Source organism: Mesoplodon mirus, assembly GCF_964341445.2.
Source record: "Mesoplodon mirus genome assembly, chromosome: 4".
Lineage (NCBI taxonomy): Eukaryota > Metazoa > Chordata > Mammalia > Artiodactyla > Ziphiidae > Mesoplodon > Mesoplodon mirus.
Window position 1 is genome coordinate 149,519,579 of NC_138979.1, and position 72,089 is coordinate 149,591,667.

Below are 72,089 nucleotides of genomic sequence, written 5' to 3' on the forward strand. Positions count from 1 at the left end.
GCTTATCCTCACCTCATGCCTCAGCTAAACCATGTTTCATATCTAATCTAGAAAACCATGTATGCATGTGTACAACACACTGTATACTGAAATGTTTATTGCAGTATTTTTTGTACTAATAAAAAAATTAAAAGTGACCTAAGTATTTGTTGATTGAGAATAGCACTATATAACTATACTGTGGAATATCTACTGTAGTAGGGGAAAACTTGTACTGGTTTCACATTTAATAAGTTAGGTATCTAAAACACACTGTTAATTAAAAAATAAAAAGTCACAGAATAATACAAAAACAAGCTATAGAATTGTAGGAAAAATAAAAACACACAAAACAACATTTTGTATTTTCAAATAGAATATAAATATATAGGCATAGTAATACATAAAAAGGTATCTGGAAGTAGAGTCACCATGCTGTACATTACATTCCCATAACTTACTTTTAAATTTTTTTAATACATAAAAAAGTATCTTATCAAACTGCTAAGAAGGGTTATTTCTGTGGACAGTTAGAACACGGTTGTATCAAAGGGAACTTCATATCATCTACAAGATTTTGAATTTAAATAACATTCAAAATTAAAAATAACAGAGGTCATGTATTATATAATTAAAAAGATCAATAAAATAATATTCCAATAAAAAATGAGAAGTGGAAAAAGAAAGGAAGGTTGAAAACAAAGAAACGATGCTAACAACATCATTAACTAAGTGAATGATACAGAAATAAAGCAAGAAATAAATATATATGTGCACTACCTCAAGTCACAATGGTGAACAGTCAAGGAACTAAAAACAGTGATAAAAATATATAAGAAGGAAGAAATGAGAAGTGTTGGAAGGTCTAAGTGAATGTTTTCCTGATCTGTAAAGCAAGAGTCAATATATAAAATCCCAGACATGGAGATAAACTCAAGAATAAGAGTTAAATCAGTCCTCCTAGAAAGCAGGATTCCACGGGGGCAGGGGACTGTGGCTTTTCATTATATGTCCTTCTGTCACTTTAATTTTTTTCACCAGTATACATATATCACTAACATTTTGAATTTAAGAAGGTTACAAAAAATTCAACTTCACAACACTATGTATAAAAAGTTTAATTCTCCTGTGCTTATTTTGAGTGTAGTGATATGGAAGAAGGGATAATTTAATACCTATTTGAATAATAAGATATCACCTTTCGTTTTAACTTTCCTAGCTTTGATTTTTAATAAACTTTTCATTTTAGAAGTTTTAGATTAATAAAACAATTTTTGAAGTTAGATAATACAGAGAGTTTTCACATCAAATTTTTCCTTTTATCAATGTTATTATCTTACAGTAGTATGGCACATTTCATAAGTAATGAACCAATATTAATATATTAATATTAACTTAAGCCCATACTTTATTCAGATATCCTTAGATTTTACCTAATTTCCTTTTCCTACTCCAGGATCCCATCCAGGATACCATATTACATTAAGTCATCCTGTCTCCTGAGGCTCCTCTTGGCTGTCAGACCTTATTTTTGATGACTTTGACAGTTTTGAAGAGTACTTGTCAGTATTTTGTGTAATTTCCCACATTTGGGATTTGTCTGATATTTTCCTTATGGTTAGACTGCAGTTGAGAGTTTTTGGAAAGACGACCCCGGTATAGTGCCATTCTCATTACATCATATCAAGGGAACATACTATCAGCATGGCACATAACTGTTGATGTTAACCTTGACCATGTGACTAAGGTAGTATTTGTCAGGTTTCTCCACTGCAAAGTTATTCTTTTCCTGCTTTTCTACACTGTATTTCTTTGGAAGGCAGTCACTATGTGGAGTCAACACCTAAGGAGCGGGGAGTTATGATTCACATCCTTGAGGGCAAAGTATGTACATAAAGTATTTGTAATTCTTTTGCCGGAGAACTTTGTCTATTCTCCTCAATATACTCATATAATATACAAAATATAGGCATGTATATTTTACACTTTGGGTTATAATCTAATGCTTGGGCCGTGGGGAGACTTCACTGAGTACCTTTTGCATAAGTAACCCTCTGTCAGGACCATGGACAGTTCTACATGGGCTTCTTTTCATATTAATGGGAATTGCAAACTCTAAAGAAACAGGAATAGAGCTGCTTTAATTAGCAGAGACATCTTGGAAGACTGCCACGCAAACTCCAACCAGAACAGTGAGAAACCCAACTACAGCAGCTCTGACATCATCACATCCTGTTGGTGTTTTGTACCAACACGACAAAAATTATGTGCTATTGCCCCAGACACTAACCTAAAAGATGGCTGAGATCTTGCTCTTACTGATGAAACTCCCCTTCCACTTTTGTCATTTTAAAATGCCGTCAATTGGTAAGAAAAATGAATCAGGCCACTTTTGAACTTGCAGATGTAAAATTTTCCAATTTAAAATGGAAACACCATAACATTTCCAACTCTAACTTGGTGAAGTTCCAGGCCGTTCTGGTAGTCTGCCAGTGTCAGGACCATTTCAGGTGGGACTCTTTAGCCTCCCCTCAGTCACATTTACATATTCTTCTCTTCAACCACTATATCTGTCACTCCCACTATCTCCTGCACTCCAGTTCTGTAGCTCATTAATTGGATGATTCTGAATAGAAGCTGGCTGAGAATCTCTGTCCAAACATATCTCCATCATGTTTATCATTAACAATAACACCACCAGCAAGTGCCAAACATACTCAGCACACAAAACAGGACATAGAACTGGACCCAGGCCCTGCCCAGTGGAATCAGGATCAGAATTAAAATGCTAAGACAGAAACATGAGTCCAAAATAGTAATGCTTTCTGTAGGAAAAAAGAAAAATTCCTTGATGAGGCAGAGATTTCTAGGGGTTCTGTCAAGTTGAATCACTCCTGCTTTGGAAATTGCTTGTATGAATTCCCTTTAAATATGTGGAAACAGGACAAAATTGAGAAGCACTGCCAAAAGTGTAACACCAGTCACACTTTCATTTGTTATTTTCCTTGCCTCAAGTTAACAATAACAGGGAAAAAAGATGTCATTTACCCAAAGGCATGGCAGATGTTGTCATGTTAAGAGTTTCTTAGGCAGATTGCAGTCCAATTACATGGCCAAGACTTAGCTCTAAACCTTACCATTCAATCACTCCTTCTAGCACCTCCTTCATTCTCTCTTTAGCTCTAAATTCTCTTTCTTGCTTTTGGAAACTTCAAGACAATTTTGAGAACAGAAGATTCTGGTCAAATTCTCACATTTTACTTTAAGGTAATTAATATTACCTGGGAATTACCCCCTATGTATGCCTTTAGGACACAGGACATGTTAAACTTTGGGGGAAGGAAGTACCCAGCAGGTAAACATGACTGGGAGCATCTGAATTCCCACAGGCTGCCTTTAAGCCTGGCTCCCTGTGTGGAGTGCTAAGGAGCCAGAGGCAGCCTTGACTCTGTCCCAACTCTACTTATTATTACAATCTCTCACCACTTTGTAAACGAAGCTTGCTGATCCCCTTTAATGGATCGTCCCAAAGATACAAAGGAGAATAAAATGTCCTGGTCAGAAAAAAAAAAAAAAAAAAAAAAAGAGCCAATTTAATAAGCTTTAGATTGTACTTACACATAGAGAAATCTGAAGAGTTGCGATCTCATCACAGTCTACTATAATACCATTACAACAATGCTGAAAGACATTTTTTTTGTAAACTAGTTAATGACCTTTTGTAGTAAACAAATTTTAGTCAAGTTGACACTTCTATATACTATTTCACCACAGTGTGGAAGAGACTACATTGAGCACATTATTTTGGGTTTATAGATTTTGAGTATTTAAACTCCAGTCCAGCTAATCTTTGCTTTCACATTTGATCACAGATTTTAACACTCTTTCCTGATTCTGTTTAGATTCCCAATTATCTGTGTGGATTTACATTGGTGAAGGGAGGTGGACTCCACTAACAGCAACAGAAAATGAAATTCCTCAGATATTTGGGAAAAAATGAGCTAGTGAATCACAGTGTCTTAAGAAGTATCGTAAGAATAGCTATATAACTTAGGGCAAGTCATCCTATTCTCTTTCAGCTCCAGTCTCTCCACTTTTTCATTTTTCATTTAAAATGGGCTAAGATTCTCTTCCCTCCTTATCTGACAAATTGGCTGCGAGAGTCAAGTGTGTGAAAGAATCATGCACACAGGAAACAGCTCAGTCACTGTAATCTGATAGTATGAACAAAAACCATTCATTTACCCTAGGGTTCTACTTCAAATTATTTTTTTTTCTTCAACCTTTTTACTAACTGCCCTTATTCTACTCATATCCCTGCCATTCCTCCCAGGACTTAGGTATTCAAAAATAAGCAAGTTATTTGGATTTGAAAACAAGGCTAAACCCTAATTCATACCAAAGGCCTTCCTTCTTTTGATACTTTCTTTTCTACCACTACACTCTTATAATACCTCTGTTCTTCCTAACTTGACAACCACAGTGTGGCCTCATCTAATTTCCACCCTAAAAATTCATTCTGAAATTTATTATTCCTTTGCTCTGAAAGTCATTATTTTACCATATCCAAGTATTTAATGTGCTCTCCCTGCAGCCACCATGGACTGTGATCCTCCACTCCATCATGAGAGTGGCCCTGATTGTCATCTTGCTCTACAAAGCTCTTCTGAAGGGCACATTTCCTTGATGCTCATTTCCTTTCTGTGGCATTGTGGTGGAGGATGAGACATTGTTTAGCCCACCAAACCTGACACTAACGAGCTTGTAGTAAGTTTGTAGGAGCAATGAGGAAGGCTGATTCATCTGAGTCCAGCCACCATCAATTACACTATTGAATAAGGGACAGCACTGTCAACGATGGGGACTGATCAAATGCTTAATTAAGTCCCTAATAAGAACTGCTCAAAGGCAGTCTCTGAATGCTTATATTAATGAAGTTACCATCCCAGCAGGATGCCTGGGAGGAGGTCACAAGTACTTCTTACTTTTGAACTTAAGTGTTCTGTCCAAAATACAAGACAAATTGAAGATTTTAAAAAACAAACAAACAAAGAAAAAACACCCAAAACTCTAAACTGGGACAGAGTATGGACTCTCATTATTAGTAGATGCAGTTTATCAAAAAAGCACTTTCATATTTCACATCTAAATGAAAGAGATGAGAGTAATGAGAGTGAGATTAATGTGAAAGGACTAATGACAGGCAACTGTCTATGGATAGTTCTTCTAAGCGGAGATGAGCTCCCATAGATCGATCTGACCCCAGTTTAGTAAAATACCCAATATATCTGCTATACATAGAGCCCTCACAGTGCACCTCTGCCCTATACTTCACCTAACTTCCCCTACCTTCTCCAGATGTGGCCTACATTTCTTGGTAGCTTCGAGTTCCTCTGACTACCTCCCCTTGCAAAAGGAGACCTGAAGGGTGACCAGAATGTGTTTGGGGAAAACTAGTTCAGATACAAGATATTCATATAATATGGTTCAGATTCAAAAGGCTCTTACAATCCAGACACCAGGAGATATTGCTGTACTTTGGGAAATAGTGTCCCAGCCCAACAGTGGTGTATGCATAAAATCTATAGAGGCCTGAACCAGCAAGGACATGGTTGCAGAGTTGCTTATAATAGTATAGGTTTCTACAGTGGAACCACATGGCACGAGAAGCAATAGCAGTTGTAAATAGAGTGATTAGAAAGTCTATTTCTTCTACACCCCTGTCCTAATTATTTTTAGACAGCTCAATCTTCCAGAGCGACTTTTTTCCATTAAGGGTAGGTGAAGGCTTTAGTGATTAATTGGAAATATAGAGGCATAAGGTCATATGTTTATCCAATTTGGATATATCTAAATATAGATAGAAGCATATCTACTGGCTAAATGGTTCTTTAGGTGATATTTATATTTTCAGCTTTCATAAGCATAGACAGACATAGCAATGATAGTAAAATGAAAGCATGAGAAAAACCTAACTGTGAAAGCACAAAGATTGACATAATATAAACAAAGGGCACCGTGGTGAAGCACACTGTGTGTGGATGGTATCTGCCTTCTTCACATTCATCTGTGGGACTCCTGAGTCTCATGCTCTGGTCACTAGACCATGTGTCTGGCATATTAATGAAACCTAAACATTACTAATCATGTGAGACCATTTTGAGAATATGGTTTTATTATGCAACCTTAGAGATTATAGTTACACAATGATAAGGAAAATTAAAATTAAAAGTGAAAGAACTTATTTTAATTTTTTCAGAAGTACTTGTTCTCCAAATGCACTTGGATTTATATTTTACTTACTTCTATTTTTGAACCTGTTCTGGAAAAGATTTAAGGTGACTTCCTTTGGAATTATCTATATTCACATACTAGGTTAAAATGGACCTTCTAGATAATTGAGACTCAGTCCCCAACTGCAGGACCTCGAGTGTGGTAAGGGAAATAAATACGCAAATGCATATTTAATAGGAAAAGAAAATGCAAAGGTCAAACAAAATAATAATCCCAGTACTGCAGGGGTGCAAAGGAAGACCAGATCTCATTTATTTGGGGAGTTCAGCAAAACGGTCATAGAGTAGATTATATTCAAAAAGGGCCTCAAAGGAATTGGATCTGAACAGATTAGAGAATGACATTCTAGGCAGAAGGAAGAGTCTGGAAAACCGTGCAAAAGTGGGTGTGTTCTGGGGAGATGGGGCAGTCCATCTGAGCAGGAACACAAAGTGCACTTAAAGAAGTAGAGATAAAAAAAATAGAGATGAAGGTAGAAGGGTCAGGTGAGTACAAATGAACAGCAGGCTCATGAGTGTACATAATTTGATAAGCAATAGAAACTGAAGCTTATTGACCAGGGGAAAGATCTGATCACAACTGACCTTAATAAAATGATTAATTCTGAGGTGTTGAAGCAAGCACTGTGGAGGGAAACAGAAGCTGCCATTTTAGGGGAGAGGTTATAAGGGCTTGAATCAGGCAACAGGACTAAAAGGAAAGGGTGAGTATAAGAATGAGGTAGAGGAATTTAATGAATGTGAGAATCTAGGAAAAGAGACAAGGGCAGAGGGAATAAGACTGAATAATGGGGAGGACTGAGATAAAAGTGTGACTATGTTTTGTAAGCTATAAAGTATGGTACAAATGAATGGCTGCTGGCATCATTAATAGACACTGATAGACTTAACAGAAAATTAGGAGGTGACCTTTGTCATGGGGAAGGTTATGTACATATTTCAGTGTCAGGAGTCAGTGAAACACCTATGTGGTAGTATCCTTAAGACAGATAAAAATGTGGTGCAGGTCTGGAATTTCAGGGAGTACCAAGGACTAGAGGGAGATTTGGATACTGACTGCAGAATAGTTGGGATAGAATTAGGAAAATGAAGTATATCTCTGTGGTACATGGTATAGAAAAAAAGAAAAGATCCAGAATTGGTCCTTTGTGGTCTGTATACATTTATAGCACAGAAAGGATATAGAAAAACTTAAAATGATCATTTAGAGCAGGGGCCAGCAAACTTGTTCTGTAAGTGGCCAGAAATATTTTAGGAAATATTTTTGGCTTTGCTCCTCATACAGCCTTCTGTTACAACTACTGTCTGACACTGTAGTGTGAAATCAGCCATAGACACTACATACACATGGCTATGTTCCAATAATGGTTTACCTAAATAACAAGCAGAAAGCCAAATTTGTCCTGTGGTTCAGTTTGCCAATTCCTGCTTTAGACAGGAGAACCATGATAATACACCATCTCAAAAGAGAATTTCAAAATGAATGAGGGGAATTAAATTATGTTGTAGAAAATTTCAGGAAGAATAAGGACTGAGAAAAGGCCATTTTATTTGATGATCATCAGTCATGCTCGACAGAGCACTTCCCATAAAGTTGAGGAAGAAGAAGCCTGACTGCCAAAGAGTAAAGAGCAAGTAGATGATACAAAATGGGATGCATGTTACTGCAACTTGCCTTATGAGAACCATGGTGGGGAAAAGCAAAGAGCCATGGGAGCTAGCATTGGAAGAGGGGAAGAGGATTGAAGGATATCTTTTAGGGCCAGAGAGATTTAAGCATGCTTGTAGGTTTGTGGGACAGAGTGGGAAGAGAAAAGATACAAGCAAGAATCACTCCAAATATTTATGTCAAAATGGAAGCTTCACATTTGGATAGAAGAATAGCAGGGAACATCCTCAAAAGGCTCATAAATGCTTTATTTCTGTAGCTGTGCTATAAGATGCAGAAAGGGAGAGTTATGCTCCGCCAATGTAGTAGAACAGAAAGGTCAAAAGCAAGCACTGGGATCAGACTAGTTATGTTTTAATTCCAGGTCTTTCTTCCCTTACCAGCAGAGTGACCTGGCACACATCACATCACTCCTTTGAAGCAAAATGGGATGGTATTGACCATACTCATCTCATAAAGTTGATGTGAGGATTAAGTGACACTTAGCATAGTGCAGTTAGAAAGGGCTTAATACATATAGGAGGTGTGGTTCTTATTAAAACTCTGTTAATACTGGCCTGAATTTTCTTGCCCACAATATGACCATAGAAACTGAAGGAGGACTGTGTCACTCACTTCTGAATCTATGACACTGGATCCAGCAGAGACCAGTACGTAAAAGTAACCTCAGTTATAAATTAGACATGGTGAAGTTTGACTATGAGCAGGCATTCTACAAGTTTAAAAAAAAAAAAAGAACACTTCAGAAGATTCCATGACATTTCAATATAAGAATCTTAGGCTGATGAGGAAACTAGCTAAGAGGTAAATCACTCAGCAATGTCACCCCAGTAGTTGAATTCTGGGTCAATATTAGAACTTGGGCCTCCAGGGTTCTTTATAACTTCTCCACATTTGTGGAATGTTTTCTTTTTACTGGTACTGGTAAGGAAGTGCATTGAGGGTGAGAGAAAAATATTGATTAGATCATATGGCAAACTCTGAGTCTCATTTCCTCTGCAATGATTTTCCTATCCTTGGTAAGAATGAAAAGCAACCTAGGAAATTCATCATTTTTGGTGATGTTGTTTTTTCAGCTGAATCTCAAACCTAAATATAGATCTGACTATTCCACTTAGACATTAAATTCAAAAGTTGCTTTTTCATATAAATGATAAAAGTTAATCCCATGCTCCTCTACCTGTCTCTAGATATTGCTAGAGCTGGCTATGGGTGTATATGTGGAGACAGGCATGTGCACACATGAGGCCAAGACACTCCTGGTACACAGTTAAGGGTTTATGCAGCTAACTAGAACTTCATTTATATCTTCCCAATTTAAATTCTATACAAGTGGAGAAAATGTAATTTGCCAGCTTGTTAGTCTCTCTGTTAGATTCCCCAACAACAGACCTATATTTACTTTACCCAGTTTGCATTAGATATGAAATATAATCATTTTCTCTATACTCCCACCATCAAGTAAGTACTTAACATATGTTTCTGTTGAAGAAATTATGGTGCTCATTTCATTTCTACCACAGACTGGTGGTTTAGGGAGAGAGCTTTATTTTACTGTACTACAGTGATTTTCCTGCTCTGATATTTTTCTGCTGCAATTTATATCTCAGAAAAAAACATTAACAAAAATCATTAAAGCTGTATCTTGTTCAATAAATTGCTGCCCTCCATTAGCAACTTTATTACAATGATATTAGAACAGTTTTCCAACAGGAGTCAGTATTTAAACTAGGAAACTTCACCTTGAATAAACTTTGTGAAAAGGCACTCACCAGGAGAAGTAACAACATATGCCATCTAAATATGTAAAAGTTTTTGGGAGAAAAATAAAATCATCAGCTATTCCTGTAACTAGCACATGGCATGTTCCTGCTGATTTGTCCTACTGGGAAAGGAAAAAAAGAAAAAAAAAAAAAGATCTTCCTTGTTGACTCCCACTTGTGCTTATTCTACACCTTTTTTTGTTTTGTTTTGTTTTGTTTTGCGGTACGTGGGCCTCTCCCATTGCGGAGCACAGGCTCCGGACACTCAGGCTCAGCGGCCATGGCTCACGGGCCCAGCCACTCCACGGCATGTGGGATCTTCCAGGACCGGGGCACGAACCCGTGTCCCCTGCATCGGCAAGCAGACTCTCAACCACTGCACCACCAGGGAAGCCCTATTCCACACATTTTATGTGGGAGTGGCAGGCAGAGTGATCTGAGTCTCTGACTCAATGCCTAGCAATCCAATCCAATTTACAAATCCACTCCAACCTGGAAAATTAGCCACTCCAACCTGGAAAGCCAAGCATTTCCTAGTGCTTGGTTTTTACCCTTAAAGCCATGTTTACCAGGTAGAAGAGATGTAAATGAGCTAGTGCCTAATATATTTATACACTATGTTCATGTTATTTGGAGATAACACCTGTCTACAAAGCCCAAGAGTTTCTCAAATTTAATTCCCCTCATTAACAGCACAAGTCCACCCCTTTGTACAGGGTGATTTTGGACAAAGGCGCTGGTATCAGTCAAAATGGATGCAGGGGCCTCCCTGGTGGCGCAGTGGTTGAGAGTCCGCCTGCCGGTGCAGGGGATACGGGTTCGTGCCCCGGTCTGGGAGGATCCCATATGCCGTGGAGCGGCTGGGCCCGTGAGCCATGGCCACTGGGCCTGCGCGTCCGGAGCCTGTGCTCCACAGCGGGAGAGGCCGCAGCAGTGAGAGGCCCGCATACCGCAAAAAGAAAAAAAAAAAAAAAAATGGATGCAGGCTCTAATGTTGTAGAAGAAAACTATAAGGCTGCTGTGTAAGAGTTTAACCCTTTCATTACTGGATCATGGTTAAATCCAGGAATGTCCCTTTAGACAGAAACTCAAGGCAGGAACTTTGTTCCAACAGTACAGAAGCATTTTAACAATTCAGACTATAGAAATGGAATGCCAGAGCTCCTTGTGATCCTATCCTTCTTCCATTACACAGACTTCTCCCAAATACTTACCAGACCAACCCCTTAATTCTGAAGGGGGAATTATTTACTATACCTGCTAATCCATCTCCATTTATTATTTCTTATTTGTACGTGGGTTTTCTCATTATACCATTGACCTAATAAGAACATCCCATTAAGTTCAGGAACTGTCAGATTCAAATGGATGAATCAGCTCCACGATACCACTGGCTCATTTCTACCTTACAGTTGCTTAAAAGTAAACACTCTGGAGTTACAGAATTATCACATTTATGTCACCCTTAAAGTTAAACAGCCCATTATATTTCTTCTAATTTTAATAGCACCCTTTGTTTCATTATATTAGATTTTTATTCTGAACAATATTAGACAAAAATTCTCCTCTGGATTTCCTGGTAGGTGCAGAGATCAGCAAAACTCTCTTAATATTTGTCAGCATCAATACTTTGAGACCCCGCCCATTACAATTATGTCACTGAAAATAATAAGCTTCAAACAATAAAATAAAACTTTCAATAATATATACAAACTATGTATATATATATATATATATATATATATACACATATATATTCTATATACCTGTACTAGTTGCTTTCGAAGTTTAGATACCTAATAAAATGTTTTCCAGCTTTATTGAGGTATAGTTGACATATAACATTGTATAAGTTTAACAGGTATGATATGATGGTTTGATACACATAAATATTGCAAAATGATTACCATAATAGGTTTAGTTAACTTCTTCACATCATATAATTATTTTTGTGTGTGTGTGTGGTGAGAACGTTAAAGATGTACTTTCTTAGAAACTTTAAAGTATATAATAAATATTATTAACCATAGTCACCATGCTGTATATTAGATTCCCAGAAGTTACTCATATTATAACTGGAAGCCTGTAACTTTTGATGAACATCTCCCCATTTCCCTCACTCCTGAGACCCTGGCAACCACCATTCTGTTCTCTGTTTAAATGAGTCAGGCTTCATTAGATTTCACATATAAGTGAGATCATATAGTATTTGTCTTTCTCTGACTTATTTCACTTAGCATAATGTCAATTATCTCTCTCGTTAAAACAACAGAAAGATATTCTTAGAAAATATTTCAAAAAGTGCTTAAAAATATACCCAAACCAACTGCGAGAAAAACAAAAAGAACTTAAATGTTATGAAATGCTGATATGAAAATTAAAGCCACTAAACATAAAATTAAGTCCAACTATCTGGTAAAAAATCCGTTACAAAAGTAAATGCATACTTCTACTACAGAGCACAATAGTATAATATGCACTATACTAGCCCATTTGACATAAGCAACCAAAATACTGGACAAAATTTGTGAAACAATAGTTCACAGAGATTACAGAACTATGATCCCTAAAAGAAGGGAAGTAACAAAGTGAGCTGTATAATCAACCTGGCTTTCTGCCCAAAGGTATTTGAGACCAACCAGGGATTAAAAACAGACATGCAACAAGGTAATATTTAAACTGTCCAGAATCTAACAAAACAGCCAGACAGACATGCAAAGAAGCAGTAAAATATAACCCATAACCAGGAGAAAATTCAATTGAAATAAAACCAAAATGCTAATGTGATAAAATTAGCAAACAAATAATTTAAGTATTATAAACATGTTCAATAATATAAAGAAAAACATGAACATGAGAAATAAAGCAGAAACTATAAAAATGGAGGTATGAGGCAAAAAAATGTAGTGTCTGAAATGAAATTTTCACTGATGGGTTTAACAGCAAATTAGCATCGCAGAAGTAAAGTTAACTTCAAAACAGGGCAAAAGGATCCATGAATACTGAAGTACACAGAGAAAAAAAGCTATAAGAAAAAATGACAGTTTCACTGACATGTGAGACAATATCAATAGGTCTAATATATGCATAATTGGAGTTCCGGGGGTGGGGGGAAGAGGCAGGCAGAAAACATAGAGGAAAATTTATAACTTTACATTCATAGTTAAAAAATTAAAAAATATATAAAGTTTTAAGTCAATCACATAATCTTCTACAATAGAAATCTAGAAAAAGAAGACAAAATGAAAGCTGAAGTAAACAGTAGGGAACAATTTAAGAGCATAATAAATAAATAGCAAACAGAACAGAAGAGAGAGAATCAGTAAGAACAAAAGTAGCTTCTTTGAAAAGAAATAAAAATGATAAATCTTTAGCTTGATTTATTGAAAAAGAAAAAGTAGGGGAAGAAGACATAAGTTTCCAAAATCACCAGTGAAACAGTGGGAAAATCAACATGACCCTACAGACTAAAATTACTGCAACTACCATCCCTAAAAAATACAGTAAACAACTTTATGTCAAAAAATTCAACAATTTAGATGCAATGGATATTTTTATTTTTTTAACACAAAATGTATCAGAATTATAATTTAAAAACTTGATGACCACCCTTGTTCTCCCACAGAAAAAATAAAAGAACATCAGGCCTAGTTGGCCTCAATCAGGAATTTTATTTAATATTTAAGGAATAAATAAACCCAATCTTACACAAAATGTTTCAGCAAATAGAGGAAGAGGAATCATCTTCCAGTATTTATCCTGATAGAAAAGCTAGACAATGACAAGAAAAAATTGCAAAACTCTATTCCTTAAAAACATAGCTACAACATTCTAGTTAAAATATTAGAAAATTAATGTAAAAATACACTAAAATTATGTTATTAAGTGATGCATATCCCATAAATGTAAGATTAATGTTTGAAAAACAAGCTAATGTAATTCACACACAGACAGAATAAAGGAAAATAAAATATCCTCAATAGAGGCAGAGGAAGCATTTGACATAGTTCAACAATCATTCATGATAAAAAAAAAAAGAGCTACATAAAAAAATTAGAAATTAAAAAAAGTGTTTCTCAACCTGATTAAGGGCAACTACAGGTGACTATAAGAATCTACCATTAATATGAAACTTAATAGTGAAATAATTAACATTTTCCTCCCCAAATCAAAACAAGGCAAGAATGCAAGCTCTCATACTTCCAAATTAATATTCTATTTGAGGTTCTACCCAGTGCAATAAAGCAAGAAAAAGAAATAAAACATGTATTACTCAGCAAGAGAATAGCTATCTTTATTTTCAGTTGACTTAACTGTGAATAAATAAATCCTAAAGCATCTACAAAAGAACAAAACTCCACTAGAACTACAAAGTTAATATGGCAAGATCACAGGATAAAAAGTCACTATGTAAAAATTAATTATATTTCTATATACTAGAAATGAACAACTGGAAAATAAAATACAAAATTAACAAAGCAATACAATTTATATTAACATCAAAAATATGAAATGTTGAGGAATAAATTAACCAAAAGATAGGTAAGGTCCCTATATCAAAATGAAAACACATAGCTATGATTTAAGAAAAACCTATGTAAATAGTCATGTCATGTTTATTGAAAAGTCCATATTATAAAAACAAAATTGTTCACAAATTGTTCATAAGAACTGTTTTTTTGTTTTTTTATTGATATTTTAAAAATTAATTATTATTGGGCTTCCTTGTTGGCGCAGTGGTTGAGAATCTGCCTGCCAATGCAGGGGACACGGGTTCGTGCCCCGGTCCGGGAAGATCCCACATGCCACGGAGTGACTGGGCCTGTGAGCCATGGCCACTGAGCCTGTGCGTCCAGAGCCTGTGCTCCACAACGGGAGAGGCCACAACAGTGAGAGGCCTGTGTACCGAAAAAAAAAATTATTATTTTTTTGTCTGCATTGGGTCTTCGTTGCTGTGCACAGGCTTTCTCTAGTTGCGGCAAGGGGGGCTACTCTTCGTTGCAGTGCATGGGCTTCTCATTGCAGTGGCTTCTCTTGTTGCAGAGCACAGGATCTAGGTGCATGGGCTTCAGTAGTTGTGGCACACAGGCTCAGTAGTTGTGGCTCGTGGGCTCTAGAGCACAGCCTCAGTAGTTGTGGCACACGGGCTTAACTGTTCTTCATCATGTGGGATCTTCCCGGACCCAGGGCTTGAACCTGTGTCCCCTGCATTGGCAGGCAGATTCTTAACTACTGCACCATCAGGGATGTCCTGTTTTTTGTTTTTTTTTTAAAGATAAACAAAATGGATAAGCCTTTAGCCAGGTCTATCAAAAAGGAAGGAGAGAGAACTCAAGTTAACAAAGTGTGAAATGAAAGAGAAGAAATAACAACTGATATCACAGAGATACAAAATATCACAAATGAATATTTATTGGACAACCCAGAAGAAATGGATTAATTTCTAGAAACACACAATCTTCCAAGACTGCATCAGGAAGAAATAAACAATCTGAACATTTGAATAGACTGATCAATCACTATTAGTGAAATTGAATATGTAATTAAAAAAAAAAAACTCCCAGCAAAAAATATTCCAGGATCTGAGAACTTCACAGGGGAATTAAACCAAACTCCTCAGGGGAATTAAGAAGAGATAATACCTATCCTTCTCAAACTATTCCAGAAAATTGAAGAGGAAGGAGAACTACCAAATTCATTCTATGAGGTCACAATTACCCTGATACCAAAACCAGACAAAGCTATTACAAAAATAGAAAATTACACTCCAATATCTCTGATGAATATAGATGCAAAACTCTTCAACAAAATATTAGCAAACCACATTCAACAATATGTAAAAAGGATCATTCACCATGATCAAGTGGGATTTATTCCAGGCATGCAAGGATGTTTCAATATTTGCAAATCAATCAATGTGATGCACAACATTAGCAAAAGGAAGGATAAAAATCACATGATGATCTCAATAGACACAAAAAAGCATTCAACAAATTTCAACCTCCATTCATGATAAAACCTTTCATCACAGTTTGTATAGAGGGGTCATATATCAACATAATAGAGGCCATTATGACAAACCCACAGCATACTTAATGATGAAAAGCAGAAAGTCTTTTCTCTAAACTCAGGAACAAGAAAAGGATGCTCACTCTCACCACTTCTATTTAACATAGTATTGGAAGTTGTAACAACAACAACTGAACAAGGAAAAGAAAGAAAAGGCAGCCAAATTGGAAGGGAAGAAGAGGAAGCATGAAAACAATTCTGTTTAAAATCGCATCAAAAAGAGTAATATACTTAGGAATAAACTTAACCAAGGAGGTGAAAGACCTATACTCAGAAAACTGTAAAAATTAATGAAGAAATTTGAAAATGATACAAATAAATGGAAAGTTATCCCATATTCTTAGATTGGAAGAATATTGTTAAAATGTTCATAACCCAAAGTAATCTACAGATTTAATGTGACCCCTATCAAAAAAAACCATGACATTTTCCACAGAACTAGAAAAAGTAATTCTAAAATTTATATGGAAGCACAGAAGACCCTGAAGAGCCAAAGCAATTTTGAGAAAAAAGAACAAAGTTGGAGGTATCACATCCCTGACTTCAGACAATACTACAGAGCTGCAGTAATCAAAACAGCAAGGTACTGGCACAAAAACAGACACAGAGATTTATGGAACAAAATAGAGGGCCCAGAAATAAACCCATACACTTATGGTCAATTAATATATGACAAAGGAGCCAGAAATACACAACAGGGAAAAGATGTCACTTCAATAAATGGTGCTGGGAAAACTGGATAGCTACATGTAAAATAATAAAATTAGAATATTTTCTAACCCCATGTATAAAAATAAACTCAAAGTGGATTTAAGACTAAATGTAAGACTGGAAACTATAAAACTCCTAGAAGAAAACATAGGCAAAATAGTCTTTGACATAAATTGTAGTAATTTTTTAAAATGTTGTCTAAGGCAATGGAAATAAAAGCAAAAATAACAAATATATCATATTTAAACTTAAAAACTTTTGCAAAGCAAAGGAAACCATCAATAAAATGAAAAGACCACCTACAGAAAGAGAGAAAATATTTGCCAATGATATGACAGATAAGTGGTTAATAACCAAAATATATAAGTAGCTCATACAAAGCCAAACAATCCAATTAAAAATGGGCAGAAAACCTGAATAGATATATTTCCAAGTAAGACAGACAGATGGCCACAGGTACGTGAAAAGATGCTTAATATCACTAATTGCCAGAGAAATAAAAAAACAAAAATGAAATACTATCACACCACACCTGTCAGAATGCCTATCATCAAAAAGACCACAAATACAAATGTTGGTGAGGATGTGGAGAGAAGGGAATTTTGTACACTGTTGGTGGAAATGTAAATTGGTGCAGTCACTATGAAAAACAGTATGAAGGTTCCTCAAAAAACTAAAAACAGAATTACTATATGATCCAGTCATCCCACCCATGGGTTTATATCCCAAGAAAATGAAAGCACTAATTGGAAAAGATACATGCACCCTAATGTTCATAGCAGCATTATTTACAATAGCCAAGGCATGGAAGCAATCTAAGTGTCCATCAACAGAGGAATGGATAAAGAAGAAGTGATATTTATATACAAGGGGTTACTTCTCAGCCATAGAAAAGAATGAATTTTTTTCTTTTGCAACAATGTGGATAGACCTGGAGGTATTATGCTTAGTGAAATAAGTCAGACAGAGAAAGACAAATACTGTTATGTTTCACTTATATGTGGAATCTAAAATATTAAACAAATAAATGAATATAACATAACAGAAATAGACTCACAGATACAGAGCACAAGCTAGTGGTTACCAGTGGGGAGAGGAAAAGGAAGAGGAGCAAGACACATGTAAAGGACTAAGATGTACAAACTACTATGAGAAGCACACAATGAAGAGTAGGCCTTCACTCACCACAACTAGAGAAAGCCCAGCCACAGCAAAGAAAACCCAGCACAGCCAAAAAAAAAATAATAATAATACTATGTATAAAATAAATACTATGTATAAAATACTATGTATAAAATAAATAAGCTATAAGAATATATTGTACAGCACAGGGATTATAGCCAATATTTTACAGTTCAATAAATATAATCTATAAAAATATTGAATCACTATGTTGTACACCTGAAACTAATATAATACTGTAAGTCAACTATACTTCAGTGAAAAAAATGTAAAATAATTAAAAAAAGATCCAGTAACTTAGCTGGACTGCTGTAAATGAAAACATTTTGTACGGGGGTGTATTGCTTCATTTTTTAACTGTGTTATTTTCAAGACACATGGTTTTAAAGGGTTTTATAGGTAACAACTAGTAGAGTTAAAGACAATCTATACCTTCCACATACCCGAAGAGCAAATAGATGATAATCCATGTAGCAAAAGTGAAAAATAAAATGATCATTAAGTTTTAAAGAGAGTAGTAGCAAGACAGCATAATTATAGAAGCTTAACTATCAGCTATATCAGCTATTACTTGTAACTATGAATGAAAATTATTTTGGTTTTGACATAGAAATTTGAAAATTAATTATTTCAAATACTATTTGAAATACATATATGATAAAAGCAAGAGAAAAACTAAATATGTACAGTATGTCCACATTTTATTGTAGTACTCTTTCTCCTTTTTAAAAGATCTCCCATGAAATATAACCTGGATAAATGAAGAATAAGATTGTAAGCAATTATCTTCTTTATACTTTTCTACAGTAATTATTTTTATAAGTATGAAAGACAACAAGAATTGTAGTGACGTTAAATGCCCTCATTTTTTGCCTAGGCCAGCACTGTAGCAAATCCAGAAACACATTTTCACATCTGAGATATAAATAATTTCACAAGATGGAAATAGAATTTTTCTTTTGCATACAGAAAGAAAAAACTTTCAAATTTTAAATTTAAAACACTGTCAAAACTTTTTTTTCTAATGTTAAATGTCAAGGAAAGCAATTTAGAAAGCCCTGTCTCTGTAGTTCTGAAAGAGTCCTGCAACTTAGATTTGCTAAATAAGTTGCCCTGTGCTCACTATATGTACTTCTGATTCCATACCTCCCTCATATCTTCTTCCCTGTTGGAAGTCAAATACCTTTTTCTAAAAGTAATTTATGGTTGTGATGAACCTAGGGGCAGGACAGGAATAAAGAAGCAGATGTAGAGAATGGACTTGAGGACACGGGGAGGGGGAAGGGTAAGCTGGGATGATGAAGTGAGAGAGTAGCATTGACATATATACACTACCAAATGTAAAATAGCTAGTGGGAAGCAGCCACATAGCACAGGGAGATCAGCTTAGTGCTTTGTGACCACCTAGAGGGGTGGGATAGGGAGGGTGGGAGGAAGGTGCAAGAGGGAGAGGATATGGGGATATATGTATACACATAGCTGATTCACTTTGTTATACAGCAGAAACTAACACAACATTGTAAAGCAATTATACTCCAATAAAGATGTTAGAAAACATAAAAAAAATAAAAGTACTTTGCCTCCACAGCTTCTTGTCAGAGGGAGAGGTCTGTTTAAAAATGTAGAGTAGCTTCATAGCAGCAAAGAAATGTGGTAGAAGTCTTCCTGAAATTAAGTTGTAACTCTATTTCATTAAAGGATAGTGGTAGGCAGTTAATTTCTCTTTAGTATTGCACTAAAGTCCATTAAGAGAGCTTCTCTAATTGTGGGAATTGATTAGAATGCTTTGGAGCATTCTGGATACCTTGATAGTCAGAAGGCAGCAGGATAAGTGTTAAAGGTGAAGCTGATACACATTTATCCCTATAGCTAAAGGAATGGTATTTGGTAGTCATATTTAAATATTACTATTATATAGATAGTTATATTAATATCTTAAAGCTATTCCCCTCCTCCACATCAATAAATTAAGTGTGATAGGCACTTTTCTGTATTTAAGGTAGAAAATTAACTCCACTTTCCTTCTCCCAATGTTTAAAATTATTTAATAGTATTTCCTCTCTTGATATTCCAACTTTTTAATGTGGTAATAGAGAGCAGAATAAAAGACTAAACAGAAATGGTAGAAAGATCGTGATAGGTTTAAAGTTCAAGATGGCTTGCTTAGCACACTATCTTCCCAAAGAACTATAAAAATGACAAAAGGAATATATAACAACAAAAATAAAATCTTACAGTTTGAGAAAGCTAATATAGTGGTACCACTTCCAAACATACCATATAATATGAGTTGCAGGAACGTATAATGAAGACAAAGAAAAATTGACAATGTAAACCCGCAGGTCTGGGGAGAAAAATTCATACCCCTGTCAGAAGAGAGAACCTCAAAAAAGTGAAATTTTCAGGCATAATCCTAGACTAAGTACAACCTCAGCAACATCAGCCCCAACCACTGTTAACCCACAACTAGAGTATGACAATCCACATAAGGAAGCACTGGCTATTCACCTTTCTCTAATAAACCATCAGGCTAGTCTCCTATCACATCTCACATTCCTACTTGCCTCATCACTTCCAAAAAATCTGTTATCCAGATCATCCACTAACTCTCATCCTTATACTGCAGTGTCAGTGTACATGCCCTAAAAGGTTGATTTAATAACAATCTACAATTCCCCAAATCTTTCAGTGTGTCTTCTGATGTTCCTGATCTAAAATAAGTGAACACTCCTATTACCTCAAGCTCCTCTCTGAATACACCCTTCACCTCCTTGCCTTGAAGAAAATGTGGAAGTCTCCTGAGTCCATGATGTCTGCTGACACCCTCCCAAGACAGGCTTCAGGAAAAAGATGTGAGTAGATATCCTCCTTAACACTTGAACACCACTATTTCTCCTTCCTCCTTTCCAAAACCAAGCTCTTTGAAGTATAGTTATTTCTCATGATTTGTGATTAGTTATGTTCTATAAAGTTACTGGCAAATGCTGACTCGGTAATTGCTGAACTACTGTGCCTAGGGGAAATTTGGGTTTAGGTTCCTATGAGTCTCTGGTCACATTTTCATTTCAAACATTTCAAATTAAGAAAATTAAATAGATGTACAAAATAACAGAAAACAGAGAATTGAGAATCAAATTAATAAACTGGAAAAATGAATTGAAATATTTACCCAGAATATGATCCCATGGGCACAAAGATGAAAAAATATGGAAGAACAGATAACAGAATAGAAAATAAATACAGAGATTCCAATAACTATCTTGTGATTTCCATAAGTCAACCACAGGGGAAATAGGGGGAATAAATAACATGAAAAAACATATCTAAACTAAATAAAAGCTCACATCTTCAGATTTAAAGGTAATATTAACAGATAATCATGAGTAATGAGAATCTATGAAAGTTAGAAACACCTCAGTGAAAGTTCAGAGTTCCAAACATAAAAAGAAGATAATAAATTCATCTTGAGAAAAATTGGTTATCTATAAAGGAACAAAAATCAGTTGACATAAGTCATGAGAAAATTAGTAAATAGAAACCTCAATTAAATACAGTCAGGAGAACAGAAAGAAGATCCCTTACTCCCTGTGATAACAGCAGAGCCCAACAGGAAGTATAAAAACTCCTCTTTTTTTTCCAGGAAGGTCTCAACCAATGAAAATACATGGACTTTTTGCTTACTAGAGCCTTCCCAACTTTCTTTTTCCCCTCTATAAAAGTATTCTCCTTCCCTTTCTGCAGGGGAGCTTGCATGGGATACACCATGATTGCAGACCCTGAACTGCAATTCTCCCTTGATACCAAATAAACTCATCATTGCTGGAGAAGTACCTGGCAGTCTTTTGTTTCAGGTCAATAGTCATTTTATTTGGAGAAAAAAAAAATGTGAGAAAACAGTGAGCCAATGTCTTGAAAATACTGAGGGAAAATAATAGCAGGTAGCCTCTAAGATAGCCCCCAATGATCCCCATGAGCTAGTAGTCATGCTCTTCTCTAATTGCCCTCTCCTTGAGTGTGAACTGGACTTAGTGAATCACTTCTAACACAGAGAATACAGATGTAACAGGATGTCACTTTTACAATTAGGTTAAAGACTTTGCCATCTGTTTTAGGGGCAGTCTCTTTCCTTCTCATGTGCCCTTGCTCTGAGAGAAGCCAGCTTCCATTCAGTGAGATGCCTTATGGAAAGATTCATTTAGCAAGGAAAGAAAGGAGGCTTCCAGCCAAGAGCCAGAATTGAACCTGCCAACAACCACGTCACTGAACTTGGAATTGAATCATTCCCTTAGTGATGTCTTTTGATGTAACCACAGCCCAAGCTGCCAGTTTCATTACAACCTCTTGAGTGACTCTGAGCCAGAGGAAACCAGTGAATTAACACCCATATTCCTGACTCACAGAAACTGTGAAAAACAAATGTTTGTTGTTTTAAGCCCCAAAGTTTAGTGGTGATTTGTTATGGAGAAATAAATAACTAACAGGCATTCCAGTGTGTTTGCAAAATAAAAGCATTTTAGAAAAAAGAATTCAAAACCACAATAAATTCTGAAAGAATTATTAAGGATGTGCTCCAGTCAAATGAAAAATTAATCTAAGAAAGACTTGAGAAACTAAATATAATAATAATTTTTTAACAAAAAAAGATATAGATAATTCTAAGCAACTGTCTGGAGTTGTGAAACCTAATTGTTAAGAAATAACTTATAAGGAATTAGAATTATAATAAAACAATAAGAACATTCTAGAGTTTAAACCCCAGTGTTTTCAAGAAAACAGAATGTACACAGTGAGGGCCAAGAAAGTACAAGAGTGCTAAGAAGTTTATCTTCTTCAGGAGAAATTATATAACTTCATCAATTATCTATATTCATCAAATATAAAACACTTGTTTAAAATGAAACAATAACCATAAGAAAAATGCAAATATGATTTATAACCATGAGGTGGGGAAAGAGATAGAGAAAACTTATCATTACATCTAAAGAGAGGAAAGACAGGGGAAATACTAGAAAAGAAAACATTAAAAAATATTAAAGGCTCACTCAGGCCGGGGGGAGGGAGGGTTACAGAGTGCGGGGCTAGCTTGCAGCATCAGAGGCCGGCGTGACGGTGCACCAGCCTGAGGCACGCCATGCGTTCTCACAGGGAAGTTGTCCCTGGATCACGGGACACTGGCAGTGGCGGGCTGCACAGGTTTCCAGGAGGAGAGGTGTGGAGAGTGACCTGTGCTCGCACACAGGCTACTTGGTGGCGGCAGCAGCAGCCTTAGTGTCTCAAGCCCGTCTCTGGGGTCCGCGCTTTTAGTCAGGGCTCAGGCCTGTCTCTAGAGCTCCTTTAAGCAGTGCTCTTAATCCCCTCTCCAAGAACAAGATGTGTCAAGTTCAATTCTTCAAGACTACAGAAAGCAAGCAGTTTTGGATTTCCATTTCTGGCTATGGCAGACTAGCTTGTATCTGACAAATACTCCTGACAATGACAACTAGAAAGGGTTAAATGAAAAAATCTGTCTGAAGGCATTTGAGAATTACTGAGCAAAGACATAAGGCCCTACAATCCAGGAGACAAGGGAGGTTCAGAGAGAACCCTGTCCTGTCTGAGTGAAGAACAGACACCCTCCAGCGACCTACATGGAGAGGTGGGGCCAAATCCAAAGCTGAGACCCAGGAGCTGTGAGAACAAAGAAGAGAAAGGGAAATCTCTCCCAGCAGCCTCAGAAGCAGCGGATTAAAGCTCCACAATCAAATTGATGTATCCTGCATCTGTGGAATACATGAATAGACAACGAATCATCTCAAATTGAGGAGCCAGGCGTCAGTGCTGTGCCTCTGAGGTGGGAGAGCCAACTTCAGGACACTGGTCCACAAGAGACCTCCCAGCTCCACATAAACGGCGAAAATCTTCCAGTGATCTCCATCTCAACACCAGCACCCAGCTTCACTCAACGACCAGCAAGCTACAGTGCTGGACACCCTATGCCAAACAACTAGCAAGACAGGAACACAACGCCACCCATTAGCAGAGAGGCTGCCTAAAATCATAAAAAGTCCACAGACACCACAAAACACACCACCAGACGTGGACCTGCCCACCAGAAAGACAAGATCCAGCCTCATCCACCAGAACACAGGCACTAGTCCCCTCCACCAGGAAGCCTACACAACCCACTAAACCAACCTTAGCCACTGGGGACAGACACCAAAAACAACGGGAACTACGAAACTGCAGCCTGCAAACACAGTAACATAAGCAAAATGAGAAGACAGAAAAACACACAGCAGGAGAAGGAGCAAGATAAAAACCCACCAGACTTAATAAATGAAGAGGAAATAGGCAGTCTACCTGAAAAAGAATTCAGAATAATGATAGTAAAGATGATCCAAGATTCTATTTCCAAGATCCAAAATCTTGAAAATAGAACAGACAAAATGCAAGAAACAGTTAACAAGGACCTAGAAGAACTAAAGATGAATCAAGCATCAATTAAAAACACAATAAATGAAATGAAAAATACTCTAGATGGGATCAATAGCAGAATAACTGAGGCAGAGGAACGGATAAGTGAGGTGGAAGATAAAATAGTGGAAATAACTGCTGCAGAGCAAAATAAAGAAAAAAGAATGAAAAGAACAGAGGACAGTCTCAGAGACCTCTGGGACAACATTAAACGCACCAACATTCGAATTATAGGGGTTCCAGAAGAAGAAGAGAAAAAGAAAGGGACTGAGAAAATATTTGAAGAGATTATAGTTGAAAACTTCCCTAATATAGGAAAGGAAATAGTTAATCAAGTCCAGGAGGCACAGAGAGTCCCATACAGAATAAATCCAAGGAGAAATACGCCAAGACACATATTAATCAAACTGTCAAAAATTAAACACAGGGCTTCCCTGGTGGCGCAGTGGTTGAGAGTCCGCCTGCCGATGCAGGGGACACGGGTTCGTGCCCCGATCCCGGAAGATCCCATATGCCGCGGAGCGGCTGGGCCCGCGAGCCATGGCCGCGGAGCCTGTGTGTCCGGAGCCTGTGCTCCGCAACGGGAGAGGCCACAGCAGTGAGAGGCCCGCGTACAGCAAAAAAAAAAAAAAAAAAAAAAATTAAACACAAAGAAATCATATTAAAAGCAGCAAGGGAAAAACAGCAAATAACACACAAGGGAATCCCCATCAGGTAAACAGCTGATCTCTCAGCAGAAACTCTACAAGCCAGAAGGGAGTGGCAGGACATAATTAAAGTGATGAAGGAGAAAAACCTGCAACCAAGACTACTCTACCCAGCAAGGATCTCATTCAGATTTGATGGAGAAATTAAAACCTTTACAGACAAGCAAAAGCTGAGAGAGTTCAGCACCACCAAACCAGCTTTACAACAAATGTTAAAGGAACTTCTCTAGGTAAGAAACACAACAGAAGGAAAATACCTACAAAAATGAACCCAAAATAATTAAGGAAATGGGAATAGGAACATACATATCAATAATTACCTTAAATGCAAATGGACTAAATGCTCCCACCAAAAGACACAGAGTGGCTGAATGGATACAAAAACAAGACCCATCTATATGCTGTCTATAAGAGACCCACTTCAGACCTAGAGACACATACAGATTGAAAGTAAGGGGATGGAAAAAGATATTCCATGCAAATGGAAATCAAAAGAAAGCTGGAGTAGCAATTCTTATATCAGACAAAATAGACTTTAAAATAAAGACTATTAGAAGAGACAAAGAAGGACACTACATAACGATAAAGGGATCGATCCAAGAAGAAGATATAACAATTGTAAATATTTATGCACCCAATATAGGAGCAGCGCAATACATAAGGCAAATACTAACAGCCATAAAAGGGGAAATCAACAGTAACACACTCATAGTAGGGGACTTTTACACCCCACTTTCACCAATGGACAGATCATCCAAAATGAAAATAAATAAGGAAACACAAGCATTAAATGATACATTAAACAAGATGGACTTAATTGATATTTATAGGACATTCCATCCAAAAACAACAGAATACACATTTTTCTCAAGTGCTCATGGAATATTCTCCAGGATAGATCCTATCTTGGGTCACAAATCAAGCCTTGGTAAATTTAAGAAAATTGAAATCATATCAAGTACCTTTTCCGACCACAGTGCTATGAGACTAGACATCAATTACAGGAAAAGATCTGTAAAAAATACAAACACATGGAGGCTAAACAATACACTACTCAATAACGAAGTCATCACTGAAGAAATCAAAGAGGAACTCAAAAAATACCTAGAAACAAATGACAATGGAGACACGACGACCCAAAACCTATGGGATGCAGCAAAAGCAGTTCTAAGGGGGAAGTTTATAGCAATACAATCCCACCTTAAGAAACAGGAAACATCTAGAGTAAACAACCTGACCCTGCACCTAAAGCAATTAGAGAAAGAAGAACAAAACACCCCCAACGTTAGCAGAAGGAAAGAAATCATAAAGATCAGATCAGAAATAAATGAAAAAGAAATGAAGGGAACAGTAGGAAAGATCAATAAAACTAAAAGCTGGTTCTTTGAGAAGATAAATAAAATTGATAAACCATTAGCCAGACTCATCAAGAAAAAGAGGGAGAAGACTCAAATCAATAGAATTAGAAATAAAAAAGGAGAAGTAACAACTGACACTGCAGAAATACAAAAGATCATGAGAGATTACTACAAGCAACTCTATGCCAATAAAATGGACAACCTGGAAGAAATGGACAAATTCTTAGAAATGCACACGCTGCCAAGACTGAATCAGGAAGAAATAGAAAATATGAATAGACCAATCACAAGCACTGAAATTGAAACTGTGATTAAAAATCTTCCAACAAACAAAAGCCCAGGACCAGATGGCTTCACAGGCGAATTCTATCAAACATTTAGAGAAGAGCTAACACCCATCCTTGTCAAACTCTTCCAAAATATAGCAGAGGGAGGAACACTCCCAAACTCATTCTATGAGGCCACCATCACCTTGATACCAAAACCAGGCAAGGATGTCACAAAGAAAGAAAACTACAGGCCAATATCACTGATGAATATAGATGCAAAAATCCTCAACAAAATACTAGCAAGCAGAATCCAACAACACATTAAAAGGATCACACACCATGATCAAGTGGGGTTTATTCCAGGAATGCAAGGATTCTTCAATATACACAAATCAATCAATGTGATACACCATATTAACAAGTTGAAGGAGAAAAACCATATGATCATCTCAATAGATGCAGAGAAAGCTTTCGACAAAATTCAACACCCATTTATGATAAAAACCCTGCAGAAAGAAGGCATAGAGGGAACTTTCATCAACATAATAAAGGCCATATATGACATCCCACAGCCAACATCGTCCTCAATGGTGAAAAACTGAAACCATTTCCACTAAGATCAGGAACAAGACAAGGCTGCCCACTCTCACCACTCTTATTCAACTTAGTTTTGGAAGTTTTAGACACAGCAATCAGAGAAGAAAAGGAAATAAAAGGAATCCAAATTGGAAAAGAAGAAGTAAAGCTGTCACTGTTTGCAGAGGACATGATACTATACATAGAGAATCCTAAAGATGCTACCAGAAAACTACTAGAGCTAATCAATGAATTTGGTAAAGTAGCAGGATACAAAATTAATGCACAGAAATCTCTGGCATTCCTGTACACTAATGATGAATTATCTGAAAGTGAAATCAAGAAAACACTCCCATTTACCATTGCAACAAAAATAATAAAATATCTAGGAATAAACCTACCTAAGGAGACAAAAGACCTGTATGCAGAAAATTATAAGACACTGATGAAAGAAATTAAAGATGATACAAATAGATGGAGAGATATACCATGCTCCTGGATTGGAAGAATCAATATTGTGAAAATGACTCTACTACCCAAAGCAATCTACAGATTCAATGCAATCCCTATCAAACTACCACTGGCATTTTTCACAGAACTAGAACAAAAAATTTCAAAATTTGTTTGGAAAAACAAAAGACCCCGAATAGCCAAAGCAATCTTGAGAACGAAATATAGAGCTGGAGGTATCAGACTCCCTGACTTCAGACTATACTACAAAGCTACAGTAATCAAGACAGTGTGGTACCGGCACAAAAACAGAAAGACAGATCAGTGGAATAGGATAGAAAGCCCAGAGATAAACCCACGCACATATGGTCTAACTTATCTTTGATAAAGGAGGCAGGAATGTACAGTGGAGAAAGGACAGCCTCTTCAATATGTGGTGCTGGGAAAACTGGACAGGGACATGTAAAAGTATGAGATTAGATCATTCCCTAACACCATACACAAAAATAAGCTCAAAATGGATTAAAGACCTAAATGTAAGGCCAGAAACTATCAAACTCTTAGAGGAAAACATAGGCAGAACACTCTATGACATAAATCACAGCAAGATCCTTTTGGACCCACCTCCTAGAGAAATGGAAATAAAAACAAAGATAAACAAATTGAACCTAATAAAACTTCAAATCTTTTGCACAGCAAAGGAAACCATAAACAAGATGAAAAGACAACCCTCAGAATGGGAGAAAATATTTGCAAATGAAGCAACTGACAAAGGATTAATCTCCAAAATTTATAAGCAGTTCATGCAGCTCAATAGCAAAAAAACAAACAACCCAATCCAAAAATGGGCAGAAGACTTAAACAGGCATTTCTCCAAAGAAGATATACAGACTGCCAACAAACACATGAAAGAATGCTCAACATCATTAATCATTAGAGAAATGCAAATCAAAACTACAATGAGATATCATCTCACACCAGTCAGAATGGCCATCATTAAGAAATCTAGAAACAATAAATGCTGGAGAGGGTGTGGAGAAAAGGGAACACTCTTGCACTGCTGGTGGGAATGTGAATTGGTACAGCCACTATGGAGAACAGTATGGAGGTTCCTTAAAAAACTAAAAATAGAACTACCATATGACCCAGCAATCCCACTACTAGGCATATACCCTGAGAAAAGCATAATTCAAAAAGAGACATGTACCAAAATGTTCATTGCAGCTCTATTCACAATAGCCTGGAGCTGGAAACAACCTAAGTGTCCATCATCGGATGAATGGATAAAGAAGATGTGGCACATATATACAATGGAATATTACTCAGCCATAAAAAGAAACGAAACTGAGCTATTTGTAATGAGGTGGATAGACCTAGAGTCTGTCATACAGAGTGAAGTAAGTCAGAAAGAGAAAGACAAATACCGTATGCTAACACATATATATGGAATTAAAAAAAAAATGTCATGAAGAACCTAGGGGTAAAACGGGAATAAAGACACAGACTTACTTGAGAATGGACTTGAGGATATGGGGAGGGGGAAGGGTAAGCTGTGACAAAGCGAAAGAGAGGCATGGACATATATACACTACCAAACGTAAGGTAGATAGCTAGTGGGAAGCAGCCGCAGAGCACAGGGAGATCAGCTCGGTGCTTTGTGACCGCCTGGAGGGGTGGGATGGGGAGGGTGGGAGGGAGGGAGATGCATGAGGGAAGGGATGTGGGAACAGATGTATATGTATGACTGATTCACTTTGTTATAAAGCAGAAACTAAAAAAAAAAAATTAAAAAATAACAGTACTACAAAGCCACAGTACACAAAACAGCGTGGTATTGGCACAAAAACAGACATATGGATCAATGGAACAGAATTGAGAGCCCAGAGATAAACTCACACACCTACGGTCAATTAATCTTCAACAAAGAAGGCAAGAATATATAATGGTAAAAAGAGTCTCTTCAGCAAGTGGTGCTGGGAAAGTTGCACAGCTTCATGTAAATCAATAAAGTTAGAACACACCTTCACATCATACACAAAAGTAAACTCAAAATGGCTTAAAGACTTAAACATAAGACATGACACCATAAAACTCCTAGAAGAGATCATAGGCAAAACATTCTCTGACATAAATTGTACTAGTGTTTTCTTAGGTCAGTCTCCTAAGGCAATAGAAATAAAAACAAAAATAAATAAATGGGGCCTAATCAAACTTACAAGCTTTTGTATAGCAAAGGAAACCATAAACAAGGTGAAAAGACCACTTACAGAATGGAAGAAAACATTTACAAATAATGCAACTAACAAGGGCTTAATTTCCCCAATTTGCAAACAGCTCATACAACTCAACAACAAAAAACAAACAAAAAAATTGACAAATGGGCAGAAGACCTAAATAGACATTTCTCCAAAGAACACATACAGATGGGGACTTCCCTAGTAGTGCAGTGGTTAAGAATTCATCTGCCAATGCAGGGGACACAGGTTTGAGCCCTGGTCCAGGAAGATCCCACATGCCATGGAGCAACTAAGCCTGTGTGCCACAACTACTGAGCCTGTGCTCTAGAGCCCATGAGCCACAACTACTGAGCCCACATGCCACAACTACTGAAGCCTGCATACCTAGAGCCCATGCTCTGCAACAAGAGAAGCCACTGCAATGAGAAGTTCATCCATCGTAACGAAGAGCAGCCCCTGCTCACCACAACTAGAGAAAGCCCACGCACAGCAACAAAGACCCAATGCAGCCAAAAATAAATAAATAAATAAATAAATAAATAAATAAATAAATATATATATATATATATATATATATATATATATATATAAAAGAACACATACAGATGACCAAGAGGCACGTGAAAAGATGCTCAACATTTCTAATTATTAGAGAAATGCAAATTAAAACTACAATGAGGTACCACCTCATACTGGTCAGAATGACCACCATTAAAAAGTCTACAAATAACAAATGCTGGACAGGGTGTGGAGAAAATGGAACCCTCCTACACTGCTGGTGGGAATGTAAATTGGTGCAGTCATTACAGAAAACAGTATGGAGCTTCCTCAAAAAACTAAAAATAGAATTACTATATAATCCAGCAATCCCTCTCCTGGGAATATATCAGACAAAACTATAATTCAAAAAGATGCATGCACCCCTATGTTCATAGCAACACTATTCAAAATAGCCAAGGTGTGGAAACAACCTAAATGTAGACAACATTAATGGATAAAGAATATTTGGTACATATATACAATGGAATAATACTCAGCCTTAAAAAAGAATGAAATAATGCTATTTGCAGCAACATGGCTGGAACTAGGGGTTATCATACTAAGTGAAGTAAGTCAGAAAGTGAAAGAAAAATATCATATGATATCACTTATATGTGGCGAAATCAGTACCAGAATTATACACTATAGAAAAATTAAAGACAATATGTTATCCATAGGCTAAAATCTAGGGTACACCTTAATTGATGTTCAAAAGAAATCATATAGACTTAATGTAATTATTAGAAATTAAGAAAGATCAAAAGTAAATGAAATATTCAATTTAAAACCAGGAATATAGACAACTAAATATCTCTTAATAAGTAAAAAGAAGTAACAAAGATAAAAGCAGAAGTTGATCATATTCAGTGTTGACTAGGGTATGAAGAAACAGGACTTTATAGTTTTAAGCCTTCAGACTGTTAAAGCCTTTGGGAGGGCAACTGAGAAAAATCTATTAAAATTTCCAATTTATATACTTACATATTTTTGGAAACCATCCTATATTTTTAGCCACCCTTTTCCCAACAAAATAATGGAAGGCTTCTCATTCCAACATTATTTTTAACAGCAACATTTGGAAAAGATATTAATACCCCTGATTAAATAAACTATATTATCTTCATGTATAACATATTTTTTAGCAAACAAATGATTGCTCTCTGTTCTGACAGAAATACCAGAAATTTATTATTAAATGTAAAAAGCATGCAGCAAACAGTATTTTTAATATGTTACCATTTTACATGTTTTAAATCATATGTACATGTTAAGCATCTAAAACTATCTTCATATGAAAATTTAGAAGAATATATACCAAACTGTAAACAGATGTTACCCGTGAGATAGGGAACTAGGGGATATACAGGCATACATTGGAGATACTGCAGGATTGGCTCCAGACCACTGCAATAAAGCGATTATCACAATAAAGTAAGCCTCATGAATTTTGGGTGTTCCCAGTGCATATAAAAGTTATCTTTACACCATACTGTAGTCTATTAAGCGTGCCAGAGCATGATGTCTATTAAAAAAATGTATGGACCCTAATTAAAAAAATAATGCTGTTGGAAAAATGATGCTGAAAGACTTGCTTGATGGAGGGTTGCCATAAACCTTCAATTTGTTAAAAACACATTATCTGTGAATCACAATAAAGCAAAGTACAATAAAATGAGGTATGCCTATACTGAAGTAATTGAATCTTCTCTTTTAAACCATAAACTATGCTTAACTCTTTTTTTAACATCTTTATTGGATTATAATTTCTTTACAATGTTGTGTTAGTTTCTGCTGTATAACAAAGTGAATCAGCTATATGTATACATATATCCCCATATCCCCTCTCTATTGCATCTCCCTCCCCTATCCCATCCGTCTAGTTGGTCACAAAGCACCGAGCTGATCTCTCACTGCTATGCAGCTGCTTCCCACTAGCTGTCTATTTTGCATTTGGTAGTGTATATATGGCAAGCTACTATCTCCCTTCATCCCAGCTTAAACTTCCCCCTCCCTGTGCCCTCAAGTCCATTCTCTACGTCTGCATCTTTATTCCTGTCCTGCCCCTACGTTCATCAGAACCATTTTTTTAAGATTCCATATATATGTGTTAGCATACAGTATTTGTTTTTCTCTTTCTGACTTACCTTACTCTGTATGACAGACTATATGTCCATCCACCTCACTACAAACAACTCAATTTCGTTTCATTTATGGCTGAGTAATATCCCATTGTATATATGTGCCATGTCTTTTTATCCATTCATATGTCAATGGACACTTAGGTTGCTTCCATGTCCTGGCTATTGTAAATAGTTCTGCAATGAACATTGTGGTATGTGACTCTTTTTTAACTATGCTTTTCTCAGGGTATATGCCCAGCAGTGGGATTACTGGGTCATATGGTAGTTCTATTTGTAGTTTTTTAAGGAACCTCCATACTGTTCTCCATAGTGGCTGTATCAATTTACATTTCCACCAACAGTGCAGAAGGGTTCCCTTTTCTCCACACCCTCTCCAGCTTTTACTGTCTGCAGATATTTTGATGATGGTCAGTCTGACTGGTGTGAGGTGATTCCTCATTGTAGTTTTGCTTTCATTTCTCTAATAATTAGTGATGCTGAGCATCCTTTCATGTGTTTGTTGGCAATCTGTATATCTTCTTTGGGGAAATGTTGCTTTAGGTCTTCTGCCAATTTTTGGATTGGGTGGTTTGTTTATTGTTATTGAGCTGCACGAGCTGCCTGTATATTTTGGAGATTAATCATTTGTCAGTTGTTTCATTTGCAAATATTTTCTCCCATTCTGAGAGTTGTCTTTGCATCGTGTTATTGTTTCCTTTGCTGTGCAAAAGCTTTTAAGTTTCATTAGGTCCCATTTATTTATTTTTGTTTTTATTTCCATTTCTGTAGGAGGTGGGTCAAAGAGGATTTTGCTGTGATTTATGTCACAGAGTGTTCTGCCTATGTTTTCCTCTAAGAGGTTTATACTGTTTGGCCTTACATTTAGGTCTTTAATTCATCTTGAGTTTATTTTTATGTATGGTGTTAGGGAGTGTTCTAATTTCATTCTTTTATATGTAGCAGTCCAGTTTTCCCAGCACCACTTATTGAAGAGGCTGTTTATTCTCCACTGTATATTATTGCCTCCTTTATCAAGATAAGGTGACCATATGTGCATGGGTTTATCTCTGGGCTTTCTATCCTGTTCCATTGATCTATATTTCTGCTTTAGTGCCAGGACCATACTGTCTTGGTTACTGTAGCTTTGTATTATAGTCTGAAGTCAGGGAGCCTGATTCCTCCAGCTCTGTTTTTCTTTCTCAAGATTGCTTTGGCTATTCGGGGTCTTTTGTGTCTCCATACACTTTGTAAAATTTTTGTTACTTGTTCTGTGAAAAATGCCATTGGTAGTTTGATAGGGATTGCATTGAATCTGTAGATTGCTTTGGGTAGTATAATCATTTTCACAATGTTGATTCTTCCAATCTAAAAACATGGTATATCACTCCATCTGTTTGTATCAACTTTAATTTCTTTCATCAGTGTGTTATAGTTTTCTGCATACAGGTCTTTTGTCTCCTTAGGTAGGTGTCTTCCTAGGTATTTTATTCTTTTTGTTGCAATGGTAAATGGGAATGTTTCCTTAAATTCTCTTTCAGATTTTCCATCATTAGTGTAAAGGAATGCAAGAGATTTCTGTGCATTAATTTGGTATCCTGCTACTTTACCAAATTCATTGTTTAGCTCTAGTAGTTTTCCCATAGCATCTTTAGGATTCTTTTTGTATAGTATCATGTCATCTGCAAACAGTGACAGTTTTACTTCTTTTCTGATTTGGATTCCTTTTATTTCCTTTTCTTCTCTGATTGCTGTGGCTAAAACTTCCAAAGCTATGTTGAATAATAGTGGTAAGTGTGGAAGAAGAAAGGGTTTCATTTTTTCACCATCGAGAACCATGTTGGCTGTGGCTTTCTCATATATGGCCTCTGTTATGTTGAGGTAAGTTCCCTCTATGCCCACTTTCTGGAGGGTTTTTATGATAAATGGGTGTTGAAGTTTGTCAAAAGCTTTTTCTGCATCTACTGGGATGATCATATGGTTTTTCTCCTTCAGTCTGTTAATATGGTTTATCACATTGATTGATTTGCATATATTGAAATATCCTTGCATTCCTGGGATAAACCCCACTTGATCATGGTGTATGATCCTTTAATGTGCTATTGGATTTTGTTTGCTAGTATTTTGTTGAGGATTTTTGCATCTATGTTCATCAGTGTTATTGGCCTGTAGATTTCTTTTTTTTCTGACATCTTTGTCTGGTTTTGGTATCAGGGTGATGGTAACCTCATAGAATTAGTTTGGGTGTGTTCCTCCCTCTGCTATGTTTTGGAAGAGTTTGAGAAGGATAGGTGTTAGCTATTCTCTAAATGTTGGACAGAATTTGCCTACGAAGCCATCAGGTGCTGGGCTTTGGTGTGTTGGAACATTTTAGTCACAATTTCAATTTCAGTGCTTGTGATTGGTCTGTTCATATTTTCTATTTTTTCCTGTTTCAGTCTCAGAAGGTTGTGCATTTCTATGAATTTGTCCATTTCCTCCAGGTTGTCCATTTTATTGGCATATAGTTGCTTGTAGTAATCTCTCATGATCTTTTGTATTTCTGCAGTGTCAGTTATTACTTCTCCTTTTTCATTTCTGTTGATTTGAGTCTTCTCCTTTTTTTTCTTGATGAGTCTGGCTAATGGTTTATCAGTCTTGTTTATCTTCTCAAAGAATCAGTTTTTAGTTTTATTGATCTTAGCTATTGTTTCCTTCATTTCTTTTTATTTATTTCTGATCTGATCTTTATGATTTCTTTTCTTTTTGTTCTTCTTTCTCTAATTGCTTTAGGTGTAAAGTTAGGTTGTTTATTTGAGATGTTTCTTGTTTCTTGAGGTAGGATTGTATTGCTATAAACTTCCCTCTTAGAAATGCGTTTGCTGTATCCCACAGATTTTGGGTCATCGTGTTTTCATTGTCATTTGTTTCTAGGTATTTTTTAATTTCCTCTTTGATTTCTTCAGTGATCTCTTGGTTATTTAATAGTGTATTGTTTAGCCTTATGAGTTTGTACTTTTTACAGATTTTTCCTGTTATTGATATCTAATCTCATAGTGTTGTGGTCAGAAAAGTTACTTGATACAATTACAATTTTCTTGACTTTACCAAGGCTTGATTTGTGACTAAAGATATGATCTATCCTGTAGAATGTTCCATGAGCAGTTGAGAAGAAAGTGTATTCTGTTGTTTTTGGATGGAATATCCTATAAATATCAATTAAGTCCAAACTTGTTTAATATGCCATTTAAAACTTTTGTTTACTTATTTAATTTCATTTTGGATGATCTGTCCATTGTTGAAAGTGGGGTGTTAAAGTCCCCTAATATGATTGTGTTACTGTCGATTTCCTATTTTATGGCTGTTAGCATTTGCCTTATGTATTGATGTGCTCCTATATTGGGTGCATAAATACTTAAAATTGTTATATCTTCTTCTTGGATTGATCCCTTGATCATTATGTAGTGTCCTTCTTTGTCTCTTGTAATAGTCTTTATTTTAAAGTCTGTTTTGTCTGATATGAGAATTGCTATTCCAGGTTTCTTTTGGTTTCCATTTGCATGGAATATCTTTTTCCAGTCCCTCACTTTCAGTCTGAATGTGTCCCTAGGTCTGAAGTGGGTCTCTTGTGGACAGCGTATATATGAGTCTTGTTTTTGTATCCATTTAGCCAGTCTGTCTTTTGCTTGGAGCATTTAATCCATTTACATTTAAGGTAATCATCAATAGGTATGTTCCTATTACCATTTTCTTAATTGTTTTGGGTTTGTTACTGTAGATCTTTTCCTTCTCTTGTGTTTCCTGCCTAGAGAAGTTCCTTTAGCATTTTTTGTAGAGCTGGTTTGGTGGTGCTGAATTCTCTTAGATTTTGCCTGTCTGTAAAGGTTTTAATTTCTCCATTGAATCTGAATGAGATCCTTGCTGGGTAGAGTAATCTTGGTTGTAGCTTTTTCCTCTTCCTCAGTTTAAATATGTCCTGGCACTCCCTTCTGGCTTACAGAGTTTCTCCTGAATGATCAGGTGTTCACCTAATTGGGATTCCCTTGTATGTTATTTGTTGGTTTTCCCTTGCTGCTTTTAATATGTTTTTCTTTGAATTTACTTTTTGATTGTTTGATTAATGTGCGTCTTTGAGTGTTCCTCCTTGGATTTATCCTTTATGGGATTCTCTGCACTTCCTGGACTTCACTATTTCCTTTCCCATATTTGGGAAGTTTTCAACTATAATCTCTTCAAATATTTTCTCAGTCCCCTTTTTTTTTCTCTTCTTCTTCTGGGACCCCTATAATTCAAATGTTGGTGCCTTTAATGTTGTCCCAGAGGTCTCTGAGAATGTACTCAATTCTTTTCATCTTTTTTAAAATTCTGCTCTGCAGTAGTTATTTCCACTATTTTATCTTCCAGGTCACTTATCCATTTTTCTGCCTCAGTTATTCTGCTATTGATTCCTTCTACAGAATTTTAAATTTATTTTGCTGTTCATCATTGTTTGTTTGCTCTTTAGTTCTTCTAGTTCCTTGTTAAACGTTTCTTGTATTTTTTCCATTCTACTTCCAAGATTTTGGGTCATCTTTACTATCATTGCTCTGAATTCTTTTTCAGGTAGTCTGCCTATTTCCTCATCATTTGTTTGTTCTGGTAGGTTTTTACCTAGCTCCTTCATCCACTGTGTATTTCTCTGTCTTCTCATTTTCATTAACTTACTGTGTTTAGGGTCTCCTTTCTTCAGGCTGCAGGTTTGTAGTTCCCGTTGTTTTTGGTGTCTGCCGCAGTAGGTAATGTTGTTTCAGTGGGTTGTGTAGTCCTCCTCGTGGAGGCGACTGTTGTCTGTGTTCTGGCGGATGCGGCTGGATCCTGTCTTTCTGTTGGGCAGTACCATGTCTGGTGGTGTGTTTTGGTGTGTCTGTGAACTTATTATGATTTTAGGCAGCCTCTCCGCTAATGTGTGGTGTTGTGTTCCTGTCTTGCTAGTTGTTTGGCATAGGGTGTACAGCACTGTACCTTGCTGGTCATTGAGTAGAGCTTGGTCTTAGTGTTGAAATGGAGATCTCTGGGAGAACTTCCACCATTTGATATCACATGGGGCCAGCAGGTCTCTGCTTGACCAATGTGTTTCACTTGGCTCTCTCACCTCAGTAGCTCAGGCCTGACACCCAGCCAGAGCACCAAGACCCTGTCTGCCACACAGCTCAGAAGAAAAGGGAGAAGGAAGGAAGGAAGGAAGGAAGGAAGGAAGGAAGGAAGGAAGGAAGGAAGGTGGGAAGAAAGAAAGAAAGAAAGGAAGGAAGGAAGGAAGTTATTTAAATAAAAAATTAAAAATATTATTAAGGGGCTTTCCTGGTGGTTCAGTGGTTGAGAGTCTGCCTGCCGATGCAGGGGACACGGGTTTGTGCCCTGATCCGGGAGGATCCCACGTGCCATGGAGCACCTAGGCCCATGAGCCATGGCTGCTGGGCCTGCACATCTGGACCCTGTGCTCTGCAACGGGAGAGGCCACAAGAGTCAGAGGCCTACATACCGAAAATAATAAATAAATAAAATTTAAAAAGTAATTTAAATTAACAACAAAAGAAAGAAGAGCAAACAAACCAAAAAACGAAACTAGCAATGATAACAAGTGCTAAAAACTATACAAAAAAAAAAAAAAGACAGAACCTTAGGACAAATGGTAAAAGCAAAGCTCTATAGACAAAGTCACACAAACAAGCATACACATACACACTCCCAAAAAGAGAAAAAGGATAAAAAAATATATACATATAGAAAAAGAAAAAGGGGGCTTCCCTGGTGGCACAGTGGTTGAGAGTCCTCCTGCCGATGCGGGAGACATGGGTTCGTGCCCCGGTCCAGGAGGATCCCACATGCCGCGGAGCGGCTGGGTCCGTGAGCCGTGGCCGCTGAGGCTGCACATGCAGAGCTGGTGCTCCACAATGGGAGAGGCCACAACAGTGAGAGGCCAGCGAACCACACACACACACACACACACAAACAATAAAAAAGAGAGCAAGCAAATCAATAAACAAATCTACTAATGTTAATAAGCTCTAAATACTAAACTAAGATAAACATGAAACCAGAGACAAATTAGATGCAGAAACCAAACCCCAAGTCTATAGTCGCTCCCAAAGTCCACGGCCTCAATTCTGGGATGATTTGTTGTCTATTCAGGTATTCCACACATGCAGGGTACATCAAGTTGATTGTGGATATTTAATCCACTGCTCCTGAGGCTGCTGGGAGAGATTTCCCTTTCTCTTCTTTGTTCGCACAGCTCCTGGAGTTCAGCTTTGGGTTTGGCCCCGCCTCTGCATGTAGGTCACCTGAGAGCATCTATTCTTCACCCAGACAGGACAGGGTTAAAGCAGCAGCTGATTAGGGGGCTCTGGCTCACTGAGGTGGGGGGAGGGAGGGTTATGGAATGATGGGTGAGCCTGCATCAGCAGAGTCCAGTGTGACATTGCAACAGCCTGAGGCTGTGTGTGTTCTTCCAGAGAATTTGTCCCTGGATCATGGGATCATGGCAGTGGCGGGCTGCACAGGCTCCCAGGAGGGAAGGTGTGGATAGTCACCTGTGTTTGCACACAGGATTCTTGGTGGCTGCATCGGCAGATGCGTTCACATTTCATGCCCATCTCTGGTGTCTGCGCTTATAGCTGCAACTCGTGTCTGTCTCTGGAGCTCATTTAGGCAGTGCTCTGAATCCCCTCTCCTCGTGCACCCTGAAACAATGGTCTCTTGACCCTTAGCAGTTCCAGATTTTTTTCTGGATTCCCTCCTGGTTAGCTGTGGTGCACTAGCCCCCTTTGGGCTGTGTTCACCCAGCCAACCCCGATCTTCTCCCTGGGATCCCACCTCCGAAGCCCGAGCCTCTGCTCTCAGCCCCCACTTTCCCTGGTGAGTGAGCAGAGAAGCCTCTCAGGCTGGTAAGTGCTGGTCAGCTCCGATCCTCTGTGCGGGAATCTCTCCACTTTGTCCTCTGCACCCCTGTTACTGTGCTCTCCTCTGTGGCTCTGAAGCTTCCCCCCGCATCCCCCATTTCCACCAGTGAAGCAGCTTCCTAGTGTGTGGAAACTTTTCCTCCTTCACAGCTCCCTCCCAGAGATGCAGGTCCTGTCCCTATTCTTTTGTCTGTGTTTTTTCCTTTTTTCTTTTGCCCTAGTCAGGTACATGGGTAGTTTCTTGCCTTTTGGGAAGTCTGAGGTCTTCTACCATCATTCAGTAGGTGTTCTTTAGGAGTTGTTCCACATGTAGATGTATTTTTGATATATTTGTATGGAGCAAGGTGATCTCCACATCTTATTCCTCTGCCATCTTGAAGGTCCAGCCTCAATACTTTTATTTTAAAATGACCTTGTTATATGTGGCTTCAGGACATTAAACTTTCAGAGTACAAAGAGAGACAATAATATTTAATAAATTTCAAGCCTACAAGGCAAGAACTATGATTATTTTCCATTTACTGTATCACCTCCAAGCCCGTGGTGCTAAAGAAATATTAAATCATAAAACTTGGCCTTAAAGGAAAGGCCTGTGAAAGGGAGAACAGATCATCCTAGAACCTTCACAGGAGCATACACAAAACTTCTGGTGGTTAGTGCAAGCATTTGAATAAAATGAAAAAGTAAAAGCTTCCTTGGTGGTAAGATTTATCCCAGTTCTTAAGCCAAGCTTTTAGATCTCCAGATGTGAGAGCTATGACTATGTCTTTATTGTGCCCCTGTTGGATCTTCTGTGTCCAGCATGGTATCTGGCACATGACTGGCTCTCAATAAACATTTGTTAAATTAATGTATAAAGAATTTCAAAGGTCATGGATTATTTTCCTCTTCTTATTATCAATATCAGAGTGTGAATTCATCTTCATATCAACCAAGGCCTTCTTGAAGCTCTGACCTTTCTTTACTGATTATTTATTCCAAATGTGAAGGTGGCAGCCAGGGAATGAATTAAATGAGGGAAGAGATGCATGGAAATTGGTAACTGGTTATTTTTATCTCTTAAAATGCCCTAGGGTTTTTTTTTTTTGTTTTTTTTTTTCCAGTATGCGGGCCTCTCACTGCTGTGGCCTCTCCCGTTGTGGAGCACAGGCCCTGGATGTGCAGGCTCAGCGGCCACGGCTCATGGGCCCAGCCTCTCCATGGGATGTGGGGCCTCCCGGACTGGGGCACGAACCCGCGTCCCCTGCACTGGCAGGCGGACTCTCAACCACTGCACCACCAGGGAAGCCCAGCCCTAGGGTTTTAATGGTAAGCCATCACTAATACCCTACTTAGGTGATAACTTCTATAAGCAAAAGTTTTCAGGTATTGGACACTGGCAAACCAGGTCAGAGGAGAATGTGGCATCCAAAAGAAGGAGAATGGAAGTTACAAGGAAGGTGAGAAAGGACAAAACATACGCTCTATCACACAGTTCAACACGTCTAAAACAAAGTTATTAGTATTTGCTTGTAGTTGAGCAACATCTTCAAACAACTCCAACCTCATTCCTTCCCTATTTGTCTTCAAGTTTCCACTATGTTCCCATTCATCTTGATTCATCGAGACATCAGCACACCTTTGAGTTTCCCTTTCCTTGTACTTATTCAATCATTCATCTTTTGAGCATCTGCTATCAGCCAGGCTTCATGCTATGTTCTAGAGAGTGTGCATCCATGCCCTCTAATTTCAAAAAACTCATGATCTAGTCCCCAGCATACCATCCACCTTAAGTCTTCACTAACAATCGCAATAATCTCATAGCTATATTTTCTCATTCTGATATATCTGCATCTAACTCATTATTCAACCAACAGCATATTTATCTTTCTCTTCAAGGGATTATGTGTATGTGTGTATACTTTACATTCCATTCTCTAGATATTTATACTGGGGCAGTCAATGCTAGATACCCATCCATTATGCATTACTAATAGAAACTTGATTTTGTTTTAAGCAGCTAGCCTCACACAATTCCTAGCTTTCACTGCAGCTGAAGTAGCCATGTAACACTTTCTGGACAAGGATGTATAAGCAGCAGTTGCAAGGTGGGACTTCCATGAAAGCTCTTTAAAAAGGAGAAGACTCATGTTTTAACTTTTATCCCTCCCCCATCTTACTATCTGGAATGTGGGCCTGATGCTCTACTTATTTCTTGATATAACCATGAGACAGGAAGGCTATGGACTAAAGACATATGCCAGGGATTGCTAAGCAGAAATATAGAGCAAACTTTGGTTCCTGATGGCACTGTGAAGATGCTACACCAGTTCCAGGTTGCCAATCTCCAGATTCCTCATGCACATACCTTTATTTTAAACCATTGTTAATCAGTTTTCTCCTACTCCTAGACAAACATGATCCTAACCGACACATGTGCCTTCCTCCTCAACCACACCTTCTGTTTCACTTCTGCAGTAGCCCCCTTTACTTGCAAGTTCATCTACTTATTGCCACCAAAATGGACCATGACCTTTTGTGCCTTTGATTCCTTTTTTTCCTCCTACTGGATATAAGCTCTCTCCCCTTCCTTTCTAGACATCTAACTCCTACCGTCTTGTGCAAGGGAAAGATTATAAGGTAGAAAGAACATGAGCTTTTCCACCAGCCTGGCCTAGGTTTAAATCCTATCTCCCCTGTTAACCAACATGATGATCCTGGATCTTAAACTCAATGCCCCTCAGTCTCTTCATCTGTAAGATGGAGATGACAGTACCTACCTCAGAGGGTGGTTTTGAATGAGGGTCAGCAAACTACAGCCTGTGGGCCAAATCCAGTCTATGGCCTGTTTTTGTAAATAAAGTTTTATTGGAACACAGAAATACCCATTTGTTTACAAATTGTCTATAACTGCCTTCATGCCACAACGGTAGACTTGAATACTTGTGGTAGAAACTCTGGACTACAGAGCCAACAACTTTTACACTCTGGCCTTCAGTGTTGAGTTCCAAAGAAGAAATAAATGTTGAGAGTCCAGCATAGCACTGGTATGGAGTAGTCTACTGGGCAGATGGCAATGGTGAGGCCATGGATAGAGGGGGCATGTGGCAGGGGAAGTGCTGTCCACTGATGGACTAGCTGCTGGTAGGTTTTCCAGGAAGTCATTACAGATAGAAAGTCAAGTTCTCAGCTTCCCAAGTCCAGAAGCAATTTGGCCAGTGTCTGAAAATAGGATCTTGTCTCAGGGCAGATAAAAAACAACTAAGCTTACCAAAGACTAATGGGTAAAACAGTGTAAACTTACTACAGGAAACCCTTGACATTCCTAGAAAGAAAAGTTCTTTCAACTAATTGGAAGTAGCTCTACTTCAGCAATAGTAACATGTCATTGTTTTTATTAAGAAATGAATTTACATTCCTGGAGTGTACAGAAATGAGATACTCAGCCAGTGAGTAAGCCTACTAAGCACCTATGCACATCTCAATGAGGCTTTTATTCCCCTGCTTACCACCTCCTGGTTGTTAAATCCTGGGATGTAATGTGATAGAGACTTTATTTCTAAGTGAAAAAATGCCCCCTGCTTCCCCAAAATAAAAACAAAAAACTCCAACTGATCATGTTGTGACAGAAGTAAATGAAGGAAAATTAGGTAAAAGTGATATTTCTTAGCCAAAATAAGAAAGTTTTCAGTGATTTGAAGAGTGGAACTTCCTAATGGATAGACTCATTATACTTTTGCCAATGAGGAAAACTATAAAGTACACATGGGGTAAGAGTACTGTATTTTATAACAAATAGCATATGTGATAAAGGTATTTGCAAATTTGAGAACTCACAAAAGAAGGGAAGGAAGAGAGAGAGAGGAAGGGAGGGAGGGAGTCGATGAGGGGGGTAAAAAGAGAGTGGTTTGAAAGGGAAAGAGAAGGAAAGAAGGGGAGAGGAAGGAAGGAAGGAAGAAAAGAAGGAAGGGAGGGAGGAAGGGAAGAAGGAAGGGTGGAAGGGTGGAAGGACAGGGATAAAGAGCAAGGAAGGGGGAGGGAGGGAGGAAAGAACCCCTAATAAATACCTGGAGAGCAGGTTCTGTTCTCCCCAAATTATTGTTTCATTAAATTGTAATCGTAAAATTGGTTTCACCCCCCCAAAAAAAAAAAAAGATCTTTTGGTCAAACACATTTTGGAAATGCTTAATATTCATCCTCTCTTGCAGAATCACCATGAACATCAGCATATCTAATGCTCTGAAAGGCCTGTAGGAAAAGAGAAACTTGCACACTTGATTTGACCTAGCATTGTTTTCAAACTTATTTCTTGTTGACTGAAACACACACACACACATAAAAGCTGTGAGTTTGTTCAGTGTCTTACTGACAACTATAGCCCAGAAAACAGCCTCTCAGGTGGTTCTGAGAAACTGTTCCAAAGCCATGTGGTCTGGGAGGTCAGTATATATAAATGAATTTGGTGAAGGGGGATACGCACAGTCAAGCACACCTCTCAGTAGAAGGCTACTGCTAATTATGAGGATCAGATGTCTCCACTGATGATTTTAGTGCTCTTCTAGGTATGAGAAGTTGTAAGAAATGGGTTTCATAAAATTTTTTCCTGAAAATATCTAACTATCAGAAGGCCTCTTCTAGTAATTTTCCTCAGGACAGAGTGCCTCATTCCTGATCTTCACTTTGAATACCTCACAGGGTGTGTTAGAGGTCACTGACTGCAGTGACTAATGACCCGATCATTGTAGAGCCTGATGGCTAGCAACAGTCTTTAGTTGGCATTCACCACAATGACCTTTTAAACCCACTAACATCCAAAGCAAGGTTCATTTAAGTGTTTTTAAGTAAAACGTACCAATGGCGTACTCTTAAACAAAATGCATCCAGAATTCCATGTGCTTTTTAAAATTGTGCTCTTGTCCACAAATGATGAATCCTATGAACATCCAGTGGAGGCTTGAGTTTTGCCATTATCAGCCAGTACACTAGTAAATCTCAACCTGGTTTCAACTAAATAAAGTTTATAAAACTGTCATTTTTGCCTCTCCATTTCTTCTCATTTTTCATAAAGTGATAAGAGCAGATGAAACAAAATAGTCAAACCCTGCTCAAACATCTCTAGGCTAAACCAGCACCATTTCACGAACTGAACTGTTAGCGGTATATGTCGTGACTGATGTGTGAAATTGTGTTTCTCAAAAGTCAAACATTCCAACATTTAGAACCTCTATATAAGGTAAACGAGGAACTCAAAGATGTACTTCCTGTATATCAAAAAGTCTCCAGTGAAAAGGTATACCTTGGGCTACTATTGAAAGATAAGCCACCAATTCCCAGAGGAACAGGGAGATGGGAGGATGGGAATGAATAAAGGCAAGGGTCATAAAACCGTTGGATGCTTTCAAGGAACTGCTCAATCAGTACACAGTAGAGCTCATATAAATTGTTCCATAATGAAATTGTTACATTGTTCCATAATGAGATTATTACGTTAACACTTGATGTTGGAACATTTGATAGCCCTTATGTACAATTAAAGCCTCGATTAGGCATTGTGGTATTGTGATTTGTAATAAAAAAGTTATATTTGGTCTCCCTCCCATTTCTGGCACAGAACTCTCAAAACCTCTGGAATTGCCTATATGATGAAAGCCATAAAGGTGTCTTTTGTTATGTTAACAATGTGACTTTTGGAGAGCACGTAAGGATGGGGGCTGGTTACCAAGGGAGTCAACAATGTGACTGGGGGCTTGGAACTTTTAGTTCCCACTCCTAACCCCCAGGGAAGGAAAAGGGGCTGGAAGCTGAATCAATCTCCAGTGGCCAATGATTGAACCAATCATACTTATGTAATGAAGACCTCATAAAACCCCCAAAAGGACTGGGTTTGGAGACCTTCCAGATTAGTGAACACATGGGTGTGCTGAGAGAGTAGCAAGTTCAACGAGGGCCCCGAAGAGCCCTTTCCCAATACCTTGTCCTGTGCATCTCTTCCATCCAGCTGTTTCTGATTATATCCTTCTATAATGTGCCAGCGATCTAGTAAGTAAAATCTTTCTCTGAGTTCCATGAGCCCCACTCAAGCAAATTAATTGAATCCACGGAGGAAACCTGGGAACCTCTGATTTATAACCAGTTGGTTAGAAGTACAGGTAACAACCTGGATTTGCGATTGGCATCTTGAGTTGGAGGAGGTTGTTGGTCAGAAGCACAGCTGACAACTCAAATTTGTGACTAGCATCTGAAGTAGGGGTGGGGAATGGCAGTCTTGTAGGACTGAGCCCTTTACTTGTGGAACCTGATGCTGTCTCTGGATAGATAGTGTCAGTATTGAGTTTAATTGTAGGACACCCAGGTGTTGTATGAGAATTGCTTGTTGCATGTGTGGGGACCTCCCTCTCCAACATGTTGAAATTGGGTCCAGGAACTGATATTACAGACATACAGTCTCCATTTCAGATGAGTTCACGTTCATGTTTCACGCTGAAACTGCCTCTCTCCTGGGCTTCTGATCTAAGTCCCTGCTCTGTTAGATCTACTCAGAATTCTCCTGAAATGGCCTCCATCTCTTCTGGGCCCACAGCCCTGTGGCCACCTGCCTTAGACTGCTGCTCTCCTAAATGTCCTCTGGCTCTCTGCACAGAAGTTTTCCTAAAGCTAGAGATTGATCATCTCATGTGGGGAACATACAGTTTACATTTTCCAGGTCATATCATCTACCCAGTATAACCAGGGTTTCCCCGCAAATCACTAGAAGGATAAAAATTGAATTAAGAGTATCTGTAGTAAATACATTTGCTCTAGTTCTGCTTGCAGAAGTATAAGTGAACTCTGACCCTCATTCCAAACCTCCATTCACCTTTCCTTATTCCTCAGCCAGGGGCTCTTCCCAACTCTCTAGGGAGCCCTTCCCACTGCTCTCAAACCGTCCCCCCAAATAGCATATGGGACATGCTCTTTCCCCTCTCTTGTTTCATCTTCCTTTGGTAAAGTCCATTGCTGAAAAGCCACAATTCCTGCCCAAGGTACTATTAAGGCCATGTCAAAGCAACTTACTGTTGCAGACAAGGCACCCTCGTTAGCTCCAAAGCCTCTATCTCCAAAGCTGTGGCATTTGCCTATGTTGGGGGAGTCTTTCTATGTCCAAGAATTTAAAAAATATTTTTCTAGGTATTAAATCCCTGATGGTACTATATTAAATTCAGTATCATCCTCTGTTATTTTCTCCAAATCTGAGGCATTATTCATGAATAGAGTGACCATGCATCTTGGCTTGCCCCAAATAGCTGTTTATGACTGTTATTTTGAATTAGTTGTAAATAGTGGTCCATTCTCAAAGGAACACTGGTGTGGGTAATAAATTACACAGTCACTCTATCCACTCACAAATCCTGTGTATCTCATTCTCTGAACCTTCAAACTCCCTCATTCAAATAGGTCCATGCTGTATAAAGTATTTCTATATTCTGTATGTAACTTCTATAAATGTACCTCAGGATGCAAAACTGGGCACCAGTTATATTAATGTTACATAAACATTACTATTAGCTATTTAAATCTCAGTGTTAGCTCTTTAATTTATTTAGGCATATATATTCTCAATCCAAATAATATGGGTGATCTAAAAATGACAATATAAAATAATAGTCAACTACCCAGTATGATTTACTTGTTTCATTCAAATTTTCATAGCAGGTAAACAGTAAATTTTTAGCAATGATACTTAAATGATTGGTCTTCTCACGAGGTTTTCTCACATCTGTACTCCGCTCTTTCATCCAAATATTGAAACAAACACAGGGCAGCCCCCAACAACAATGTATTATCTAGCCCAAAATAGTCCCAAGTTTGAGAAACTATGGCTTAGGCAAGTCTCTTATTAAAACCCTACAGGCTTATATTTAACTCAATGTGATATTTCAAAGGTATTTTCAATGTTTGTTTTGCATTGGTAGTTTATTTCATGGGAAATCCTGATGTCAACACAGCCACCAAAGTTGTATATACTTAAACAATCTTGAATTACCACTATGTTTTAATTATGATTTTATGACTGCTACTGTGATGGATGAAAGAGTGGAGTACAGATGTGAGAAAACTCGTGGCAAAATCACAGTTCCTTTCATCCAAAACTTCCATCAAAATCATAAGATACCTCTGAAGTAATCAACACAATTCTATATGTTTTTGTTTAATACCCTTTGGGGAATTTAGCAACATTTACTAAACACCTAAGCATATCTATCAGAGTAATATGTTAGCAAGCATTCTAAACAGAACGGTCTGAAATAATAAAGTAACAACGCAGGACGGACAATATATTAGTCTATTAACAAAGATTTGATGAATAAATAAAGAAATCCATACAAACTACTAAAAGGAAGGCCTCAAAGGTGCTTCAGAGGAGATGGATTTTCTTCTGGGCTAAATAAAACATATGACAGAGAAATGCTGGTCCTTTTCTGGGGACACGCTTACTGAAAAGCCTATTCTTCAACTTGCAATTTATGACATTTTTCTTCGAGCTTGGGATAGTAAAGTTGCAAAAGTTGGAGAGTTCTGACGCAAAGCCCGAGGACAACTAGGTGGACTGGTTGAAATCTGGTCCTTGAGATGAAGGGCCAGAAATGTGCTGTTCTGGGCCCAGCATAGGTAATACAACTGTAGGAAGGAAATTGGCCTAGAAGGCAGGAAACCTTGGTTCTAAAGTTGATTTTGAAACTAACCTGCAATCTCAGTTTTTTAAAGGTCATTTGAAATCTAAGTACACTTTCCCTGTATAAAATGAGAATTATATCTTCCTAGTCTACCACAAATTAAATTCTGTAAATGAAAACATGAGCCAAAATTGGCTATATAAACATAAGCTGTTAATGATCTATAAAATTAAATGATTGTACTGAATATCCTCTCAGGTTTCTTCCAGCTCTGAAAAATCTATAGTTTTACCATAAGTCCTGCTCAAGTCTCCAAAATAGTATGTGTATTTTTGAAAGAATAACATATAGGTATTAGCTTCCTAAGATTTACTAGTCAACTGCCCTAAGCAGATAGACTGAGATTTAAATAAAATTGTCAGATGATTGGCGTTTTTCGAAAAGACAAAAGGTACATACATCAGGGGACCCAGGGAAAAGCCTGGCTTGAGTTTCAACATTTAGGTGAAAAAAATGTGTCCACGTTTTGTTTTGTTTTTTTTTCCTCTAACTTCTCAATATCAACTGATAGTAAGGAATCATAACCCAGGCTTCGGTGCCCTGAGTGTAGAAAGGGCAACAAAGTGCATTTCATCTCTTCTATCTAAACTGTACTTTCATACAATGGGGAAACTTAGATTTTCCTGCTGAGATCCAACTAGCCAAAACACTCCAGGGTCTGAATTTCCACTGATGTTGTCCATGCCCACCAAATATCCCAACCTCTCTTCTTTAGGTAGTAAACGATTTCTTGGTCAGGAAAGAGGAAGCCACTAAGCTCAGGCTTAAATAGGGCAAAGGCAGCCTATTTATAGAACAAGACGGTCAAGGTGCAATTTGCTTCATGTTCTCAGGAAATGTACTAATGGTAGCAACAGTATTACTATCATGTGTCATATTTTACAGACATACTCTCATGTTCATTATCATTTTTAATAAGTGATTGAACTCACTTCACGAAACTGATTTTTACTTAATATATATTGTTATTCATTAAAAAAAGTCTCTCATCTTTGTGATTTTCTCTTTCAGATTTTCCTGAGAGCAGCCGGTCTACTCAAACCAAAACCTCAGAAGCTAGTGAAATATTGATAAGATATTTTAAAAATTATTCCTAAGGCAGGATTAAATCTCAGTTAAAATCAGGTTCCCACTTCCATCTGTTTCTTCAAGATTCATGGGAAGCAGGGGTGTCAGCTGGATCAGAAATTTCTAGTGTAAAATGAAATTTTCTTACTAAAAACATAGACTTCATAGCCTGTCAGCAAATATAAGGTTTAGATATTTTGTGCAAATATTTCCCCAAAATAGCCCACAGTATGCTGCTTGGGAAATGTTTGAGAAAGAAGGCAGAATTCAGTCAAGGAAGTTTGTCATCATGGAAGACAAGATGCTCTAGAGAAATTTCTGATTTGTCAGATCTTGTACCCATCTCCATTTCCTTCTCTTGTGTGCATTTTCTCTCTTCTTTCTGATGCAGCAGCTCAATGGGGGTGTATCTATATTTAGTATTTCCTTTGTATAAAGGAAATTGTATAAACGGGAACATGTAATCTCCTCATACTTGGCAAGGATGATTCACTTTGTTGTTTTCTTACTGTCGTTGCTAACTGGAGAATTACCTCATTGCAGCCTTGTGCACAAACTGTGGTTCCGCTCTAAGCTGAATCTTCATTAGGTAAAAATGTTGGTAGTAAAGACTATTCAAAAACCACAAAATTTTAACTCAAAATATTTAACTCAAAATACTTAATGGTGAAACGCTATCATTTGGTGATTTTTATGAAAGATTTTCAAAATACAAAACTGAACAAATAAAGAAAAAACTAAGCCCAAGCTTATATTAAGTAGTTGTTATATGACTATTTGGGCAGTAATTTTACAGATGGGTGAAAACATCACTGCCAAATATTTATTGAGTTTCCATTTGCCAGAGAATTGTGTCCTGGGGGATAAAGTAGTATCTGTCCACAAAGAAAGTGCTATCTTGTAATAAGTCATATAGCCTGAAAAGTTTAACATAATACAAGGATTGAATAGTAAATTAACCAAAATTATAAGAGTGTCTAAAACATCACTTGAGGAATTTCCACCGTTGAGTTCAGAAAAAAGATGAATGCATTTGGGGCAAATGTCTATATGGAATATGGAACAGCTTCACAGAAGATAGATTAAAAACTGGGCCTTAAAGTTGGCTAGACTTTGTCCAGGTAGAGGAGAAAGGAAAACACTTCTCAGATGGGGATGTCCATGGATCTAATTTTAATCAAGTGTATACTGTACTCTTTGCCACACCCTTCTCTAGGTCACGGGCCCACAAGGGTGGGCAGAACAGATATAATCCCTGCCCTGGTGGAGTAAGTAGTCTGGTCTCATAAAGCATAGCCAAGGCAAGTGCTGGGGACAGTGAACAGACCAGCAAGCAAAAGTAGAAAAGTCCTGTAAGGACAGGGTAGGGACTAAAAGTAAATGGGTGTATTGGGATGAGATGGGAGAAAGTCTGGGGCAATATTTTTCCCAAGGGTCATAGTGTCAAGCAAAACTCCATACATGCCAATCCTGCTTTCATCCTGACCCCTCAAGTATACCACACAGATGAAAGTAAGTAAAAGTGAATAAGAACAGGTAAGAATTTGGGAAGGAATTCTACAAGAGCACTCGAATTGGGGCAGGGAGGTACAGAGCTTGCACTAATTTCCAAAATCTGGTTTAAACATCTATTTTTGTGTGTGTGTGTGTGGTATGCGGGCCTCTCACTGTTGTGGCCTCTCCCATTGCAGAGCACAGGCTCCGGACGCGCAGGCTCAGCGGCCATGGCTCACGGGCCCAGCTGCTCCGCGGCATGTGGGTCTTCCCGGACCAGGGCATGAATCCGTGTCCCCTGCATCGGCAGGCGGACTCTCAGCCACTGCGCCACCAGGGAAGCCCCACTTTATACTTTTGAATTATCCCAGACTCTGGAGGCTCCAGGGAGTCACTAAAACTTAGTAAACATCTTTTAACTTCAGCCAGCAGTCCTTTTTATTACCTCCCCAGCTGTCCTTCTGCTCCATGCTGCAGTGGAATCAAATTGATCACATTGGAATCCCTGTTCTTAGCAGCTGTGTTAACAGACTCTTTACATTCACTGAGCCTCAGTTCCTCCATTGTAAGTTGACATAGAGACACAGCAGTTATAAAGATTAATAACACAATGGATGTAATGAGCACTGGCAGAAGGAAGGTGCTCCATGGATGTTTGCTCCTCTCCTTCCCCTCTCTCCACCTCTAATCACTGCCCAGCCCTCACCATACTGATGCCTGAATAATGGTCCAGGTTCACCAAGCCCTAGGGAATACTCCAGCTCTGACAACCAAACTGCTGCACATGAACTACTGTATCCTGTGTAGACAAGAAAGAGCAATCACAGATTTGTGATCACAGGTCTGACTTGTTTCCCCTCGCTCCCACTTGGGCATTTCATGCTCTAAAACCGCAGTTCCATCGGAAGGTGGAAAGTACAAGGCGGCGTGTGTGTGTGTGTGTGTGTGTGTGTGTGTGTGCGCGCGCACGCGCGCGCGCAGGGGTGTTGATGTATGAGGTGTAGGCCATGCTGTAAAAAGTGGGGTCAGAATTCAGAACCACATTCAACTGGTTTTGAGACTCCTATGCTCTGCCCACCCCGCCCCCATGCAATACTACTTGTTTGAAAACTGATCTCCATTTATGCTTTAAATTTATCAATGTCTTACCATTCCCAGACTATCTGCACTTAAAACTCTATCTTTAATTATAAATGAGTTTATGGTTGTTTAAAGAATATCAAGGGTTACAAGATTAAGGAGGTACTTTTTGATAAGTGAGAGAAACTATGCAAAGTTGCCCTGAAATCAGTGTTTGTGATGGAGGAGAGGGTGATGTGAGCAGGGAGCTCTCTGGGCCAAGGGTAATGCTTGCCCTGGAGGCACTTTGAGGTATAGGTTTCGTGTGTGGATTCCTAGAAATTCTGCTCTGCACTCTCCATCACTCCTACCCTCAAGCTGTGTAGACCACTGACTATTGCTGCATAAAATAACCCCTTACCCTGAATCAATGAAAAGCACGCCATTTGTAGATTAGATGGGAACTGAAAAAAAAAAAGTTATTATTATTTTTATTATTATTATTTTTTTGCGGTACGCAGGCCTCTCCCGTTGAGGAGCACAGGCTCTGGACGTGCAGGCTCAGCGGGCATGGCTCATGGGCCTAGCCGTTCCGTGGCATGTGGGATCTTCCCAGACTGGGGCACGAACTCGTGTCCCTTGCATCGGCAGGCGGACTCTCAACCACTGCGCCACCAGGGAAGCCCAAAAGCTATTATTTTAATAAAATCTAGTGATAGCTTTTCTTTACTCCAGGTACAGCTCACGTAAAAGGCCACATATCTCAAAGTAACTGCTCCTGTTGATTCAGGACTCAGAACAAACACTAAGGTTATGGTGAGGAACTGATAAGCTTGGAATCTTATAGTTTTTTTCTTGTAAATCAAGTCAAAAGGGATTAACTAAGAAATTGTGACACATTTGAAGAGTAAAAATACTGAAATCTAATACTATTCTTTATATTTCCTGTGCTATATTGTTTCTCAACAGAGTGTAAGAAATAATCAACAGAAATTTCAGTTAAATAGAGTTGGAAGACCAGAAAGGGGGGCTCCTGTGCCCCGTGACCATAGCAGAGCAACAGAAGGAAGAAAGACTCCTCTTCTTTCCTGGCAAGGACTCAGCCAATGAGGAGCCATAGACTCTTTGTTTATAGCCCTTCCAACTTCCTTTTCCCCTCTATAAAAGTGTTCTCTCCTTGTGTGTGGCTGGCCACATATATATAGGCTGGATTTATAGGGATAGCAGAGCATTAAAAATTAAAAAGTAAAGAAATTAAGTAAAAATATAGCAGTGTTTCAGATTTTTTAAAATTAAGGTATTAATGTCTATTAGTCCTGACCCAGGGTCAAAAGAGCCAGGTGTAGGTAATGGACCAGGTACTGTAAAATTTCTTCTGGGACCCATTTACATTGTTTCTTTCAACTTAAACTGTGCTTGTTGTTCATGATCATATACCAATGGAGGAGGAGGAAGGGGTTCCCTTTTCTGTCACCCACATAATGAAATTTGTAAAAAATTAATGGCCAAAGGTAAAGTGGAACTAGCATAATGGTGTTCTTTATGTTAAGACACTGAAAAAAGAGTCTTATGCAGCAAAACTTCACTAAAGATACTTAGCCACCCAGCCTTCCCCTAGGAAGCAGCCACTTAATATTACTTGTGAAGTACTTTGAAGAAATTTTGGCCACAGATTATCTGTAGGCTTCACGGGTAGGGGAGGAGTAGGGAGGTAGGAAGAAAAGTACACTGGGCTGACTGAATCTGGATTGAAGTCCCTGATTCAATCTGATTGAATTGAATGTCCTATCTGTGTGACCTTGGGCGAGTCATTTAAGTTCTCCAAAACTAGTGTCTCCTCTGTGACATGGGAGGACTGGATAAGAGGTAATGGCTCCCAGAGCTGTGTGCGTCTATGGATTTTAGAGGGATGAGGCAGAGAATCCTGTTGACTGTGAGGTGAGGGTATATACCACCATGGTGCACATTCTATAGTACCAGCATTAAGCTCCCCTGTACTAATTGCTATGGAAGTGCTGTGAACCTGACAGGCATGTCCCTATCCTTAGAGAACTCAGTATACACAGAAAGACCCAGACACAACAGCAAGCAGGATAAATACCGGCAGAGGAGTTTGCATCAATGCTATGGGACACAGAGGTGAACTACGTATCCTGGGAAATAAAAGCAGATGCTTGGGAAGAGGGGACAATGAAGCTAAACCTGGAGTATGTGTGGTCAAAAGTCCACTGACTTTCAACAGAATTTTTATGGGACAAGTGATCTCTGAAAATTGACTTGTGTAGTTATACCAAGAGAGTGAGAATTTGTAATAAGCAGAGCCAACAAACCATAGAGTATAAGAAAATACATGTGTTCGGCTCGAAAACAAATCTAAAACTTAAAAAAAAATTCTAGGCATCTTAGTATTATTTTGGCTTTTCTCCTTGTTTTCCTTCACTCTACAACTGTTCCTACATGGTGGTGGGGCTGAGGGAGTGGGGCCTTGGGAAGGTGGAGAAGGATTTGAGGATCACAGCAGGTTAGCAGAGAGCCTGCAATTGAATGTCAGTTTCTTCCAGATGTGGCTCCTCCTGTTCCAGGTTTGTAAAGCATCAGTTTATCACCAAGCACTTGGGGGTGTTTATTAAGCATTGCTTAATAATTAATGGGGCTTTCGAATATACCTTTTCTATGTAGGGAGTGCATTTAGAAAGGGTAGAACCTAAAACACTATGCTCTTCAGGAGAGTTGTGAAAATGGGGAAAAGGTGACTTGGAGCTTCAGAGGGTATTGTTTTTCCACGTGTGAGCAAAGAGAACAGAGGGTGTGATGGAACAAATGGAAGGAATTAATAATTTAAGGAGCATCATAGAGGATGCTTTGCTAATTCAGATTTACAGAGTGGCCCTTAGGGATCACCCCATTTGCTGCTTTTCTAACCTTTGTTCAAATAAATCTTTAATAAGAGCCCAATATCCAAATACAATACAATAAGAAAAGTTGTGGGATGGACCTGAAACCTTGTCCAAAAATCCAACCTCCCACTGCCATCTCCAAGCTGCCCCTGAGACATTACCCTAGAATTCTAGAGCTTGGCAGAATTCAATTTGCTAAACAATCATCTGGTTTACTTCTCCTTTTAGGAACAAAGCTCTGCACCACCTATGTTTTTAAATTTAATTTACACATTTAATTTCATTTTCAAGAAACTGAGCTTTAGGGCTTCCCTGGTGGCACAGTGGTTGAGAGTCCGCCTGCCGATGCAGGGGACATGGGTTCGTGCCCCGGTCCGGGAAGATCCCACATGCCACCGAGCGGCTGGGCCCGTGAGCCATGGCAGCTGGGCCTGCACGTCCAGAGACTGTGCTCTGCAACGGGAGAGGCCACAACAGTGAGAGGCCCGCGTACCGCAAAAAAAAAAAAGAAAAAAGAAAAAGAAATTGAGCTTTAGCTTGTCAAAAAATCAACTGTATCAGTGATTTTACATGGTTGTAAAAATTCCAGCTTTCTGAAATAACGAGCTCATTGTCAAATTCTTCTTCCTTACCCAGAGAAGTAACCTGACTAATATAATGAGAGAGACAGGCATGGAATCCAGGGCTCCTGGCTCAGACCACTCTGCTGTTGCCTCTACCCAAAACATAAAACAAATACAGGCACACACATTAATCTATGCATGGTACCTAATCTAATCGTTTTTGTAATTTGTAGATTCTTTGTTAAATTGAGTATTGGAGGATTCCATGTTAGAATTATTGGCCTTTTCTAGTTGAGGTTCAAGACTCAGAGGGAAAAAATGAATAAGCAGTAAACACCCAATGACATACTGCTCGTATACACTCCTGATAAGAGAGCTCAGTCAGGCTCATTCTCCTAAAGAAGACAGGGCAGGCATTAAAGCAAAGGGTATCTTTTTTTATTGCATTTGTCTTGAGCAGAGACTTCAGATACATATAGTTAGAGTTCTGGGCCAGTCAGTTGGTGCTGGCATGTAAAAGAAAACACTCTGCTGTCTTAATTTTAAAAAAGGGTATTTAGAAATATGTGGGTATAAGATCCAGGATGACCCAGCTTAGAAACAAACAGGAACCTGAGACTATTCACAGTAGAGTTGTTCACAGTATCACCACTGATAGATGCTGCCCCAACTCCAGTCTCATCCACCCTTTTTCCTTGTGCTACACACTTAAGATTCACCCTTCTAAGGCAGAAATATCTAATTGGCTAAGCTTCATTCGTAGCCCATCCTGCCTGCCATGGAACAAGGAGAGGCTTCCTGGCCTCTTACTCATAGCCACACAACGGGGGATTCCCCACAGTCAATAGGGGATTCATATGCTAGACAACCAAAAGAATGGCAAGTGACCACTGCAACATTACCCGGATGATATGAGTTCAAAGATTGCATTATTAACCATTTAAACTACAGATGAAGGTAAGATATAAGAGTAGAAGTTTAAATGCCAGAATGAAAATTCTTGGGCCATAAGAGAACAAGAGGAAAGATGTTTTAAGGCTTTAGTACATTCATTCTGTAGAACAATTTTATCCAAACTGTGCCCTATAAGATATACTCCATCCCATGACATATTAACCATGTGTCTCCATTTTGGAGACTCAGAAATGCTGGTTAGCATATTAAAGATTCTAAAAGCTTATTTCATTTCACTTTTTTTTTTAACTTTCTTTACCATTGAGCCCTCGACATCCACAGAATCAGTTTTCCAAGGTGTGCACTTTGAGAACTGCTGCTTCTGATGAAAGAAGTAGTCCCTTTAATTCTATGAACTATTTGAGGTCATTTTATGAGAGTTAAGGCTTTTCTGGCTAGGGAGAGGACCTCTCAAGTACTCGGTCCTTGAATAACTTAATTGATGATCATTATTCAATCTTGGATACCATGGACATTATAGCTGCTTGCTCTAAATCAGATTACAGAGCTTTCCTAAAGATAAGGGCAGTTAAGAACTTTTATTCTACCTTGAAGGCCATCTCTAATGGCCAGTGAGTAAGTGGTGACTCTTCTCCCCCAACTCAGTTAGCAGAGTTTGATAGAACATCAGAAGCCCCCTTGAAAAGAGATAGAAATTATAAGGGGGCTTTTGGCTGGATGTGAAAGTTCTATTCTTCATCCCCCTGTCTGTAGGAGCCCTGGGTCCTTCCTTCTGTAGCCCACAGCCCATGTGCCCTACATCCAAACAGTTTTGCCAACCTTCATGTCATCTATTTCTTTGAAAACGAGAACATGACAGCTGAGAGCATGAGACAACATTGAAATCCCTTCCCTCCATTTTTACCCCCTTTAATTAAATGCAGATAAAAAATCTAATCCTTAGCAGTAGCAGAGTCCGAAAATGAGAGGTATCAAGTATTTTATCACCATATCCTTCCAGCAACTCTGTACTTGGCTTTGTATCCCGGCAGCAGATTACTGCAGCTTACCCGACAAACATGAATAATAACTCAGCCAGAGCTTTTGTATTGGATGTAGTGTTTGCCAAAACTGGCAGAACTCAATGGTGAAGGGGGCACTGCAGTGACAGTTACTTTCTTACCACATGACCTTTCTTTGTAATTAAAAGCCAAACTCAACTATGTAGCAAACACTCAATGACCTAAGTCTTCTCCTCCTTCCTTTTAAGTGATGATTGCTGATGCTGAGATTATTTTCACAGCTCCAAAATAAAGCCAAAAGAAATATGGTGTTCTCTCAAAATGCAGTTTCCACATTCAATGTTTGCAGCCCCAGAGGCCTGTCAGGCTAGGGACCTTTATCACTGTGCATGGGAGATGCAGGGCTCTAAGTGCCTTTGATGGGGACCAGAGAAGCCGTGAATCTGTGCTCTGTCTGTGTCCCCTTTACCTGATACCATTTGAAAACTTGCTGCGGCAGAAGTCAAAGAAAACCATGAGGCCATATTATCCCCAGACACTCTCCAAATGAGGAGGCTTGTTGGTGCTACAGTCCAGGTTCTGTGGCTATTACTGCTGCTGAATAGTTTTGTCAATTGTACCATTTTTTCCCACTTTGGTACAGGTTGTTCCTTACTGTTTAGTGCAGTTTCTTCCCTGCTGTGGCAGCTTCCAAACAGCAGCTGTGAGGCCACCCAACAGCATCCCAACAGTGTCAACCAACTCAAGTAAACAGGTTGTGCGATTCGACCCCTCCGACACACACATGCAAGGAAATGTTCACGGATGCAGATTTCAGCTGGAGGATGCCCCTGAGGAAGCAGTCCATCCACACAAGGGAGGCTAAATCCTGCCTGGTTTGATTTTGAGGGAATAATCACTTTATTTATGAAGTGCCCCTCCTACCATTGCCCTGGAAAGCAGTCACAATAGCGACTAGATAAAAACATTAATTAAGACATCATAAGCCACCCTGGAGAAGCAAGAATTAAAAAAAGAAGGAATTTGCAAAAGTGAGGGTTTCCAAAGGGTTGCCTAAAGAGAAATAAAGCAAAAGAGAGAGATACTTGAGAGCAAAGGGCCCAAGTCCTATGAGATCTTCATGGTAACAGAACTCCAGCCCTTGGAATGTCTGCCAGAAAGGTGGGAGCTGGAAAAAAGAAGCCCAGACAGGTATTATAATGCATGTGTGATTGTCCTGCTAGGTCTGCTGTGTCTCCTGACAGAATGAACCGATAGCACATTGACACAGATGGCTCCATTTCCCCCCTAAAAGTCAGAGGGATTAACCAGGAAAACTCATTTTGGTATTTGCATGACACTTTGTGTAAAAATAAATGTCTAATTCACTTTCTAACAAGCATGTGGTTTTTCAGCTCTAAGATTGAAATCATCCCTTCCATCCTTCAAGGATGGTGGTTATTTCCCAGCAGAAAGATAAAGTCAATCAATCTGTAATCAGATCTACAATAAAAGATATTGAGTAATACTGTGTAAAGAAAGGGTGATTATCCATATCTATATACAAACACAGGCAACACAGTTTTTTCTTGCCCTGACTCATTAATATCAGAACCCTTAAAATGTGATCCATCATGTAGGGAAGTGATAAAAATAAAACACCCTAGAGAAGATTGCCATCCATCACTGCCCCTTATTTTTTTCACTCCATTGGGAGAAAAAAAATCTACTTTTCCCGAATAAAGCAATGAATCATGCTTCAGGTACTTCTGCAAATAGGAAATCTTCCAACAATTTTATTTAAGGTAACTACAGATTTTCAGAGCTATTATACATTGCACCATGTATTGGGGTCAGCTCACCAAGAGTAATGATTAGAAGAAAAATAAACAAAAATCTCAATGTTTTTTTAATTAATTTGTAGCATATATAGAAAAATGGGCTTCATTAAGACATATGTATGCAAGATGGCCTCTTCATCTGATCTGACCCACTCTAGGTATCTATGTCTTGGTGGTAATTATCATGTTGGAGCTACCTTGTTTACACAAAGAACTTAGAGTGATTTTTTTTTTTTCTTTTTGTGGTACGCGGGCCTCTCACTGCTGTGGCCTCCCCCGTTGCGGAGCACAGGCTCCGGATGCGCAGGCCCAGCGGCCATGGCTCACGGGCCCAGCCGCTCCGCGGCATATGGGATCCTCCCAGACTGGGGCACGAACCCGTATCCCCTGCATCGGCAGGCGGACTCTCAACCACTGCGCCACCAGGGAGGCCCCTAGAGTGATTTTTAACAGGGATTTTTTACACAAAGAACTTAGAGTGATTTTTAACAGGGATTTTTAAAAAATATGACTAAAAACTTTGTTGAGAATGGCAATCTCTCATTCTGTAATGAGAAATGTAAGGCCAATTATATGCACTTTATAATTAAAATGCTTTAGAGTAGATTCAAATATCAGATTGCAGTTCATCGTCACTCAGACTGTGGCCAGGGTAACTGTCTCTACATTGATCCAACCTGTGTGTTTCTCATTATTCCTGTCCTAAGTGAGCTCTGATCTTTGTTGAGATGCCAATTTCTTATGTCAGGGCCCCTATTAACTACATCCAAGTCTTTGCTTATGCAGTGACTCTGTACAATCCTTGATTATTGAGTAGTTAATACTGAAAATGCCTGTGTACTGCTGGGTCTGTGCATTTTATCTGAACTCCCTCTCCTTGTGTGCTTGCCGTGGAGATCAGCATCTTGCGATTCTGGCTGCTGCCACTGCTCCATGTGCCCTGCCCGAGAGTGAACTTGGAAGGAAGAAACAACCTGCTTAGAAGCCTCACTGAAGATGGATCCTCTCACTAACCCCACAAGCACACGCTCCATGACCATGTTGTGAGTGTGAATCATGGCCAGTGATAAAGATTCAAGGCTATTTTTGCTACTTTTTAAACAGAGAAGACTTGGTCTTAGGGAAAATATGCCTCAGGTTGCTTGTTCTGATGAAAGAAAGCAAACCCAAAATGTGGATCAAGATTTTATATCATGTATGTGTGTATCACCAATAAGCAAACAGGAAAGGCATTCATTTATTTAGGATTTCTTTTGGTGGGGAAGGGGTCTGTGATCAATACCCTACATAAAGTTAAAAATTAAGTTTATTCAAAGTTCTCCCCCAAGTCTGAATTCACTGACTTCAAAAAAAAAGGTAATTTTCTAAGATAAATGCCTAATCTTCTCTTTCTTTCATTTATTAGGATTTCTGCCAATATTCACCATCAGATTCAACAGTGACAGGTTTTAAATAAAACTGAGGCTGATAACAAAATCTACACATAAAAATCAATCTCATGATTTTAAATTCCTATCTTATTGCAATGAATTATTCTCAGCTACTTGAAAGCTATGGGTTTTATGGATGTGAGTGTAATATTAATAATAAATGTAGTTATGACCATCAGCAAGAAGAATATTGGCTTTTCTAGTAATATTACAAATCTCAGGTGCAAAAAAGATGTATTGAGCTCCTGCTCTGTACTAGAAAGCTTGCTCAGTGCTGAGCAAACAAATGAATAAAGCACAGTTCCTTATCTCAAAATGCTCACACACTAGTTATGGAACCAAAGAATGAGTAGTGATTAAAAACACAGTGATGGGTACTTACTGGTCAGAAAGGTATTTGGCAACAAGTAACCTAAAATCCAATTAACAGTGGCTTTAAGAGGAAGGCATTTATTTGCCCATTTAACAAGAAATCTGGGGATAGTCAGCCCAGGGCTGATTCTGTGGCTTAATAATGGCATAAGGGACCCAGGATCTTTTAATCTTTTCACTCCATTGTCCTTTGGATATGAGTTTCAATCTCATGGTCACACAATGGTATAACTAGCACCACACCTTATATTCACATGTCAGGAAAAAGAAGGAAGCAACAAAAGCCAAAGAGAAGCATACCATCGATCTGTCACTTCAAAAAAATTTTCCCAGAAGCTTTATCTAGAACCTTCCACATTTTAGTGGCCAGAAACTGTTCTGTCACCTATCAGTGAGGTAGTATGGGAAGATAAGTTCTTTAGTTGTACCATGTTATTTTCCGATAAATGAGGAAGAACCGGAGAAGTACAACTTGGTAAACAAGTAGTAGTATCTATCACAGGAACTATGGAAACCCCAAAAGGATGAGCCAACATAGATCAGGGAAGTTTTTCTGGAGGAAAGGGTAATTAAGTTTAGTATTGAAATGCTCCCAAGAACAAGTGGGGTGTACATACTGAGAGGATGCACTGGAAGAAAGGGGAGATAGTAAGAGCATTCCAAGCAAAGGACACAGAGGCATTCCTAGCACTGCAAGCAGTTCCGTATGACTGGAACAGAGTTCACGTCGAGGGGAGCGGACAAGGTGAGACTGGAGGAACGTGAAAAGACTAGAAACAGGTAGGTATGCGAAAGGTTTTAAAGAGCCTTGTGGGCTGTGCCCTACTAAGCAGTTCTGGCTTTAAGGTGAAGTTTAAAAGATGCCATTATATTATGATAAACCTTGTAGTTGGTGTCATGAGCCTCACCACATGTCATCCTGTGGAGGGGTCTCTGGTAGGATAACATTTCTCATTCTTTCTCTGTTTTTTCAGCCAGCCTGCTCCTCCACTTGGCGACCTTATAGAGGCAAGCCCTGCCTTTGTGAAGGAGACCAGAAGTTATCAGCACTGCCCATGACTAGTACAGTGAATCTAATTCTGACGTACAGTGTTAGGAAGCTCATTACAGCCTCACATCAAAGCCAACTTCAATCCAGCTTTACCAGTAGCAGTGCTGATATTTTAGTTTTCTGCTGATGCCTCTCACAGTTGGTTCTGAAGTTGGTCCTCTAAAACCTCAACAGTTGGTGACTTCCTATTTACTGCCCCAGTTTCTCTCCATCATGCTAGCTCATCCCTTTACTCTAGTGTTCATCCTCAGTCACACAATTTCTCTGTTCTTTCCTGTCTCAGTGAGCACACAGGTACAGGGAGATATGAAACCCTTCCAGGCTGGTGGATGAGTTCTGTAATGCTCTGCCTGGTGGTTATGTGGCAGGCACTCCTCTCAGGAGCATTTTGTATGCCTAGTTGTTATATTTCATTAGAAATAAATTTAGTTGGGAACTCTGTGCCTGGCACTCTCATCCTGCAGAATTTTGGCCAGAACTCTCCAGTGTTTCCACAACAAAACCCTGCCTTAATTGCCTCTGGCAAAATATTTGAAAATAAAATCCAAAAAGTACAGGAAGTATATTGCTGACATGGATGGTACCCAAATTGACACATTTGCCTGGTTAAAGAATTTATGTCAGAAAGAAATGAACATAGAAATTCAAGCCACGTGATCCTTACCTGTGCATGTTCTCTAGATTTGTGCAGAAAGCTCACTAGCATATTCCCTATCCTCTCTTGATTGGAAAACAGAGTATAGCTGTACAAACATTGCTCAAACAGCTTCCAAGAGTGTCAGCAGAGAATGGCGATGTCAAATAGTAGCTTTAATAAGAGCATTGCTGCTCAGAGATAGGAAACTTGCAAGCGCTGCGTGTGAGGTAGAAAATGCACAAAGAATCACACAGAAATAAATGCTGAAGAATCAAGACAAAGGTTGAGATGGACCTATTTCACCCCAGGGATGTAAAACTAGTAAAAAACATTTAGATCTCATGCTATGCATAAATACAGGACACATAGATATTCTTAGAAATTTTTCCCACCAATGAATTAAAAATATTTTTAATGTATAGTAGAATTGTAACATTAGAGTCATGAGAGCTTCTATTAATTGGTATGATAAAGGAGTTTGCAAATCAGCTGCAGCTTTGCTGTTTCCCATTTTTTCCCTTTGTCATGCCATTCAGGCACTGCACTATCATGACATACAACTTAAAAGAAATTCATTCTTATCACCTCTGATTCTTCTAGAAGACAGGATATATAAGTGAAGGATGATAGAAAGAGGAATCTAATGAAGGTCCCTAATCATTTCTATTGAATTTACTATGTCATTTGCCCATTCACATGGATGTAGTTATCCCCCTTCTCTGTGGTTTCACTTTCCATGATTTCAGTTTCCTGCAGTCAACTGGGTCCAAAAATATTAAATGGAAAGTCACAGAAATAAACAATCCATAAGTCTTAAATTGCACACTGCTCTGAGTAGTATGATGAAGTCTTGCACAATTTGGCTAAGATGTGAATTATCCTTTGTGAAATATCCAGTCCGTTAGTCACTGAGTAGCCCTCTAGGTTATCAGATGGGCTGCTGCAGTGTCAGTATCACAGTGCTGTGTCCAAGGAGCTCTTATTTTACTTAATAATGTCCCCAAAGCACAAGAGTAGTGATGCTGGCAATTTGGATATGCTAAAGAGAAGCCAAAGAGCACTTCCTTTAAGTGAAAAGGTGAAAGTTCTCAACGTAAGGAAAAAAAAAAAAGTATGCTGAGATTGCCAAGATTTATGATGAGAACAAATCTATCTGTGAAGAAAGAGAGAAATTCATGCTAGTTGTGTTCTCACAAAAGTTAAGGTCACGGTGTGCAATAAGTGCTTAGCTATGATGGAAAAGTCATTAAATTCATACAATAAGAGAGAGAGACCACATTTGCTTAACTTTTACTACAGTACATTGCTATACATTACTTTATTTTATTATTAGTTTTTGTTCATCTCTTACTGTGCCTAATTTATAAATTAAACTTTATCATAGGTATGTATGTATAGGAAAAAAACATAGTATATATAGGATTCAGTACTCTCCGTGGTTTTAGACATCCACTGTGGGTCTTGGAATGTATCCTCCACGGATAAGGGGGGGACTACTCTAATTGGTAGTTGTTCTTAACAAGTAAGAAACAATACTTTGTCTTATGCCCAGGATGAGTTCTACTGAACAATGTTAACCAGAATACGTTCCTTTCCTTGACCTTTTTCTTAATTCTGCCTCTCCTCCCCACTTTGGTCATGTAGTTGCCTCATTCTTTTGCCTTCTTCCCTATCCAGGATCCCTTCAAAACTGGATCCCCAAATATCTATAGTATAAGTCATTTATTTTTTTTTTTTTGCTTTATAACAAATTTAATCAGTTATACATATACATATGTTTCCATATCCCCTCCCTTTTGCGTCTCCCTCCCACCCTCCCTATCCCACCCCTCCAGGCAGTCACAAAGTATCGAGCTGATCTCCCTGTGCTATGCGGCTGCTTCCCACTAGCTATCTACCTCACGTTTGGTAGTGTATATATGTCCATGCCGCTCTTTCACTTTGTCACAGCTTACCCTTCCCCCTCCCCATATCCTCAAGTCCATTCTCTAGTAGGTCTGTGTCTTTATTCCTGTCTTACCCCTAGGTTCTTCATGACATTTTTTTTTTAATTCCATATATATGTGTTAGCATACGGTATTTGTCTTTCTCTTTCTGACTTACTTCACTCTGTATGACAGACTCTAGGTCTATCCACCTCATTACAAATAGCTCAATTTCATTTCTTTTTATGGCTGAGTAATATTCCATTGTATATATGTGCCACATCTTCTTTATCCATTCATCCGATGATGGACACTTAGGTTGTTTCCATCTCCGGGCTATTGTAAATAGGGCTGCTATGAACATTTTGGTACATGTCTCTTTTTGAATTATGGTTTCCTCAGGGTATATGCCCAGTAGTGGGATTGCTGGGTCATATGGTAGTTCTATTTGTAGTTTTTTAAGGAACCTCCATACCGTTCTCCATAGCGGCTGTACCAATTCACATTGCCACCAGCAGTGCAAGAGTGTTCCCTTTTTTCCACACCCTCTCCAGCATTTATTGTTTCTAGATTTTTTGATGATGGCCATTCTGACTGGTGTGAGATGATATCTCATGGTAGTTTTGATTTGCATTTCTCTAATGAGTAAAGATGTTGAGCATCCTTTCATGTGTTTGTTGGCAGTCTGTATATCTTCTGTGGAGAAATGTCTATTTAGGTCTTCTGCCCATTTTTGGATTGGGTTGTTTGTTTTTTTGTTATTGAGCTGCATGAGCTGCTTATAAATTTTGGAGATTAATCCTTTGTCAGTTGCTTCATTTGCAAATATTTTCTCCCATTCTGAGGGTTGTCTTTTGGTCTTGTTTATGGTTTCCTTTGCTGTGCAAAAGCTTTGAAGTTTCATTAGGTCCCATGTGTTTATTTTTGTCTTTATTTCCATTTCTCTAGGAGGTGGGTCAGAAAGGATCTTGCTGTGATTTATGTCATAGAGTGTTCTGCCTATGTTTTCCTCTAAGAGTTTGATAGTGTCTGGCCTTACATTTAGGTCCTTAATCCATTTTGAGCTTATTTTTGTGTATGGTGTTAGGGAGTGATCTAATCTCATACTTTTACATGTCCCTATCCAGTTTTCCCAGCACCACTTATTGAAGAGACTGTCCTTTCTCCACTGTACATTCCTGCCTGCTTTATCAAAGATAAGGTGACCATATGTCCGTGGGTTTAACTCTGGGCTTTCTATCCTGTTCCATTGATCTATCTTTCTGTTTTTGTGCCAGTACCGTACTGTCTTGATTACTGTAGCTTTGTAGTATAGTCTGAAGTCAGGGAGCCTGATTCCTCCAGCTCCATTTTTCGTTCTCAAGACTGCTTTGGCTATTCGGGGTCTTTTGTGTTTCCATACAAATTGTGAAAGTTTTTGTTCCAGTTCTGTGAAAAATGCCAGTGGTAGTTTGATAGGGATTGCATTGAACCTGTAGATTGCTTTGGGTAGTAGAGTCATTTTCACAATGTTGATTCTTCCAATCCAAGAACATGGTACATCTCTCCATCTATTTGTATCATCTTTAATTTCTTTCATCAGTGTCTTATAATTTTCTGCATACAGGTCTTTTGTCTCCTTAGGTAGGTTTATTCCTAGATATTTTATTCTTTTTGTTGCAATGGTAAATGGGAGTGTTTCCTTGATTTCACTTTCAGATTTTTCATCATCAGTATATAGGAATGCCAGAGATTTCTGTGCATTAATTTTGTATCCTGCAACTTTACCAAATTCATTGATTAACTCTAGTAGTTTTCTGGTAGCATCTTTAGGATTCTCTATGTATAGTATCATGTCATCTGCAAATAGTGACAGCTTTACTTCTTCTTTTCCAATTTGGATTCCTTTTATTTCCTTTTCTTCTCTGATTGCTGTGGCTAAAACTTCCAAAACTAGGTTGAATAAGAGTGGTGAGAGTGGGCAACCTTGTCTTGTTCCTGATCTTAGTGGAAATGGTTTCAGTTTTTCACCATTGAGGACGATGCTGGCTGTGGGTTTGTCATATATGGCCTTTATTATGTTGAGGAAAGTTCCCTCTATGCCTACTTTCTGCAGGGTTTTTATCATAAATGGGTGTTGAATTTTGTCGAAAGCTTTCTCTGCATCTATTGAGATGATCATATGGTTTTTCTCCTTCAATTTGTTAATATGGTGTATCACGTTGATTGATTTGCGTATATTGAAGAATCCTTGCATTCCTGGAATAAACCCCACTTGATCATGGTGTATGATCCTTTTAATGTGCTGTTGGATTCTGTTTGCTAGTATTTTGTTGAGGATTTTTGCATCTATGTTCATCAGTGATATTGGCCTGTAGTTTTCTTTCTTTGTGACATCCTTGTCTGGTTTTGGTATCAAGGTGATGGTGGCCTCGTAGAATGAATTTGGGAGTGTTCCTCCCTCTGCTATATTTTGGAAGAGTTTCAGAAGGATGGGTGTTAGCTCTTCTCTAAATGCTTGATAGAATTTGCCTGTGAAGCCATCTGGTCCTGGGCTTTTGTTTGTTGGAAGATTTTTTATCACAGTTTCAATTTCAGTGCTTGTGATTGGTCTGTTCATATTTTCTATTTCTTCCTGATTCAGTCTTGGCAGGTTGTGCATTTCTAAGAATTTGTCCATTTCTTCCAGGTTGTCCATTTTATTGGCATAGAGTTGCTTATAGTAATCTCTTATGATCTTTTGTATTTCTGCAGTGTCAGTTGTTACTTCTCCTTTTTCATTTCTAATTCTATTGATTTGAGTCTTCTCCCTTTTTTCCTTGATGAGTCTGGCTAATGGTTTATCAATTTTGTTTATCTTCTCAAAGAACCAGCTTTTAGTTTTATTGATCTTTGCTATCGTTTCCTTCATTTCTTTTTCATTTATTTCTGATCTGATTTTTATGATTTCTTTCCTTCTGCTAACTTTGGGATGTTTTTGTTCTTCTTTCTCTAATTGCTTTAGGTGCAAGGTTAGGTTGTTTATTCGAGATGTTTCCTGTTTCTTAAGGTGGGATTGTATTGATATAAACTTCCCTCTTAGAACTGCTTTTGCTGCATCCCATAGGTTTTGGGTCGTCGTGTCTCCATTGTCATTCGTTTCTAGGTATTTTTTAATTTCCTCTTTGATTTCTTCAGTGATCACTTCGTTATTAAGTAGTGTATTGTTTAGCCTCCATGTGTTTGTATTTTTTACAGCTCTTTTCCTGTAATTGATATCTAGTCTCATAGCATTGTGGTCGGAAAAGATACTTGATACAATTTCAATTTTCTTAAATTTACCAAGGCTTGATTTGTGACCCAAGATATGATCTATCCTGGAGAATGTTCCATGAGCAGTTGAGAAAAATGTGTATTCTGTTGTTTTTGGATGGAATGTCCTATAAATATCAATTAAGTCCATCTTGTTTAATGTATCATTTAAAGCTTGTGTTTCCTTATTTATTTTCATTTTGGATGATCTGTCCATTGGTGAAAGTGGGGTGTTAAAGTCCCCTACTATGAGTGTGTTACTGTCGATTTCTCCTTTTATGGCTGTTAGTATTTTCCTTATGTATTGAGGTGCTCCTATGTTGGGTGCATAAATATTTACAATTGTTATATCTTCTTCTTGGATCGATCCCTTGATCATTATGTAGTGTCCTTCTTTATCTCTTCTAGTAGTCTTTATTTTAAAGTCTATTTTGTCTGATATGAGAATTGCTACTCCAGCTTTCTTTTGGTTTCCATTTGCATGGAATATCTTTTTCCATCCCCTTACTTTCAGTCTGTATGTGTCTCTAGGTCTGAAGTGGGTCTCTTGTAGACAGCATATATATGGGTCTTGTTTTTGTATCCATTCAGCCACTCTGTGTCTTTTGGTGGGAGCATTTAGTCCATTTACATTTAAGGTAATTATCGATATGTATGTTCCTATTCCCATTTTCTTAATTGTTTTGGGTTCGTTATTGTAGGTCTTTTCCTTCTGTTGTGTTTCTTGCCTAGAGAAGTTCCTTTAGCATTTGTTGTAAAGCTGGTTTGGTGGTGCTGAACTCTCTCAGCTTTTGCTTGTCTGTAAAGGTTTTAATTTCTCCATCAAATCTGAATGAGATCCTTGCTGGGTAGAGTAATCTTGGTTGCAGGTTTTTCTCCTTCATCACTTTAATTATGTCCTGCCACTCCCTTCTGGCTTGTAGAGTTTCTGCTGAGAGATCAGCTGTTATCCTGATGGGGATTCCCTTGTGTGTTATTTGCTGTTTTTGCCTTGCTGCTTTTAATATGATTTCTTTGTGTTTAATTTTTGACAGTTTGATTAATATGTGTCTTGGCGTATTTCTCCTTGGATTTATTCTGTATGGGACTCTCTGTGCCTCCTGGACTTGATTAACTATTTCCTTTCCCATATTAGGGAAGTTTTCAACTATAATCTCTTCAAATATTTTCTCAGTCCCTTTCTTTTTCTCTTCTTCTTCTGGAACCCCTATAATTCGAATGTTGGTGCGTTTAATGTTGTCCCAGAGGTCTCTGAGACTGTCCTCTGTTCTTTTCATTCTTTTTTCTTTATTTTGCTCTGCAGCAGTTATTTCCACTATTTTATCTTCCACCTCACTTATCCGTTCTTCTGCCTCAGTTATTCTGCTATTGATCCCGTCTAGAGTATTTTTTATTTCATGTATTGTGTTTTTAATCGATGCTTGATTCATCTTTAGTTCTTCTAGGTCCTTGTTAACTGTTTCTTGCATTTTGTCTATTCTATTTCCAAGATTATGGATCTGGGAAATAGAATCTTGGATCATCTTTACCATCATTATTCTGAATTCTTTTTCAGGTAGACTGCCTATTACCTCTTCATTTGTTAGGTCTGGTGGGTTTTTATCTTGCTCCTTCTCCTGCTGTGTGTTTTTCTGTCTTCTCATTTTGCTTATGTTACTGTGTTTGGGGTCTCCTTTTTGCAGGCTGCAGGTTCGTAGTTCCTGTTGTTTTTGGTGTCTGTCCCCAGTGGCTAAGGTTGGTTTAGTGGGATGTGTAGGCTTCCTGGTAGAGGGGACTAGTGCCTGTGTTCTGGTGGATGAGGCTGGATCTTGTCTTTCTGGTGGGCAGGTCCACGTCTGGTGGTGTGTTTTGGGGTGTCTGTGGACTTTTTATGATTTTAGGCCACCTCTCTGCTAATGGGTGGCGTTGTGTTCCTGTCTTGCTAGTTGTTTGGCTTAGGGTGTCCAGCACTGTAGCTTGCTGGTCGTTGAGTGAAGCTGGGTGCTGGTGTTGAGATGGAGATCTCTGGAAGATTTTCGCCGTTTGATATTATGTGGAGCTGGGAGGTCTCTTGTGGACCAGTGTCCTGAAGTTGGCTCTCCCACCTCAGAGGCACAGCACTGACTCCGGGCTCCTCAATTTGGGATGATGTGTTGTCTATTCATGTATTCCACAGATGCAGGGTACATCAAGTTGATTGTGGAGCTTTAATCCGCTGCTTCTGAGGCTGCTGGGAGAGGTTTCCCTTTCTCTTCTTTGTTCTCACAGCTCCCGGGTCTCAGCTTTGGATTTGGCCCCGCCTCTGCGTGTAGGTCGCCGGAGGGCGTCTGTTCTTCGCTCAGACAGGACAGGGTTAAAGGAGCAGCCTCTTCGGGGACTCTGGCTCACTGAGGCCGGGAGGGAGGGAGGGGCACGGAGTGCGGGGTGGGCCTGCAGCGGCAGAGGTCGGCGTGACGTTGCAGCAGCCCGAGGCGCGCCGTGCGTTCTCCCAGGGAAGCCGCCCCTGGATCCCGGGACCCCGGCAGTGGCGGGCTGCACAGGCTCCCGGAAGGGCGGTGTGGGCAGTGACCTGCGCTCGCACACAGGCTTCTTGGCGGCGGCAGCAGCAGCCCCAGCGTCCCACGCCTGTCACTGGGCTCCGCGCTTTCAGTCGCGACTCGCGCCCGTCTGTGGAGCCCCTTTAAGCAGCGCTCTTAATCCCCTCTCCTCGCGCACCAGGAAACCAAGAGGGAAGAAAAAGTCTCTTGCCTCTTCGGCAGCTCCAGAGTTTTCCCGGACTCCCTCCCGGCTAGCTGTGGCACATTAGCCCCCTTCAGGCTGAGTTCTCGCCGCCAGCCCCAGTCCTCTCCCTGCGCTCCGACCGAAACCCGAGCCTCAGCTCCCAGTGCCGACTGCCCCGGCGGGCGAGCAGACAAGCCTCTCGGGCTGGTGAGTGCCGCTCGGCACCGATCCTCTGTGTAGGGATCTCTCCGCTTTGCCCTACCCAGGTATGTGGGGAGTTTCTTGCCTTTTGTGAGGTCTGGGGTCTTCTGCCAGCGTTTAGTAGGTGTTCTGTAGGAGTTGTTCCACGTGTAGCTGTATTTCTGGTGTATCCGTGGGGAGGAAGGTGATCTCCGCGTCTTACTCTTCCGCCATCTTGAAGTGCTCTATAAGTCATTTATAACCAAGGAGAAACTGTAGTCACCATTTAGAAGCACTGGTATTGCAGTGCCAGCACCAGAGGGCCTATATTTGAATCCTAGCTCTGATGTGCCTCCATGTGTGATTTGGAGTGAGTTAGTTAATCACTCTAGGCCTCAGTTTACTTATCTGACATGAGGATAATGAATAATCATACCCACTGCAGAGAGTAGTTATGAGGTTCAAAGGAGTAACTAGGAAGTAGCCTTGTACAGAAGGATCCTAATAAATGATAGCTATTCATATTATGGTACTTCCTCCCATAGTATTTGCATTGTAAATCTTATTTCAAATTGGAATGAAGATAAGATTACACAGAGAAATATTTGGCGAGGGTGAGAAAATTGGCTATGCTACTTAAATATAAAGCTAAACTAAATGTCAAGTAAAACCTATGCTAAACTAATGTTTTGGAATTTGTGATGAATGTATCAATAACCAGGAAAGGATATTTTCAAAAGGCATGGGGCACCTTTTAGGACCCAGCAGTAATCCATGACTTACTCTCCAGCTGGGTGTTCTAGGGTGCCCTAAGACTCCCACAAAGACCAGGGTTAATTAGGTCCCATTTGTTTATTTTTGCTTTTATTTCTTTTGCCTTAGGAGACAGATCCCAAAATATATCACTATGATTTATGTCAAAGAGTGTTCTGTTTATGTTCTTTTCTAGAAGTTTTATGGTTTCAGGTCTTACATGCAGGTTTTTATTCCAATTTGAGTTTATTGTTCTAGATAGTATGAGGAAATGATCTAATCTTATTTTTTACATGTAGCTGTCCATTTTTCCAGCACCTAATTAAATTTAAAAGCTTTTGAACAAAAAAAGGAAACCACTGATGAAATGAAAAAACAACCTATGGAATCAGAGAAAATATTTGCAAATGATAGGAACAATGAGGGGTTAATATCCAAAATTTATAAACAACTCACACAACTCAATATCTAAAAAATAAAGAATCCAATTAAAAAATGGGTAGAAGGGGCTTCTCTGGTGGCGCAGTGGTTGAGAGTCCACCTGCTGATGCAGGGCACATGGGTTCATGCCCTGGTCCGGGAAGATCCCACATGCTGTGGAGCGACTGGGCCCGTGAGCCATGGCTGCCGAGCCTGCATGTCCAGAGCCTGTGTTCCGCAACAAGAGAGGCCACAACAGTGAGAGGCCTGTGTACCACAAAAAAAACCAAAACCAAAACCAAACAAAACAAAACAGAAAAATGGGTAGAAGACCCAAATAGACATTTTTCCAAAGAAGATATACAGATGGCCAACAGGCACATGAAAAGATGCTCAATATTGCTAATCAGAGAAATGCAAATTAAAACCACAGTGAGATACCACCTCATACCTGTTGGAATGGCTATCCTCAAGAAGAACACAAATAACAAATATTGTTGAGGATGTGGAGAAAAGGGAACCTTCATTCACTGCTGGTGGGATTATAAATT